This window comes from Chenopodium album, chromosome 9 (genome assembly GCF_948465745.1).
Source record: "Chenopodium album chromosome 9, dcCheAlbu1.1, whole genome shotgun sequence".
Lineage (NCBI taxonomy): Eukaryota > Viridiplantae > Streptophyta > Magnoliopsida > Caryophyllales > Amaranthaceae > Chenopodium > Chenopodium album.
In genome coordinates, this window is record NC_137842.1 from 54,142,772 (window position 1) to 54,214,860 (window position 72,089).

At 35.1% G+C, this 72,089-nt stretch overlaps 1 protein-coding gene and 1 long non-coding RNA gene across 2 annotated transcripts; both read right to left on the bottom strand.

The window, feature by feature from the left end:
- Positions 1-33,095: 33,095 nt before the first annotated feature.
- Positions 33,096-33,940, bottom strand: LOC145559881 (uncharacterized). Its single transcript, XR_014093017.1, has 2 exons — positions 33,715-33,940; positions 33,096-33,298 (listed from the first exon to the last, which is right to left on the bottom strand). It is a non-coding gene; the product is annotated as an uncharacterized LOC145559881 (long non-coding RNA).
- Positions 33,941-61,149: 27,209 nt separating this feature from the next.
- LOC145557730 (uncharacterized) lies at positions 61,150-62,967 on the bottom strand. The gene has a single exon (XM_081618904.1). The coding sequence runs from the start codon at positions 62,965-62,967 to the stop codon at positions 61,150-61,152; it is 1,818 nt and encodes a 605-aa protein (XP_081475030.1).
- Positions 62,968-72,089: the final 9,122 nt, after the last annotated feature.

Sequence of the window (72,089 nt, forward strand, 5' to 3'; positions counted from 1 at the left end):
TCGTACCTCTTTCTAATAACAAAATACACACGTTAGTAACTTCAAAGAAAAATAATAATCAAAACAATTAAATTAAATAATTGAAATAGAGATTTGGGACCAAACCCTCAGAAATTAAAACCTTTCACGTCTAGGGCGAAGGCAACTTCGAATATGGCTAGGTGTTTCTAGATCTTGCGAATGCGGAATTTTGTATCAAAAAGCAAGAAAGAATTGAAAGAAAGAAAAGAATACTTGAGAATGAGAGAATGAAAGATGTAGATGATGAATGATGAATTGTAGATGAATGATTGTAGGTGAATGAAAACGGAGTTTTTGATACGATATTTATGGAGAAAATCAGCCAAAAAAGATAATTTAACAAAACAGAGTCTGATGATCGCAAAACAGGATTGGCGCCAACCCTGGCTAGCTGGCGCCAGGCACCAGTGGCTAGCGCCAGGCGCCAAGGCTTTTAAACTCAAAGGGAGTAATTCATAAGATTATATTCTCTTTGTTTTTAAACACTTGCTCCATTTCTCTAGGTGCGGAAGTTTAGGAGAAATTGAAGAAAGTAATAATATATGGAGGTAGTATGGTAAGTAAAAGAATAAAAAATTATAATTAGTAAAAGTAGTTAAGAGAATTGGAGGAAAGAGAATATGAACATAATAAAATATGATTTATGTTGGGTCCATAAGGTGAGAGAAATGAATTAAATATTGTAAAATCTTTTCCAATAAAGAAATAAAACAAGTTTTTAAAAATGGTCATAAATGAAAAGTGGGGCAAGTATTTAAAAATGGAGGGAGTACTAAATATTTTTTCTATCTAATTTCATAAGATTCATAAGAGTATACCATGTATTCATGTAAATTTAATTTTTCCTACCAAAAAAAAAAAAAAAAAAAAAAAAAAAAAAAAAAAAAAACCTCTCTTGCTAGTCAAATTTGGTCATTTGTCTTGCATGAGAAGATTTATTAGAATACAACTAGTTATTGGCCCGGGCGATGCCCCTGGTCATTATGAATTTATTACTTTAATCGAACTATATATATTTTGGCTTGTTTGTCATTGAGAGCTTAAGTGGTGGTTTAAATTATTTATTTATTAATTTATTTAATATGATAGCTTAAGTAATTAATTTTTTGCTTGTATGAGCTGGTTTGATTATAAGAATAATTTTTTTACATTAAAATCATAAAAATATAATAAATCAAATCTTTATAAATTTGGTCTGATGCCAAAATATAAACTACTCATAATGCACAAAAATCTTTTACTCTATGATTACAATTTTATGAGTTAATGTACAAAATAAAATTAAAAAAGAGCGGAGTAATGTTTAATTTCTTAAAAACTTAATTATTGTGTAATTATTAAGGAGTTACATTCTAAGAAAAAATTCCATGCATATGAAGAGTTCATCAATTAAACTTAACATTAATACATGGAAGTTAATGCATGGAGTTTTGTAATAATTAATATTATGCTATGATTTGGCAACACATCATATGCCAAATGGCAAAATTGGTGACAAATGGCAAAACATCATGTCTTGTCATGAGTTTAATAATATATATTGGAGGAAGTATATTTCACTACTAGAATCCGCCTTAATAACGACAGTTCAGCTGCGACAGTCATAAAAACCTATCGTAACATTATAATTTTGCGACAGTTTCATAAGCTGTCACAAATTACGACAGTTCTTATCCCTTTTACGATGGTTTGTTTTTCGTTGAAATTATATGATTTTATTTTAAAGTTTTATACAGGTATTATGACAGTTAAAAACCGTCGTAAAGAATTGTTTTTTTATTTTTTTATATTTCGAAAAGGTTGCGACAATCATAAACTGTCGCAAAATCCGTCGCAGAGTTTTGAACTTTTTTTTTTTTTAAAAAAAAAAGAAATTTAATTAAAAACAACCTACTTCCCCTCTTTCACTTCACTTCCCTTTAACAGAGCCGCGACGAGAGAGGAGCAGCAAGGAACTCTGCAACGCTCCTTTTGACGATCCGTCGTTGGGAATTTTGTCTTCCACAATCGAATAGTCGGTAATCCCCTTTCATGTGTATTCTATTTAATTAATTTTAATTTTATCATTTTATCACTTAAACCCTAACTTTTACGTTGCTTCCCTAAAGCTATCGAAGGGCCACCGGAGTGCCGCTTCTTCTGATGCCAGTATGCCGCCTTCCCTGACTCCAGTGTGCGAGTTCACTAACGCTGGAGCTACGACTGCCCAAACGCCGGACAGAATTTCTCACTTGACGCCTGGGAGAGGTAAAAATCAACCCTTGTTTTTCTTTTTTTTTTTTCTTGTTTTTTACTTCGTTATTACTATTGGAATTTGAGAATGACTCTAAATTTATCATGCCAAATTGATTTGAAATCTAGAAATTGTAAGAATAATCATACAAGCACTAATGCCTTTAAATTTGTGGGTTGATTATGTGAATTGGCAACAAATTGAACATACTAATCTAGGTTTTAGGTAAACATCTTCAATATATCATGGATTATGAGAAACCTTAATTAAGAAGGCAATAGAAATTCGGAAAATTATGAGAACCCCTATCATCCATATTTTTTGTAACTTAGTTTTTACTATTTTTATCACAATTATTTATAATAGTTCGTAGTTAATTATTTATTTTTGCTAATTTATGTAGGATATAAGCAAATTGGTTTACTTTTGCTTTGAGTTGGTTTCTTTCTAAGGTGAGTTGTGCATAAATTAAATTTATTTTGTACGCTTCAAATGAATTTTTTTTGTTACATTTGTATGAGTTATAGGAGTTAGTTTATAGGATGAGTATGAGTATGAGTATGAGTATGTTTAAAGTGTGTAAAGTATGTAAAAGTTTATACTAAAAGTATGTATGTTATAGTTTTAATTTCAAGTTAAAGTATGAATGCATATTGTTTAAAGTTAGTATGTATGTAATAGCTTAAAACATCATTCCTAAAATAATTCCTTATTCGAATCTGAAAAAAGTATAAATTATATATATAAGATACAAGTTTATAATAGTGAATGTCATGATTAAAGCTTAGAATTTGTTTATGAAATATTAATTTACGTTATGTATGTTATGACTTGTTCTTCACATTGGAGGTTCTTAATGATAGGTGATTATTACTCTCTTATTCAGTAGTAAGGTTACATTCACTAGTGGGGTTAGATGTCTAAAGAAGGGTAATATTGGAGTGATATGGATTTTTGGACATCATTTTAAATCTAAGTCCAGATCATACAGACATCTAAGTCCAGATTATGTGCAAGAATTTTAGGAAAGTAAGTAGCCACATATGCCCACTTTGTGCTAGTTTGTTGCAATTTGAACCTAGAATGTAAGAAATATGTTCTAAAAGTTTCATTTTAAGTGTTAGAAACTTGAATACATGCATAAAACAGATGATAAAAGGTTTATTTTATTCATTTCATTGTATATAAGACTTTTAGGAAAAGAAGTAACCATATATGCCCACTTTGAGATAGTTTGTTGCAACTTGAACCTAAAATACCATGAATAGATCTAAAATTTTCATTTTGAGTGTTAGATACTTGAATGCATGCATAAAACAGATGGTACAAGGTTTATTTCTTTCATTTCATTGTATACAAGAATTTTAGGAAAGTAAGTAACCATATATGCCCACTTTGAAGTAGTTTGTTGCAACTTGAACCTAAAATGATAGAAATATGATCTAAAAGTTTCATTTCAAGTGTTATATACTTGAATGCATGCATATAAGACTTGAATTAAGGGTTACTTTGTTCAGTTGAGTCCAAATATGAGTTGTAGGAAAGTAGGAAATCTTATGACCTGCTTTGTTGCAACTTCAAACTAAAATGTCATAAAATGATGAGAAACTTAACTCTGAATGTGTATTGTTGCAGGATGCATATGAAAATAAGGTGGAAGAATGCACTACTTAGGGTTCACAACCTAACCCAAACCAGTTATGCCGGGAGACATTTGGTGGTAGGAAGCGGGGTTTGGTTAAGGGACTAGGTCAGAGTGATTGCCTATTCTACGAATCCCCTCTTGGTCGTGGAGACGGTTCGTCGCAACCATATTGTCCTTCAATTAATTCTCAGGTGGAAGCCCGGGTACAAGAAGAGGTTGTAGTGCGCTTGGAGGACATACATGCTTAGTTCGATGATAGGATGCAAGAGGCACTAGAAAAAGAAAGGGAGGAGGCACAACGAGCGAACAAGGTTCTCATTACATAGATGATGAAGGGTTGGTCTAAGTTTGGCCATGAGTACCTTTCTTCTTGCACTCCTACTCTACCTCTCCATCCCAGGTGGGAGGATGACTTATACATGGGAGGTGGTGGTGCTAACCAGACTCCAGTGTCTTAGGTCGTAGGTGTTAGTTGTTATTAGTACTAACCTTAAGCATGTTATGTGTAGTACTAACCTTTTGTATTATATTGTTAGTACTAACCTTTTGTATGCTATATGTATAGTACTAACCTTTTAGATGTTATGTTTCTAACTTGGTGCATAACTTTTTTTGCTAAATATTATTAAACTTTAATGCAATTAGTATGTAGCTTAATTTATGCATTATTACATTATTTATATTACTAGTTCTATGGATTAATGGATATATGTTCAGCTAAGGGTAAAACAGGTGGCAGTAAAGAAGACAAATTTTATCTCACGTATACTGCGACAGATTAAAGTTGTCATAAGTAAGAAGATGGCGACAGATTATAGTCGTCGTACTTTACGACGGTTTCAAATTGCCGTTATCAACGACAGTTTTACAACTGTCGTAAACTTTGATTTTTGCAATAGTTTGTGGCTGTCGCGGTTTACGACAATTTTAAAATCGTCGCTATCTGCGACAGCTGTAAACTATCGTAAACTCACATATTTGCGACAGTTTTCACCTGTCGCAACACAATAACAGCGACGTATTTGGAACCTGTCACTGAAAATAAGTAAAATCGACGTTAATGTGTTTGTGACAGTCAAAATGTCGTAAAAATTTGTTTTTGCGACAACTGTTATTGCGACAAAAAAATTACGACAGTTAGCCGTCGTAAATTGAAATTGCGACGGTTTTTGGCTTATTTGAGACAGAAAAAAGTTGTTGCAAAATGTCTGTTTTCTTGTAGTATGGTCAAATTTAATATTACAATAATTTTTAGAACTGGCATAAAAAAGTGAAAACAACTTTAACTTTAGGGCTTGTTCGTGACCGTGTCTTATTTATATTATGTTTCTTAAAAGGAAATAAAATTATGAAAAGTGGTTTGGACTTTTTTGTTGTCAATTTAAAAAATTATATTGATGATTCTAATAAATTTGACTAATTTTTTTTACTCCCTCCGTTTTCCTAACAATCACCAACCACATTTTGCTGGCACACATGCAAATGCATAACTTTGACCATTAATGTTGAACTTTTATATCAATAAGAAGTATCGTTTGAAGTATACCTAAAGACTGATCCAACAATATTTTACAAGTACATGGTAACATATGTTTTTTCATATAATGGTATAAGTATAGTCAAAGTAAGTATATGAATAATGACGAAAAAAAAGGTGCATGAACCTAGTATACGATCATAAACGACATGGTGCACGACTCGAGTTGGAACATAAAGAAAGTGTGTGGACTATACTTGACTCGTGAGTGATTAAGTGATGTTATAAGACTTGTGGTATGATCGTATGGCTAGACATGTGAGCAGTAACAAAAATGACGGACACGTGGACCAGATTAGCATGGAAAACCAAAATGGGGGCTGACTGGACTTAAACTTGGGCACCGTGTCGCAGCGCAACTGTCATGTCACGGAAAACCTGCACCGTGGTGCGGTATAGGCCGCCCATGGTACTAATTGCCGTGACGCGGCGTTTTTTGCCTTGTCACGGTTATCAGTTCCAGTTTTTTTACTTTTTTTCTTTTTTTTTTTTTTTTTTTTTTTTTTTTTTTTAGAAATTGTGCTAATTACTAAGTGAGTACGGTCTATTGGCAATTGTTATTCATAAGTAATCCACCATAGACAAAGAACGATCGTTAAGGTTAGGATCAAAACGACCAAACATACACACGTAGGCACAATGATGCAAAGAATAGTTCGCAACCTAAGGTCCAACTCTATGTTCCACTATGGTCAGGATTTATTAGATGTCAAAAGGGTACCTTGGTTAAGAGTTTGGACGCGTTAGCAAGGCAGCCTCCCTTGAGGGTGTATGCTAACGAGAGTTTCTGCGAGTTCGTGATGAAATCAAACTCGACTCCATGGTTTGGGTGGATTTAAAAACTCGGATGAACCGTTATTGCCATGAGCGTTCTTGGGTTGATAGAGCTTAAATCCCTTGGGGCTAAGACGTATGTAGAACTGTAGGAAATATTTCATGCATTATCCCAAACTTGAACCCCACTATGATCATACACTAAAGTACGGTGGCGTCCAAAGGGAAAGAAGATGGAGCAAAAGAGTCGCCAACAAGTTTTATGAACTTGTAAACCATTCACGAGGTGAAGGTTACACCCCTTAACGATCTAGGAGATCGTTAACTCCAATAGGTCTGGAACCAAGACTGGTAATTCGGGGATGAAGGTACAAATCTAACCTGAAAGAGATTGAACCTGCCCTAATAATAGGCCTCTACTTTATTTTGATCGTATTCATGTGCGCTTTCTGACTAACATGCAATCAATAGGATTAACCCTAAACCTGTTTATCTATGTTGGTTAAATATTAATGCACAAACAAAACTATTATTGGCGATCACTTGAATTATAATCATAATTAACCCTAAACAAGATTATTAATTATCTTATATAAGCATGATTACAAGTACAAAATTCCCTTTAAACATGCATAAAAGGCGTGATCAAGCAATAACAATAAATATCAAGAAACATAATAATAATAATAATAATAATAATAATAATAATAATAATAATAATAATAATAATAATAATAATAATAATAATAATAATAATAATAATAATAATAATAATAATAATAATAATAATAATAATAATAATAATAATAATAATAATAATAATAATAATAATAATAATAATAATAATAATAATAATAATAATAATAATAATAATAATAATAATAATAATAATAATAATATAATCATAATTAAAATAATCATCATAACAATAATTATAACAATTATAGTCATAAATCATAAAAATAATCATAATAATGTTAAAGCATAATAATAGCAAGATCCTAGGCATGAAACTAACAAGATTAATAACAAACCCTAGCATGTCACTAAACATTAAAGATCAAAGCTTTAACCCTAACATGATACTAGCATGAATATTAGGAAGAAAATAAGAAGCATCGCAGGAATCATAATTGTCAGATTTGATATTATACAGTATAGTTGCTACCCAAAACATACTAGGAAGATCAAATAGCCCTAACATGACACTAGGAGTCATAATAACAACCTAGACATGATTTCTATATTATAATATCAATTAAACAATTAAAGCACTTACTTGGATGCCTCGTATCTCTTTCTAATAACAAAATACACACGTTAGTAACTTCAAGAAAAATATAAATCAAACAGTTAAATTAAATAATTGTAAGAGAGATTTGGGACCAAACCCTCAGAAATTAAAACCTTTCACGTCTAGGGCGAAGGCAACTTCGAATAATGCTAGGTGTATCTAAGTCTTGCGAGTGCGGAATTTTGTATTTTGAGAAAAGGCTAGTTTAGGAAAGAGAGAGAGAGAGAAAGAGTAATCAAGAATTTTTTTATGAGAGTTGGTGAATTGGTGTATGAAAATGGAGTTTGTAGAAGACTATATATAGAGAAAAATCAGCCAAAAAGATAAAAAATCAAAACAGAGTTCTGACGCGCAAAACGAGGTTAGCGCCAGACGCTGACATTAGCGCCAGGCGCCAAGCTTAGCGTCAGGCGCTAATGCTGGCGTTTGGCGCTAACTTAATTATTGACGCGTTTTCTAAAAATCGGATAGAAATTGCCATACAGGAGGATAAAATCATATTTTCCTCAAAAACATTCTTTTATTCTGATTAAAACTCTAAAAAGTCAACAAAAGGCAATTTATCAATGCTAATTGAATTAGGAATGAAAAGAACCTTCTAGAAGAATCTAGAAGACTAAAATCATTCCTAATTGACTAGGAATGATAAATCCATATTAGGCCCTCCTCTAGATCATTAGGCCGCATATAAGGCTCAAACCAGGCACAGTTAAGTAATTTGGCCATAACTTCCTCAATATTCATCGGAATTGGGCTTATAATATTATCGTCGGAAAGGTCTTTTCAAGCCCTATCCAACTACACTACTATTTGACCCATATCATGGACCAACCAAACTGGATTGGCTGTTTTCTTAAAATAGGTTTTTAAAAACAGAGAGAAGAGAAAAGAAATTAAAACTATCCGTAACACTAAACTTTCCACACTTTCACTTCATTCGATTATGATTCGACGTGAAAGGTACTCATCACTGGGTTTGGTTTTGGGGAGACACAAATGGGTGTCTACAAGAACACACATGTTTTTTTAGAAAAGTCGAAGGAAGCTGACTGTGAGAAGAGAAATAAAGCCACTGAACGATTTCAGGGCTGCCGCGACACGGCAGAATCCACCGTGTCACAGTGCCCTGCGCCGTGACACGGGAAGCTCTTCCGTGGCGTGGCAGTCAGGAAATCAGACTGGTGCCCCTATTTTCTTCATTCACGACCAGGTTATCCAATTTTTCCTATGGGACAGACCTGAAATATGACGTTAAAATGTCTATGCATATGTAAAAATGCCAATTTAATCACATGATCGATAACTAACCAAGAATCCTCCCCAATGGAGTCACCAAATTGTAGGCGTCGTTCGAAGTGTGCCTACGTTAAAGCATGTGGTTAATATGCTTGGCACTCGTAGGAAGTGGGAATTGACATATACAATTAGGAACAAGGAAAGTAGGGAGCCGCCAACAAGTTTTTAAGGAACTTGTAAACCGTTTACGGATCATAAAAGGCAACCACGAATACGGGACAACGATAGGCAACAACGATAGGCCCGTGAAGGTTACACCCTATTCATAATCCATGATATTACTAACTCCATATGGTTCGGAACCACGAAAGGAGGATCGGGAATGATGGTACGAAGTGAGTCATGGAGTCACATTCGCCCGTATTGGCCTCTACTACGATCTCAAAGGCATGCAAACAAAGATTCAATTTTCTCCAAACTATTACGCTAAATTGGTTTAATAATAATGCAACATATAATTCTAAAATATTTGTGATCACTTGATTTAATAACAAGATTAAAAATGAACCTAAACCTGTCGTCCAAATTATCTTATTAGGCGTGATATTCAATTACATATTCCCTTTAAACATGTAATATGGTGATCATAAAAAATAATAGAGCACACATTAATATTGGAAGCAATTCAATAGTAATATCATTAGTCAAATCAAATATAAAATAACCTAATCATGATACTAGCAATATAAAATAAAATAAGAGTAATTAAATTAATTAATTACTCACATACCGCGCGTTCCTTTAAATTGATACATCATGAATAAACTGTTAGTAACTTCAATAAAAATATAAATCAAATTGAAAAAATTAAACTAAATAAAAGTAGAGTTAATTTGGTCCAAACCCTCAGTTAATTATAACTTTCACGCCTTGGGTTAAGTATAGAACTTCTGGTATTGTATGGACTCCTTGGAGTGCTTAGGGGAAGTATTATGGAAGAAGAGGGAGGCTAGTGTTTAGGCTAAAGAGGGAGAAGAGAATTATTTTGTGATCAAGATTGTTGATGATTGAAAAGAGGGAGATATGACCTCTATTTATAGAGAAAAAAGAAGGGTCGAAGAATCAAGATAAGATCCGAATTAAATCGGAATAAAATTCTATAGACTGCAGTTTTTGCGGTTTTCGAAATATCATATCTTTTGATCTAGAAATTGGAATAAGATAAATAAGATATCGTTGGAAATCTCTTGAAGTCTAATTTCTAACACAATTATAATCAAATTTAAATATTTTTTAGAATGATAGATATGGCCGAAATAGTGCGACGGTGTCAGTTTTGGATAGAGTTTGATATTTCCTTCATATCTTTTCCGTAATAGCTCGGAATTGATATTATAATATATCATTGGAAAGATAATTTCAAGGCCTATACAACCAAATTATAATTTTATCAAAATTATTAGGCCAAAAAATTCAGTTTCTCTCGGTTTTGCGATGTGGACACGAAAAGAGGAAAACAAGTTATGGTTTAGGGAAATGAGCTAGGAAATGGATTGGTTTATGAAATGTATTGAATAGAACATGGATTTAAGCACTCCAAAGATTAAATACTCAACCCGACCAATAATGGCGGTGAAAGGTTGTTCATCATCGGGTTTGGTTTTGGGGAGACATTTTTAGGTGTCTACACTAAAACACAATTGTTTAGTTATAAATCCTAATCCGACATGAAAAAAGCCCAAAAAGCTAGCTTTAGCCTTACAACCCCATTACTTTTTGCGAATTTAGGTACGATATATGTTGTTAAGGTCGAACCGGCCCGAACTAAACTGACTAAAATTATTTAGGGAGAGCAAAGAAAAACATAAAAATTGCGACTTGAATTTCTCCAGTACCAAGTTCAGGCAAGGGTTTTAGTTAGTTATTATAAATTCAGTTTTAGTTGCGTCGTTCAATCATATTCTCTTTGTGTTTAAGCTTCCATCTTCGATATGTTTAAAGATTGATAATCTGCTGGCTCGGTTTTTGGTGGAAGTCTGATTCTCATTCTCGAGGACTAGCTTAACGCTCAAAATCCCTCTTGCATTTGCCTAAAGGTTTGGGGGGTTTAGGTATCCGTAGACTGAATAGCTTAGCTCATCGGTGTATTCACAATCACCCTCAGCTTTTGGTCTCTAAGTTACTTACGACCAAGTATCCTTCCTTTCGCTCCTTTCGGACACCGACAACTCCGTGTTCTTCTTAGGGTTGTCGTAGTCTGCTGACGAGAATGTCAACTCTAGCAGATGGGATTGCTTGGAAGGTTGGTTCAGGTTCTCAGGTTTGGATTCTTGAGGATGATTGGGTTCCAGGGGAACCTGTGGTTTTTCGTCCATCCTCTTGTGAGACGGTTCTTCCGACTCATGTTTCTTCTATCATCAATCCGCGTTCTTACGCGTGGGATTCGAATTTGGTCCACCGTTCTATATGATACCCCTACAGCGCTTCGTATTCTGGATTTGGAGCGTCCTTTTCTACTAAGTCAGCTTATGCTATGTTGCTCAATTAGTCGGTTGGCTCTACAGTTGCTTCTACGATCCCAGCCTCTTGGTGGAAGCACTTTTGGGGATTGCCTCTTTTGCCGAAATTACAGTGTTTTTGTTGGAAACTTATAAATAATGCTCTACCTCTTACTAAGCTAGGATCTAGCGGCAAAGGGGTATTCTAGTGAACTCAATTTGTGTGTTTTGTGTAATACCCTGTATTATCATACGTATTTTCTAATTAATTAATTAAGAATTATAAAAAGGATATTTTAGTAAATTTATTTTTTAGAGCTAAAATAATATTTGAATTTTGGTGCCAAAAGTATTTTGAAAATTAATCATTTATTTTGGATAAGATATATTATCTATTTATCCTATTTTAAAAACCGGATTATTTACATATTTCGGATATTTTAATTAAAGAAAAATAATATTTTATTAATTATCATATTATGGCCGAAATTTTCCAATAATTAGCTAGGATTTTCGGATTTTTCATGTATAGAAAATCTGATTTTTCTTGATTATTTATAGTTAAATAATTGATATTTAATTAATTAATTATTTATTTATTTATTCTATATTATTTATACAATTATTTTATTCCTTAAAAACCGAGCAAAATCTTCCTAAATATATCTAGAGGAATCTGAACATTTGAACTATGGTAAGCTCAATATTTTCGGCCCTCATGAATTATTTTGGGGGAATTTATTTGGTAAAATTATATTTTTAATTATCTCTCAAAATCTCTTATTTTCCTTAATTCTAATTCTCCATCTTTTTAATATCTAATCATCCTATTTTCTTGTCATTCATTCTTCTTAATTATTCCCCAAGTAATTCTAATTTCCTTATTATTTTTCATGACATACATACCTTCCATATTCAAGTATACACAATCACCTTAATATCCAAACTTTCCTTAATTCTTTTACTCACTTATCCAAGTAATCCCATAAACCCTACTCCTCCATACCTCTCACATTCTTCACACCAATTCTCTTCTTTTCTTTTCCTCAATTTTACACAAATCATCCCGTTTATCTTTGAATCCAATTTTCGGGCACTTCTGGTCGGTTTTTGGGGTATTGATGTTCACAGAAGATTGTCCCTCTTGAAAAATAATTGAGTTTAGGCTCAAGAATCACCCAATTCGGAGTTATATTGAAGGAGTTATAGCCTCTGCAAGTTCTGCCTATTCTTTCCAACGCAAATTCAATTCTTCTATTTTCCTTGGTTTCTTATCTTTTCTTATTCTCTTCTCTTATTCAATTATTATTATTATTATTATTATTATTATTATGGTGGATTTATAAATTATTATTATGAGTAATTTTAAGTATATAAAGGATTTTTTTTCAAAATAACACCACATATTTTGAAAAATATGGATTATAACACCACCTTTTCTCAAATTTGTATTATAACACCACATAAAAACCAAAAAATTTGATTTCACCACCAACTAACGGATTCCTGTATGAAATCTGTTAGTGGAGCTAGCTTTAAACACGTATCACTTAGTGATTTGTTTAAAATAAATAAAACAAAAAACAAAAAAAAAAATCCTAAATCCTATCCCAACCCCACCACCAGAACCACCAGCCAACGTCGTCGACAGTCCCAGACCTCTTGCTGGAACACCCTGACCTCCCGCCGGAACCCGTTAAAACCACCTGACCTCCTGCTGGATCCCCATGACCCCACAAAAACCACTAACTCCACCTAATCCATCCTTTCTCCACCCTAAAAACCACCGTAGCCACCGCGACCCAAACGCGACTCCAGCACCCAGACGCATGACCCACCAAAGTCCGCCTGCTCGACGATCCACAGATCCCATCTACGCGACGACTCCCGCCCTGATCTCCACCCTAGTTAGCGACCGCATTCCTTGCTAGGAGTGGATGGGGTGTTTTTCGGTGGCTGAGGTTTTTCAAGGATGAGTTAGGTGAGTTTTTCGGTGGCTGGGGTGTTTAGAAGTTATCTTCGGTGGGTTTTTCAGTGGCTTGAGGTGCCGACGGTGGGTTAGGGTTAGGGTTTCAAGTTGCCGACGGTGGGGCTGGGTTAGGGATTAGTTTTTTTTTTTAACACTACTAGAAATAGGCTAAATAGCGACGGAATACTTGCGACGGACCTGCTTTTCCTTCGAAACCTTGAAAATTTTTTACGGAAAACTTTTCGTCGTACTTTAGCGACGGAAAATTTGAATTACGATGCATTTTCCCTCGTAAATTTTCCGACGGAAAAAAATTCCGTCGTAATATTAAACTTCCGACGGAATATTCCGTCATAAAAAAATTTGCGACGGAATATTCCGTCGGAATGTTAATATTACGACGGAATTTTGTTCCGTCGGAATGGCTATGTTCATTTTGAAAATCAAAACTCGGGCTTGACCTAAAAAAAAAGAGGGAAACAAGAATTGGTGTAGAGAGAGAAAGAGAAGGAGAGAGAGAAAGAGAAGGAGAGAGAAGTAAAGGGCGACGCTTAAACTGCCTGCCGTCAACGCACACCCGCCGCCGAGAACGAAAGAGAGAAAGAAGGGTGAAAGAAAGAGAGAGGAGAGAGAGAACGAGAAAGAGAAAGAGAAAGAGAGAGCTGTCGAGGAAGAAAGAACGACCCTGGTGGTTTCCGGCGACGCCGCCGTGTCTAGGTAAGTGTGTTGCCTTTGTAAATTTGTTTTTTTTTTAATTTTGCAAAAAAAACCACCACCGGCTAACTTTTAACCACCACAACGCAGCCTATGCGCCGCACCTCCGTCCCCTAGCCGTGACTGAACTACCTGGCCGTGGTTGTTTCCGGCGACGCCACTGCCGCGTATAGGTAAGTGTTGCCCTCTAAGTTTTGGTTTTTTTTTTAATTTTGCCAAAAAACCACCACTGGCTAACCTTTAACCACCACAACGCAGCCGCTGCGCCGCACCTTCGTCCCCTCGCCGTGACTGAAGCACCTACATTGATATGGGCTGAAAATTCAGTAAGTTGTTCTTTGCTTCCCCCCCTTTTTTTTTCAATTTAATTTTGTTTACTTATAAACCCTTAATTATTTTTTTTTAAAATTTTTTGTAGGATTTGTACAATTTTGTTGGTTTAATTGTTAAAAAGAAGTGCAGATCTAAAGGTTAGTTACATTACAAACCCTAATATAATGTATGTGTGTATGTTACTTTGGTTATTAGATAGTGTGTTGGATTATAATTAGAATGTATTCAATAACTTTTAGTTTGGTTAATTTATTGACATTGGTTATCTCTTATAACTAATTAATTGCTCCCTTCTCTTTAAAAAAACAACGTTAGTTTGGTTTAGTTTAGTTTAACATAATGTAGTTTAGTTAAGTTTATGTTAATATAATGTGTTTTAGTTTAATTTATTTTAATATAAAGTATCTTAATTTAGTTTAGTTTTTTTTAGAAATATGTTAGTTTAATTTAATATATAAAACGGTAGTTTGGTTTGGTTTAGTTTAATATGATATATTAGTTTACTTTGGTTTGGTTTGATTTGGTTTATATTAATAGTATGGTGTTATGATATGTTTCTCTTGTTTAGTTTAATCTTGATATATTTGTTTAATATTATGTATGTTAGTTAAGTATATATATTTTTAAATAAATCATTTGCATAATAATATACCTAGATACCCGTTCAAGGCATACACATTAGGAGTATGTCTTGAATAGTCCCCGGTTGGGACTGTCCTTGTACGTTTATTCTCAATTAGGTGGTGAATGTATTCCTTTGTTTTAATTCTAAGGAAGATCCTTGCTTGTCATTTCTCTACAATGTTCTCTAGGTACATATATAGGTGTTTCTAATCGCCTATATCGTGTACTTGGGGAACTGTAGGGAGATGCTGCCGGATTTTCCATAGAATTGAAATTCTGGCATACATTCACTAGTGAGATTGAACGTACAAGGATGGGTTAGGTTGGAGTGATAAGGACCCTTGGAAAGATTAGAGAATTATGGAGAGGTTGATGAAGATTCGAGAGAGCACTTTTGGAACTTGTTCAGCGTATGATAACTTTAACCTAACATAATACATGTTTTTTAAAGTATATTGATGGAGTTGAATTTTGTAATAAAGACATTTTCTTGATTTGCAGAAAAAATTCAAGTGGGCACCTGAGTTAAACGACCAAGTGAAGGACACTTTCGAATTTAAGTTTGCAAATCGCCTACGTGACACGTTCTACCACATCACACACAGGCTGAATGGTGGCAAACCAAGATGGCTTAATAAGGATGTCCACGAACGCATGATGCGAATTGTTGCCACTGGTCCAGATTATAAGAAGCGGTCGGAACAAAACAAGAAGAACCAAAGAGGCGGATCCATGGAAAATGTTGTTGAACCGACCCACTTTCAAGGTTCAATGTCAGCTGTACAACATGCTAAAAGGATGGTAAGGTTCCTAAAATATGTCCAGTAACAATTAAGTCATTTGTCTATTAATGAATTTTGGTGGGCTAACATGTTTTCATTGATTTTCTGCATGTAAATATAAAGGATGCACAAAACCAAGGCCAATTACCAAATTCCCATGATCTTTTCTTGAAGACACACTTCAAGGAAATGCCTGGAAAAGGCCAAGTAGCTGCCAACACCAAAGCAAAAAGAATTGCGGTAAAAACTTATTATATGACTTGATATATGGCAAATAAGCAAAGTAGAACTCATTATATGCTTATTTGGATGATTTTGGATGAGTTAGGGTTGAAAATTGACTTATGTGCTTATTTTTCTTTATTTCTATCCTTAGGCACCTAAAAGTATGTGATATTGGAATGTTAAAAGAAAGAACGAGTCCATTTGATTGAAAACATAGAAAATAGGCATGGTTTTAGCCATATAGGCCAAATTTGGATGATTTTGGATGAGTTAGGGTTGAAAATTGACTTATGTGCTTATTTTCTTTATTTCTATCATTAGGAACCTAAAAGTATGTGATATTGGAATGTTAGAAGAAAGAACGAGTCCATTTGATTGAATACATAGAAAATAGGAATGGTTTTAGCCATATAGGCCAAATTTGGATGATTTTGGATGAGTTAGGGTCGATATTTGACATATGTGCTTATTTCTCTTAATTTCTATCCTTAGGAACTTAAAAGCAATTGATATTGGAATGTTAGAAGAAAGAACGAGTCAATTTGATTGAAAACATAGAAAATAGGCATGGTTTTAGCCATATAGGCCAAATTTGGATGATTTTGGATGAGTTAGGGTCGATATTTGACATATGTGCTTATTTCTCTTAATTTACATCCTTAATAACTTAAAAGCAATTGATATTGGAATGTTAGAAGAAAGAACGAGTCCATTTGATTGAAAACATAGAAAATAGGCATGCTTTTAGCCATATAGGCCAAATTTTGATGATTTTGGATGAGTAAGGGTCGATAATTGACATATGTGCTTATTTATCTTAATTTCTATCCTTATAAACCTTAAATTATGTGATATTGGAATGTTAGAAGAAAGAACGAGTCCATTTGAGTGAAAACATAGAAAATAGGCATGGTTTTAGCCATATAGGCCAAATTTGGATGATTTTGGATGAGTTATGGTTGAAAATTGACTTATGTGCTTATTTTTATTTATTTCTATCCTTAGGCACCTAAAAGTATGTGATATTGGAATGTTAGAAGAAAGAACGAGTTCATTTGATTGAAAACATAGAAAATAGGCATGGTTTTAGCCATATAGGCCAAATTTGGATGATTTTGGATGAGTTAGGGTTAATATTTGATATATGTGCTTATTTCTCTTAATTTCTATCCTTAGGCACTTAAAATCAATTGATATTGGAATGTTAGAAGAAAGAACGAGTCAATTTGATTGAAAACATAGAAAATAGGCATGGTTTTAGCCATATTGGCCAAATTTGGATGATTTTGGATGAGTTAGGGTTGAAAATTGACTTATGTGCTTATTTTTCTTTATTTCTATCCTTAGGCACATAAAAGTATGTGATATTGGAATGTTAGAAGAAATAACGAGTCCATTAGATTGAAAACATATAAAATACGCATGGTTTTAGCCATATAGGCCAAATTTGGATGATTTTAGATGAGTTAGGGTCGATATTTGACATATGTGCTTATTTCTATTAATTTCTATCCTTAGTCACTTAAAAGCAATTGATATTGGAATGTTAGAAGAAAGAACGAGTCCATTTGATTAAATACATAGAAAATAGGCATGGTTTTAGCCATATAGGCCAAATTTGGATGATTTTGGATGAGTAAGGGTCGATAATTCACATATGTGCTTATTTCTCTTAATTTTTATCCTTAGGCACCTTAAAGTATGTGATATTGGAATGTTAGAAGAAAGAAACCTTACCTTATATTGTTGGTTGTTTTTTTAACAATTTTTTTTATTATCTTCAATATTTTGTAGGAGACCTACTAGAAGAAGCTCGAAGAAACAAGGAGTCAGGGGATTCAGAAGAGTCCCAATGAGTTGTACTGGGAGACGATGGGTGGGCGCAATAAGAAGGGGCATGTGAAGGGACTTGGCCAAAGTGCAAAGCTCTACTATGGCAACCGGATGGGTCGAGCTTCCCGTTCTTCACAGCAATACACGTCGTCTGTCATTTCTCAAATGCAAGACCAGATGGAACATAGGGTGCAAGCTCTCCAAACTCAAATGGAAGCCGAGATGGAAAGGCGAATTGACTCCCGAATGGCTGAAATGGAGAGGAGATACAAGGAGAGTATGGATGAGATGATGAGTCGTTTCACCAACAACGACTCATGTTCCACCATTCATCCTCAGCATCGAGACCCAAGGGACGACCCGGGTAGTGGTGGAGCAGGCCAGGGTTTTCAGGCGATTGCGTGGCTTAGCTTTAGTTTAGCATAGAATCACTCTAACATAGCTTTTGTTTGGTATAGATACCAAAATGTGGACTATATTTTGTACTAGGACATAATTATTATATATATGTAAATAAATATAATTTCGTAGGTCGGTAAATAATTTTTTTAAAACAACAATTTTAGGTTTTGAAATGCTTTTTTTTTTGTCGTTTTATCATAAAAAAAATTCAGGTTTGGAAATGCATATTTTTGCAGAAATTTCTTTCGGGCTGGAACTAATAATTCCGACGGAAAAATGCGTCGCAAACTATAATTTACGACGGAAGTTCCTGTCGAAAAATATTATTTACGACGGAATTTTCTGTCAAAAATATATAATTTGCGACGGAATTTTCTATCGGAATATATATTTTCCGACGGAATTTTCTGTCGGAACAGTATAATTTCCGACGGAAATTTTCCTCGCAAACTATATTTTCTGACGGAATTTTCCGTCGCAAATAATATTTTGCGAGGAAATTTTCCGTCTGAATTTTTAATTTGCGACGGAAAATTCCGTCGAAAAATAATAATTGTGACAAAATTTTCCGTCGGAAATTATAATTTGCGACAGATCTTTTTCCGTCGGAAAATTGCGACGGATCATCAATTAAGGCCAAATTCAAGTCCGACGATGTTATTTCCGTCGTAATATCCGTCGGAAGGAAGATTTACGACGGAAATTCCGTCGGAATATGGCCAATTTCCTACAAAGGGTTTTTCGACGACCCGTTACGACGGAATTTCGTCGGAACCCTTCTTTCCGACGGATATGGCATAAGTTCCGACGAACTTTTTCCGTCGCAATTTTGCTGTTTTCTTGTAGTGTAAATTTTTTTAACTAATCAATGAATGACACATGTGCTTAATGGGTCCTACTAATGGATTCCATCCAAAGATACCATTAGATGGTGGTGAAATAAAATTTTTGGGTTTTTATATGGTGTTAAAATAAAAATTTGAGAAAATGTGGTGTTATAATCCATTTTTTCAAAATATGTGGTGTTAATTTTAAAAAAAATCCTTGTATAAAATCATATTTTTAATGATTTTTATGAGAAATTAATTTAAAAGGTTCATGTACATATAGTTGGGGGTTTTAAATTATTTGTTAACCTTATGTTGATTAAGGTTATGTTTATTTGTAGGGTGTGTTTGATCAAGGTTCTTGAGATTCTTTTTGTGTGGTTTTTCTAGCAAGGATCAAGGTACGTTTAGGTGGCTAGATACCTTTGAAAGTGATTGGTTTAAATAACATGTTTTACATGATTTGATTGGTGATTGAATTAAATTGATTTGAATTATGATTTTGAAATAAATTATATTTGAAGGTATTTATTTTAATAAAAGTATTTTGAATGATTGATTTTTAAATCATGTTTTGAATGATTTGGATTACTTATCGTGTTTAAATAAAGGAATTGATTTTAAAAGTTTTGTTGGATTAAATAAAGGTTTTTAAAGGAAGAGTTGTTGATTTTGAAAAGTTATTAATATGAGATTTTATTCTCAAGTATTTATTTACAAGGTATGATTTTGAAAGCATGTGGAATTAATTAAACAGGATTTTGAATTATATTGGAACTATTGGATATTAAAATGATTTATTGAACCATTAAATTATTATTAATGCTTTTATAAGCATGTTAGTAATCCCACTATGCAGATTTGGTTTATTGATAAGGCCTTGGACTTTGTATGACCGGGTCTTTCCTTAAGAATAGTCTTGTAATATAAGGAGACTAGCTTGGGGGTGTGCACACTTGGGTGAGGAATTGGATTAAAAGGAATTGGTTTTTAATAAAGAAATTGGTTTTATTAACTATTATTTTGAATATGAATCATTGGAATCGGTTTTGGAATAATGAGTTTTGAATTTATTGGATTAATTATTGAATTGATTTTAAAGGCCTGTTTGCAAATAAATTGAGTTTACACTATCTTGCACTTATCGTACTTAGCATAATTTGCTAATCCGTATTTCTTATTTGTTTTGGTTCGCCCTGTTTACCGTAATGGTAAGCAGTGTTGACTATTTTCAGGTGGAGTCATGAATGAGCATATGGGAGTCCCGGGATTTGCTTCACCTAGTTTAGGAATGTGGCTTATCTTTATTTTGAATCCTCATAACAATGTTACTATTTTTATAAGTATTAATAAAACAAATTAAAGTTGAGTTTCCGCTGCAAGTTTTATTGTTGAGTTAAGTATTTTTTAGTAGCCTTGCGTAATCACGCGGCGGTAATACGCCCAAGTATATCTCTACGTTATAATTATATGTGTTATACTAGTATTTCCGTAGAGGGGGATTTGGGGGTGTTACATTTTGCCACAGAGATCAAGAAACGGCAGATCACCAATTCCGGGATTGTTCATTTACTTCTAATCTCTGGGCTTCTGCTCCGATTGCCTCTTCGGTTCAATTATTGCATGATAAGCCATTTATTGATTGGTTTGTCGACATGGTCTCAGATTTTCGTTGTGCTAAAAACTGGGATGGTTTGGTCTTGTTTATCTCCTTGTGCTGGGCTATTTAGATGGCACGTAATCATAAAATCTTTTGCCATGATGTGTTGTCTCCAGCTGTGATCTTTAATATAATGCAAGACTGGATTTCCAAGAGTTCTTTGGTTCGGGAATTTGGTTCCCTTATTTACTCTTCTGTGAGACCTCCTCATGAAGTCTTGGTAAACTCTGTGTCTTGTTGTCAACAAGGTTCTCTGTGTCTACTTTTGATGCCTGGTTAATTTTTGATGGGGCCTGGAATGTTCAGGACGGTAGTGCAGGGGTAGGTTGGATTTTTCATGATGTTGGTTCGGACTTTGTGATAGGTGGTGGTTCTAGGGCTTTAATTTGTTCTTCAACTCTCCATTCTAAATTACAAGCTTGTTTATCGGCCCTTTGCACTACAGATCGTCGTAGTTTCAAGAGTTTGCTGATCTAAACTGACTGCTCAATTTTGTTTACTCTTCTACGCGATAGAAGTGATCGAGATTTCTTGCATGTGGCTCCTTCAAGATATTAGGATTTTGCTTTCACGATTTTCAGCATGTGTGCTTCGCAAGGTCCCTCGTTAGTGGATTGCTCCAGCCCATTGGTTGGCGGTTCAGGCTCGCCGTCGTAGTGTGCTTATTTGGTCCTTTTAGTTTTTAATTCTTATTTGTTTGTTTTTTCCTTTGTTAGAACTTCTTGTCAAAAAAAATAAATAAATAAAATAATAAATAAATCTCAGGGTGATCCAAAAATAAATCCCTCATATTCAAATCAATCCCAAACCACTTCCTGAAATGACTGATCTTCTCCACCTCCACCATCTTCTCACCAGTCAAACTCATGAATTCATGAACAATAGCAACAGCTCGTTTCTCCAACCCCTTTAAACCAACCTTTGTCCTAAAAGTCTTCTTCAACTTAGTATGATCATAGAAAATGTCAAAAACATGAGGGTACCGACGAAGAAACCACGGTGCACCCCTGTTAAGGTTAAGTCTTTGGACAACCTAGACAAGAAATCAACCGAAACTGAAGGTGGGTTTTTGTTAGAATTTGTCGGGATTAAGTCTTGAATAGCAATTACTTTAACAAGCTTCTTGTAATGATCCTTCTTTTTTTTTTCTTTTTTTTTTTTGAAAACATTGTAATGATCCATATACTTCTTAAATGTTGGGTCTCTTGCCCTAGCTAGATGCTACATATTGTACTGATGAAATAGTTCTTATTGTTGAATTTGAACTAAATGAAGCATTGAGAATTTTAACATGAATTTGGCTGATTGAATAACCATTACACTAAATTCAGATTAAATTCAAGGCTACTGAACCCCAAAATCTGAAGAAAAAACTGAAAAAGAAAAGAAAACAATAATAATAACTAATGAAAATTAAGATACACATTGATTTACCTGAGCGACAAAACTCTTGAAATCAATTTTCTTGAAATGTTTTTTTTTTTTTTTGAATAGTTTTTCTGGAAATGTTTAATTACTCATGAAAATATGAAATCCCTTCCTCAATTCCAATGTGTTAATATGATTGGTATAAATATATTTTATTGTAATAAGATAATACAAAAAGCTGCAGTAGCACATTGGCTAAATCTTAATGAGAAAGATCCAGGTTCGAACCCTGGCTGCAGCAAATTTTAATGACTAATTCACTAACTCACAATTTCATAAACTCAATACATAATTTGGGACTTGTTTGGCATCATTTTTTATTTTCAATTTCCTATTTTTCTTAAAACCAAAAACAGGAAACAAAAAAAACTTGTTTCTACTTTTTTGTTGTCAGTCTTCAAAATTTTTATTATGATTTTAATAAGATTAAATAATTTTTGATTCATTATGTGACATATATCATATACTTTTATACAACAAAAAACCAAAAAACAGAAAACCACAACAATGCCAAACGAACCCTTAGTTCTCATTAACTAAAACAACCGTTATTGGCATGCAACCCCATGTCCAATAGGGTAAACAAAACATAAAAATAATAACCCTAAAATAATCAATAATCCTTCTGTTTGCTATATATTTCACCTGTTTCACATTAAATGACACATCTCATTTATGCATGCATGGTTGCCAACTCATACTTTTAATTGCAAATATTTTTTATTATATATTAGCAAAAGTTAATAGAATTTGATATTTGAAAGCTTTAAGTATGGTTGATATGAATCTAACAAAACCCCACATGATTTGTTTGTAGAAAATAAGATAATAAGTTTTATAAGTGTAATATAGTGTTTTTTTCTTAACTCAAATCTTATAATTTTAAATTAGTAAATAGAGTATCTTTATCAATAAAGCATATATTAACTTTTATCACAAAGTTTCATATTTGGCTAGCAATATTGTGTAGCTAAAGTTACTTAGTCAAGGGTTATGCAATGGATCAGGGGTTACTCAATTAGGGGTTACGTGGTTAAGGGTTACTTGATCGGCCATAGGTTACTTGTTCAAGAGTTACTCAATCAGGGGTTACTTGATCGGTCAGAGGTTACTTAATTAAGAATTAATCAATCATGGGTAACTTGTTCAATGTTTTGGTGTGTGTCATTCGATGGGCCAGCCACACTGAAAATAAGTTGGATGACCACATCGTGTGACGGGGGTTATTTGGTTAAAGGGTTACTCGATTCGTTAGGGGTTATTCTGTTGATCAAGGGTTTCTTAATCGGTCAAGGGTTACTCAATCGATTAGGGGTTAATTCGTTAGGGGTTACCCAACCAGTGTTTTGATGTGTGTCAGTCGGTCACACGGTGTGGCCAGCCACTCAAAATACGCGCTAAATTTTTATTTATATTGAGGTAGCTTTGATTTATCACGGGTGACTTTTGATTCATCAATTTAGGGCCGGGAGACTATTTCAACCAGTATATATTATTTTATTGTACACTGTATTTTTCTTTATTTTAAAAAAAAAGTTTGTGGCTATATCATGGGATGTAGATAAAGAGTATGTTTTATTGATTAAAAAAAAGAGCACATGAAGAGAAATATACTACCTCCGATTTTTTTTTTTTTTTTTTTTTTTTTTGCAACTTTGAAATATTTTATACCTCTCAATAAAAGCCCAAAGTTGCAAAAATTAAAAAATAAAAAAATCGGAGGTAGTATAATCTATGTGATTGTGCATAACTCATTATGATTAAAAAAAAAATGACCAATATATTTGAAGGGAATAACTTAAACATTTATCATATAGATATTTCTAAATTTTTTACAGTATTCAACATTGAATTGAAAACATGATATGGAATGTTGTGGTTGATTATTAGATGTGCAGCACATTATTGTGATTAAAATTGTTACAAAATAGTGAATAATCAATTAATTGTACACTAAAAGATTTCGCTATTATATACTCCCTCTATCCCTTTTTTACATTCATGTTTGTATAATTACACGGGAATTAAGGAACCAAGAATAAAACAAATACTCCCTCTGTTTCACTTTGTTAGTCACATATAGAATCAATCACAAAAAAATAAGAGAATGAATAATATTTGGAATCTTACATTTTAGTACAAAAATTGCTTAGTTAGTTCTATCTTATTAAATGTTGTGATTTTTTTATTTGGAAAGCATCAATTACAATGCTTGTTTAATGGGATTGATGACCAATCAGAATATTTAATTACTGTCATGTCATCTATCCACTAACGGGATTAGAAATTATAAGACCAAATTAGGAAAATAAAATAAAATTTAAAAAGGAATAGATTCAATATGGGTAGATCATTTTGAAACACCCAAAATAGTATATGGGACTAACATTATGAAACGGACACTAGTAGAATAAATGTGATGGGAAGCGGTTATAGGGAAGCGGTTTACAAAATCCGCTTTCCATTAGTTAAATAAAAAAAAAAGGAAGGAAGTGAAATGGCAAGCGGTTTTGGCGCGAACCGCTTGCCTTTTAACTAATGGCCAGCGGTTTGGCCTTGAACCGCTTACCATTAGTTAAATTGGCAAGCGGTTCAAGGCTAAACCGCTTAGCATTTTTAAAAAAAAAAAAGCGGGCTCAATATACACAGTACCACCACTCCATATACCCTTCCTGTAATTTCAATTCACCCTCCTCTCTTCCCAAATTTTTGAGCTTCCCCGCCACCTCCTCTGTGTCTCCCTCGTCCTCACCTCTCTTCTCACTTCTTCACATTCCGGCCACCACCACCACCACTCCATTCATATTCATTTTGATTTTTTTTTAATTTGGCTATTGAAGCTGCGTTTGGGGGTCGTGGGTCGTGGGTCGGGGCTGCTGGTGGTGGTGGGTCGAGGCTGCTGCTGGTCGAGTTTTCTAGTGGTTGCTCCAGGCTGCCGGTGTTGGTGGTGGTGCATGTTCGAGGGTGTTGGTGCCTTCACTCCTCCTCTGTGTCTCCCTCGTCCTCACCTCTCTTCAATCTTCAATCTTTGTTTTTCGTTCTCACTCTCAAATTAGGGTGAGTTCTTGCTAAATTTTAGTTTCATATGTATTAATTAGTATTAATTGTTTGTTATTCCAAAATTTCAAGTTAGGGTTTCAAGTAGTTAATCTAAGTTTCATATGTATATATATATATTGTTTGAATTTGAGTGAATTTAAATGAAATTTATGAATAGAATATATAATAGTTAACATTTTAGTTTGTTAAATGTGGTTAGTAAATTGCAATGTATGAATATAATGGATTGCTATATATATATATATATAATGTTGATTTTTTATATATGTTAATTTAATTATTAGCCCTATTTAAATGAATGAACTTGTTTATTGTTGAATGTCAAATAAATGCAAATAATAATTGAATGCTTGCATCATCATTTTCCTAGATACCCGTTCGAGTCTTTCTCAATAGGAGAAAGTCTTGAATAGTCCCCAGTTGGGACTGTTCTTGGACGTTTAATCTCACTTAGGTAGTGAATGTGTGTCTGTTTTTTGATTTTAAGGAATATCCGGGCTTTTCATTATCTCACCATGTTCTCTGGGTACATATGTAGGTAAGTTATTACCTACATCGTGTACTTGGAGAACTGGGGGAAATGCTGCCGGATTTTCCTTAAAATTGAAAAGTTGACATACATTCACTAGTGAGATTAGACGTTTAAGGATGGGTTAGGTTGGAGTGATAAGGACCTTTTGGGAGCATTCATTTTTATGATTTATGGATGATATATATGCTTTGTACTTTGATTACATAATATATGTTACATTTATCATTGTTTGAAATGTGTTGGTATGTTTAAAGGTAATTTAAATCGTCAATGGATCGCGGTTGGATGTATGGTAGACGTGATACATCGGAATTTTTTAATGGGGTTCAAGAGTTTTGCAAGAGTGCTTCACAGTATCAGCTTAGAACGGGTGTCAATTACCTTTATTGTCCTTGTGTCAATTGTAATAATGTCATAAGGGTCAATAGTGTGGATACCATCATGCTCATGTACAATGTCATGGGTTTAGGCCTCAATATCATGTTTGGGTTTGGCATGGTGAGAAGGGATCGTATAGGGAGAATGTTGTTGGCAATGAGACACATGTTGAAAGTGCTGAGACTCATGTTGAAGAAGAAAATGGGAGTGATGATGGTGGTGAAGGGGATGACACTGAGGATGGTGGTGGTGATGATCACTTGGATGAGATGATGCGTGATGTTGAAGGTGAATTTGGTGACCGACCTGATGTATTTGAGTCATTATCAGAGGCTGCCAAAAAGCCTTTGTATCCCGGGTCCAAAAAATACACAAAACTCTCAGTCGTGCTTACACTATTTAACATTAAGTCTAAGCATAACTGGAGTGACACTAGTTTCACTTCTTTGTTGACTGCGTTATGTGATATGTTGCCAGATGGGAATGAACTTCCTAATTCCTATTATTATGCAAAGAAACTAATGTGTCCATTTGGTTTGGAGTATAAAAAGATACATGCATGTCCTAATGACTGTGTTCTGTATCGAAATGAATATGAAGAGTTGGAGGAGTTTCCACGTTGCAGTAAGTCGCGTTACAAGCGATCAAGCTGCAATAATGCTGGTAGTAAAGGACCTCCTGCCAAGGTGTTGTGGTATCTTCCTATTATTCCAAGGTTAAAGCGTCTATTTTCAATTCCAAAAGACGCCAAGAACCTGAGATGGCATGCTGAGGGAAGAAAGAAAAATGGTTTGTTGAAGCATCCTGCTGACTCTCCACAATGGAAGAACATCGATATGAAGTTTAGGGCATTTGGTGGTGAAGTCAGAAATTTAAGGCTTGGGTTGCGCACGGACGGTATGAATCCATTTGGCACTCTTAGTACTAAACACAGCACATGGCCGGTACTTTTAGTGATTTACAACTTGCCTCCGTGGTTGTGTATGAAACGGAAATATATAATGCTTTCACTTTTGATAACGGAGCCAAGGCAACCTGGAAACGACATTGATGTTTACCTTGAGCCCCTTATTGATGATTTGAGAAAGATGTGGGGCGAAGGTGTTACCGTTTATGATTCCCATAAGAACGAGATGTTTCTTTTGCGTGCTTCCCTTATGTGGACCATCAATGATTTTCCTGCATATGGCAATCTGTCCGGGTACAAGAACAAAGGGCATAAAGCATGTCCCATTTGTATTGATGACACACCGAACGTGTACCTTGACCACTATGGCAAAGATGTGTACGTGAGGACCCGAAGATTTCTTAGGCGCGATCATCCGTATCGTAAGCAGAAAAAGGCCTTCGATGGGAAAGTTGAGGAGGGGGTTGCGCCTAGGCCATTGAGTGGAAAGGAGGTTTATGAGAGAGTGAAGGGTATTCCATGTGTTTTTGGTATAACAACGAAACCAATTGACCCACACACTCTCTTTAAAAAGGAATCAATCTTTTGGAAGCTTGAGTATTGGAAAGAACATGATGTTAGACATTGTCTCGATGTGATGCATATAGAGAAGAATGTTTGTGATGCAATTCTGGGGACAATTATGAACATTCCTGGAAAAACGAAGGATGGCAAGAATGCGCGGTTAGATTTGCAAGAGTGGGGTGTTCGTCCGGAGTTGTGGGTTCAAGCTAAGGTAGGGATGGCGAAGGTTAAGGAAAAGGGAAACGAAGATGGTGGTCAAAACCGTAAGGGGAAGCGCAAGGACAAGGCCACGGGTATCGCAAAGAAGAAAGGTGATGGAAAAGGAAAAAACCAAAAGGTGTATTTACCTCCAGCTTGCTACACATTATCAAAGGAAGAAAAACGGAGGTTTTGTGCTTGTTTGTATGACATTAAGCTTCCTTCTGGGTTCTCGTCAAACATGAAAAGGTTTGGTTCCTTAAATGGAGAATTGAAGTTGACAAGTATGAAATCCCATGATTGTCACATGATGATGCAAGTTTTCCTACCGATTGCACTTTGTGGAATTTTACCAAAGCACGTGAGAGAAGTTATAACAAGCCTCTGTGGGTTTTTCAATACTATCTGCAGCAAAGTTCTTGATCCCTTTACACTTGATGCTCTCCAGGCGACTGTTGTGGTAACTTTGTGCAAATTTGAGATGTTTTTCCCACCTTCACTTTTTGACATAATGGTGCATTTGATTCTGCATTTGATTCGTGAGATTAAGTTGTGCGGTCCAGTATTTATGAGGTGGTGCTACCCTTTTGAACGACACATGGGTACATTGCAAGATAAAGTAAGAAATTCAGCCCATCCGGAAGGCAGTATGATACAAGGAATTGTGTCCGAGGAGATTGGGAATTTTATGGTAGAGTATGTTGCCGTTGCCGAGCCTATTGAGCTTCCTACATCCCGACATGAAGGGAGACTTGATGGTCATGGCACAATCGGGTCAAAAAGGATCTGGGCTGCTCGAGATCAAATCATGCAAGCTCACTTATTTGTGCTTCATCATATTGCGGAGGTTCACCCATATTTAGAAGAGCACATGGATAGTTTGCGTGTTGAATATCCATCAAAAGGGGAAAGAGCACTAATGCAGTTGCATAATAAGATGTTTGTGAAGTGGTTCCATGATCGTGTGATGCGTCAATTGGATGAGACTGTGTCTGATACAATAAAGTGGCTAGCTTATGGTCCAAAGGAAGATGTTCATTCATTTGAGGGATATGATATAAATGGGTACACATTTTGGACTGAAAGTCGGGATCAAAAATCCTCATCGACTCAAAATAGTGGTGTCACTCTTGTGGCTTCATCAAGAGAGTTTGCAAGTGCGAAGGATACATCACCAGTTGACGCACTATTATCATACTATGGACGAATTCAGGAAATATGGGAACTAGATTACCGTGACTTCAAGGTTGGTCTATTCAAGTGTAAATGGGTCGATAATAATAGGCGCAACGTGAGAAATGATGACTTCACTCTTGTAGATCTTGGCCACTTGCGGGATAGTCTTGAACCATTCATCCTTGCATCTCAAGCTAAGCAAGTGTTCTATGTAACTGACCCGTCCGATCCAAGATGGTCCATCGTCTTGTCTGGCAAAAGGAGAATTTTAGGGGTTGGAGAGGTTGAGGACGAGGAAGAATATGATGCATTTGATGATTCTCCCCCTTTCACTACTCCTACACTTGATGTAGCAACTGATGTAGATGATGATGCTACTTATATTCGATCTGACCACAATGAGGGAATACACGAATGAGGTACTTTTATTAATGCATGTTTTATTTACTAAATATCTTATGCTCCAACAAGTTTGTTTTTATTTCGGGAAGTGTTTTATTTTTTTTGTGTTTTCAACGTATAAGCATGTAATATTCACTAAATATATGAATTGTTTAGAGGATTATATGTGAATTTGTTATGAAACCAAAGAAGTTGGGTAAGTGTTTGTCTTTCATCGTGCTTGAGAATTGATTGCCATTACTGATGACTAACAACATGCTTTGCTTGTTTACTGTAGGTGTGCACATATCATGGATCCTGATGAGAACCTTCATTCTGATGAGGATATGGATGATGATGATGGTGACGAGTTGTATGATGTTAATAAGGAGACGGATATGGGGGAACCGGAAGACCAAGCTTATGACCAGTTCCAACATAAGCTTGATGAATTTGAGCGTATAGCTGAAACTGCCCCACCTATTAATGATAATGTGGTTACCGAAGTTGTAGGTGATTCACATTGTGAAACTCAAATGCAAAGGCAAGTGAAAAAAACCGGTGGTGGAGGAGGGGTAAAGCCACCGGTGAACAGAAAGAGTAGGGGTGCAACTAAAGCTTTCAAGAAACCCGGCGTTCCTATGGTGCTTGAGTTTGATGAGTTAGGTCAACCTACTGGCTAATGGCATGACAAATTTTCTAGTCAAGTTGGCATTCTATCTCGTAAAATACCAATCACACTTGAGTTTGCCGAGATACCTCACGGGTTGCTTCAAACATTTTGAGACGATACTATGGTAAGTATTTATTGCAATCAAACTTTTATTTTAAATTCATATATATAAAAAAAAAACAAAAAAAAATTGCAAAAACAACCCCCTGGGAAAAAAAAAATTGCAAAAACAACCCGAGGGCTACAGCCGGCAGCTGCCCGGGGCTGCTGCCTTAGTGCTGCAGCTGCCTGGGCTGCTGCCTGGGTGCTGCAGCTGCCTGGGCAACAGCCTAGGCTAGCTGCTGCAGCTGCCTGGGCATGCTGCCTGGGTGCTGCAGCTTCCTGGGCAGCAGCCTGGCCTGCTGCAGCTGCATAGGTGCCGCAGCTGCCTGGGTGCCGCAGCTGCCTGGGCAGCAGCCTGGGCTAGCTGCTGCAGCTTCTTGGGCATGCTGCCTGGGTGCTGCAGCTGCCTGGGCAGCAGCCTGGGCTAGCTGCTGCAGCTGCCTAGGCAGCAGCCTGGCCTGCTGCAGCTGTCTGGGCAGCAGCCTGGGCTAGCTGCTGCAGCTGCCTGGGTGCTGCAGCAGCCTGGACTAGCTGTTGCAGCTGCCTGGGCATGCTGTCTGGGTGCTGCAGCTGCCTCGGATGCTGCCTCGGCTAGTGCCTTGCCCGATTGTAGTGTTTTTTTTTTCCATTTTTTTTTCATTTTTTTTTCTCTTGCCTAACGTGGATGTTTGCGCCAATTACAGAGTATGTTCCATATTCCTGATGAGCCGGCCTAGAGAAAAGTCTTTGACTCTTTTGTACAAGAGAGATTCAAAAACTTCAAGAGTTACTTGAGGTCGAGATGGATCCATAAGAGAAGAAAGAGAAGACCAAAGAAAAATGTGCCTGCAGATGGAGAAGAAGAGAAACCTGATAAGAAACCGTGGGATTTATATCCACAAATAACGGTGGATGATTGGGAGAAGTTTGTGGAAAAATCTTCCACTTAGACCGCACTTGTATGTTTTTATTTATCAATAGAGTCGGCTACTCATATTTAGTTTCTTACAATGACTGATGCTAACATATATTTCTGAATGTGTAGGAAAAAACCGAACAAGCTAGAATCAATGCCGGAAAAAAAATTGTATAACCATCATATGGGTTGTAAGACCTTTGCGGAGTCAAGACCAAAGTGGGTCAAAGCGGGTCTATACCCCAAATCCATAATGTCATCAAGTGATAAACCACTTTCTTCCACGGTGACAACTTTGGTTAATCGTGCAATTGACTGGTGGTGTGCTATGCATGGGTTGGACAAGGAAACCGGCAAGTATGTCATGCAACCGGATAAGAAAGTAGTAGCAGATGCACTTGTAAGCAAATTTTTCTACTTATTAATTGTATTTCCTTGTCAAGTACATTGTACTTAGATCTGATAAATTTTTATGTGTTGTTAAAGCTCGAGCATACTTCGGAAGTGATTGAAGGCAAGCTGACTCCAAGCATCGCACATGATCCTTTCACCTTAGCTTTGGGAAAACCATACCACCCTGGGCGAGTAATTGGTTTTGGCGGGAAACAACTAGGGTAGGAGAAGGTGATGGGTTCAGAATACACCAAATCAGCAAAAAGCAGATCAAGTGTTAATTTGCCACATCGAATTGATGAGAAGGAAAAAGAATCAATTAAGGCGGAGATACGCGCGGAGCTGCAAGAACAGATGCAAAGTCAATTCAATGCCATTCTGAAGCACATGAACTTGCCGCCTTTTCCATTTCCCTCGAGTACCCCAGTAGACTCATGTAGTCACCCAGGAGGCCCCGAGGACGATCCAGTAGTTGAGAGAGACGTAAATTTAGTACTAGGACGAATTACGTCATATGAAGTTCGTCTAATGAGGTCGTTTGCATGTTTAATTATTTTACTTTTGCAGGATCCAAGTCCTACGGATGCAGAGTCACTAAAGAGAGCAAATCCGATGCCTGAACCTTTCCCAGATGTTAAGGTGAACTTCACTACCTAATCAGCTTTTCTTATGTTAGGCTTTCTTTTATTATTTCTTAACTTATGTCCTAACTCCTAACCAAATATGTAGGAAGAGACGCCTTGTGAGCTTCTTCACCCCGGGGAAACAACCGGTGGACAGTTGTAGTTGGTGGGGTATGGTAGTGCACAACCTTTTGACAAGGTGCATTTTAAGTCTAATACTAGCACCCATTACATCTCGGTCGGGATCGATTCTATAGTTGCTGGGTTTGAGGACTTACCATTACCGGTGCTTAGAGAGGAATATGATTTTTTTAAGCTGCGTGACGCGGCCGGGAGCTTTGTGCAATGGCCACGTGATCGGTTGAGGTTGGTAGGAGGGGTAAGTAAACAATACTTGTATGTAACTACTTGTATGTAACTAGATTAACATGTGCTTTGTGCAATGACCATGTTTTTTTATGCTACTAGATTACTATGGAAATTCAGTCCCCTAAAAGAAAGAAGGTGGAGAAGAAAAAATCCAAGGAAGAAGGTCCTCCGAAGATGGAACAAGGACAAGTGTCGAAGAAGAGTTCGAGAGCTTCATGTACTCCACTAGTAGAAGCCAAAGTCCTTAGGTCGCTTTTGAAAGCATGTACTTTTCTTCACAACCGTGCTAGTGAGTTGCCTACGGGTACACATATTCAAGTGAACTTGCCTAAGGCATTGTTCCACTATGATGAGGATGCGATCGCATACATTTCAAGAGAGGATGTGACGGAATTTCTAACCGGTTTCATGCTTAACATTTCCACAGTAGGCGAAAATATCATTTGGCCACCGGTTCAAAACCCCCCTATGCCACCGGTTTTGAACCGGTGGTCATTTGGGGGGTGGCAATGACCACATGCAAGGCCACCGGTTCAAAACCGGTGGCAAAAAGGGGTATTGCCACCGGTTAACCGGTGGTAATATTATTTATTGCCACCGGTTAACCGGTGGCAATTATCGCTTCGCGCGTTTTTTTTTTGGTATTAATAATTTTTGCCACCGGTTAACCGGTGGCAATAACATGTACACATAATTTTTTTTTTTTTTTTTTTTTTGTCTTTTTTCAAAAAGAAATATAATAGGACAATTAAGTCAAAAAAAAATTACAAACATCAAAATATAAACCGAACAATATCAATCCATATATATAATCGAAAAATTACAACATATAATTAAAAAAAAATTTGCAATATACATCAATATTGTTGAACAATTACAACATATAAATTAAAAAATAAAATTACAATATAAATAAAAAAAATTACAACATCAAAATCAAAAAAACGTCATATGCATCTAAATCAATATTCCTGCATCTTGATTCTTCGATTTAAGATCTAAATCAATATACCTGCATCAATTAAAACAAAAAAAAATAAATCAATTAAAATACATAAGCTGCGAAAAAAATACTCAGAACACTATGCATGTAAAAAAAAACCCTGAAAAAGCATGTACCATGTACCCATAATTAAAACCGAATTAAACCCAGAACAAGATCGAATTAAAATCAATAAAAATCGAATTAAACCAATTTTAAAACTCAGAAAATTCGATTTAAAAACCCAGAAAAATTCGATTGAAAAACTAAAAAAAAACCCAGAAGAAATCAAATAACATCGATTAAAAACACATATAAACTCAGAAAATTTTATTTAGCAATCCAGAAAATAAGTTCTATTGAAAATCCCAGAAAAAAATTTGATTTAAAAGCCCAAAAAAACCCAAAAGAAATCGAATAAAATCGAATTAAAATCAAACCCTAACCTCGAAGATAGTTGGTGTTGCTCATGCATGTGTTCGTGGTATTATTGTTGCGGTGGTGGTAAAATCGGTGGTGCTCATGCATGTCTTCGTGGTGTTATTGATGCGGCGGTGGTCTAGGTGGTGGTGGTGGTGGTGGAAATGAAAGAGAAGATGGAGGCGAGAAGGAGATCGAAGAGATCAAAGGAGATGAGAAAGAGGAGGAGAACTGATGGAGACGAACAGATGGAGGGGAGTGCAGGAGAGAGAACGAGAAGGAGGAGGAGAGAGAAAGGAGGAGGAGAAAGAAACGGCTGATGTGAGAAAAGAATTGGAGAGGAGTGACGAGTTAGGGTTTGGGGTTTATAATAAAGGGGCGATTTTTTTTAAAAAATATATCAAAGCCACCGGTTTTGAACCGGTGGGAATAATATTATTTCTACCGGTTTGGTTTGAACCGGTGGCAATACTATATCCCCACAATCCCGCCCATTTTTCCCCTTTTTTTCCCACCGGTTTTTTAAAACCGGTGGCCATTGAGCGGTGCCTTTTTGCTTTTTTCTACTAGTGCCATCATTCAAACTTTCATGAGGTAAATTAACGAGACTATTTCTAAACATATTGTATTTTTTATATTTTCATACCAAAACAATGCAACTAGTAATTACTTGCACACATTACTTTCTTGAAGGTCACTACAGGAGCTCCTTGCTAGTAAACCCGATGGTCAAGCAGCAGTTGGGTGGTTATGCCCCGATCAGACCTCCGTAACCAAATTCTTGCATAACCCTCGTGATGTGATAGATTACCTTGAGCGGGCTATTAGAGAATCAATGCGTGCGGGAAACAAGTTCTTATTAGCCCCTTGTTTTGAGGAGTAAGTTTAAATATATCACTCTTAGTTTGTTTGTTAAGTATAGATGTTGACGCATAACAATTGATTGATGTGATATTTGCTTTAATATAAATGTAGTCTACATTGGAGCCTTATGGTGATTTGTGTTTCCAATAACACAATCTACTACTTTGACTCGGCTCGTATATGGCCACCAAGGAAGTTGCTAGTGAATAACCTATTGAATAGGTACATACCGCTTCCTATTTATTGTTTTGTATCATCACTTAAGTGATTGAGTGGCTATGTTCCTAAATCGTTTGTTTTTTATTTTTTTGAAGTGTTATTAAGAAGTTGAACTGTCGTTCGGTTGCGGGTCCCACGTGGAAATATGCGAAGGTAAAGCCTTGATATATTGATTTATTTAATAAAATTGCCTTGAGTTTTTGCTATGCATGACTACTTTAACTTTGTGCCATTTTAGTGTGCGCAACAAGACAAAGGCGTTGACTGTGCCCTCTACGTGATGAGGTTTATGAATGACATAGTCAATAGGTGCACTGAAGCCCAACACATTGAGGAGGTACTTGTTTTTACTTTTTCCCGGTTCGATTTCGGGTAAAAGCCGTCCTAAAACTAAGTATAATGCTAATTTTCTATGATTTCAAACATTAGACACCTAAGACTAGTTATAATTGACATGTTATGATAAAGAAATTGCTCATTAGATAAGAAATGTAGAAACCGGGCAAAGTAATAGTGAAATAGGCGATTTCGAGTAAAAGCCGTCCTAAAACTAAGTATAATGCTAATTTGCTATGATTTCAAACATTAGAAACCTAAGACTAGTTATAATTGACATGTTATGATAAAGAAATTGCTCATTAGATAAGAAATGTAGAAATCAGGCAAAGTAATAGTGAAATAGGTGATTTTTGATAAAAGTCGTCCTAAAACTTAGAAGAATGCTAATTTGCTATGATTTCAAACATTAGACACCTAAGACTAGTTTTAATTGACATGTTATGATAGATAAATAGCTCATTAGATAAGAAATGTAGAAAACGGGCAAAGTAGTAGTGAAATAGGTGATTTTTGGTAAAAGCCGTCCTAAAACTTAGAAGAATGCTAATTTGCTATGATTTCAAACATTAGACACCTAAGACTAGTTGTAATTGACATGTTATGATAGATAAATAGCTCATTAGATAAGAAATGTAGAAACCGGGCAAAGTAGTAGTGAAATAGGCGATTTTGGGTAAAAGCCGTCCTAAAACTTAGTTGAATGCTAAATCGGGCAAGTTAGAATGATGTTTGAAATATTTAACATATATACATTATTATTTTTTAATTATTAGTTTGAATTTTACGTAATATATGAATGATGTTTAATGTTTGGTATTTTTTTGTTTTCAAAGGTTTGTAAAAGGGAAGGCCCTTTGACAAAGGAAGAAGTTGATGAAATTCGCGACATGTGGGCTTTTTTTGTGACATTTGATGGCATCTAGGTAGAATATATAAAATATATGTGTTATTTAGATTATGACTTGGATTGAGTTTTTTTTTTTTTTTTTTTAATGAACAATTAATATTTAGTTACCGTATCTTTTTTATTTATTTTATAGTACGTAAATCCATATGTAGTACATTGTATTACTTATTTGTAATTAGTACTATACATTATTTATGAGTTTTATATATGTTATTATTATTATGCATTTTATTGTTATTGAATTATTATTATTCCAAAATTTGTAATATTTTTAATTAATTATTATTAATTATTAATATTAATTAATATAATAATATTAATTAATAATAATATTAATAATAATAATAATTTTAAAAAAAACTGGATTAATGTGCTTATCAAAACAGGTCACTAATAATATTATTATTATTAATTATTATATATATTCAAATAAAAAAAAATTAAAAAAAAATTACAAATGGGAAGCGGTTTGGCGCCAAAACCGCTTGCCATTTGCACTGCACATAATGTTATCTGAAGTGCAAATGGCAAGCGGTTTTGGCGCCAAACCGCTTGCCATTCTCCCCAAATGGGAAGCGGTTCTGAACCGCTTGCCATTTGCTTGGCAATTGGCAAGCCCCCTAAACCCATGCGGTTCAGAACCGCTTCCCATTTGGGGGTTTGAACCGCTTCCCATAATGTTTTTTCTACTAGTGGGAGGGAGTAACAATAAAACAAAACACAATGGGAAGTACAAAACATTAAATGATGTCTTTGAGTAAAACAAAGATAGATTAAATTTAATGATGCCATGTCATCAATCCTTTGCAAAAAAAAAAAAAAAAAAAAAAAAAAAAAAAAAACCCAATATCATGCTCCTACTGAAAAATTAAGAACCAATCATATTCATCTAAATTTAGGCACAAGGATTTTGAATTTTTTTAGGGGGGAAATAAGAGTGAGAATATATAAGAAAGTAAAAGTGAGCATTAATTACAAAACAGAAAAAGAGGGATAATTTGGGATATTTGGAAAAAAAAATATACTTACTAAAAAAGGAAAGGAGGAATGTAATTAATTTTGGAATACCCAAAAAGAAAAGCAGGAATGTAAAAAAGAGGACGGAGGGAGTACTATGATAACCAATAGTTTAGATTGGTACTATACTAGTTGAACTACTTACAAAAAAAAAGTTTGAAATAAATGAAACAAAATTTGAGAATTTTTACATCAATTTGACTAATTGAATTACTATTTCGTTAAATTCAGGTTTTCAAGGCTACTAAACCCCAAAATCTGGGAAAAACTTGTAAAAATTGAAAAAGTTAATGTAAATTGAATGAAATTAAGATAAACATTGAATTACCTGAGTGAGAGTGAGAAAGTCTTGAAATCAATTTCTGGAAATGTTTCATTACTCATAAAAATAAGAAATCCTTTCCTCAATTCCAATGTGTTAATTTGATGCTATAAATATATTTGATTGTAACAACAAAATACAAAAAGCTGCAGTAGCACACCGGCTAAATCTTAAAGAGAAAGATCCAGGTCCGAACCCTGGCTGCAGCGTATTTTAAGTTTTTTTCAATTACAAGCTTCTTATATTAATATTGATATAAATTGTTATTTTTGTAGATTGTTATCACTTACACTTTGTTTGGATAGGAAGAAATGGAAGGAAAAGAAGAGAAGAGAAATGGAGGGGGACAAAATCTCTTGTTTGGGTAAAAGATTGAGGGAAGGAAGGGGAAGGAGAGGGAGGGACCCATTTTCCCTTTCTCTATAATAACCATAATCTCTCCAAAATTGGAGAGATTTGGAGGGAAAATGGAGCGCACCTCCCCCTTCCCTTTCTTTTCCCTTCCCTTCCTCCATTTTCCCTCCCCTTCTTTTCCTTCCTTCTTTGCTATCCAAACAAAGCGTTAAGCTGCAGTAGCACATTGGCTAAATCTTATAGAGCAAAGATCCAGGTTCGAACCCTGGCTGCAGCAAATTTTTAGTTTTTTTAATTTATAACGCATTGTTTGGATAGCAAAGAAGGAAGGAAAAGAAGGGGAGGGAAAATGGAGGAAGGGGAGGGAAAAGAAAGGGAGGGGGAGGTGAGCTTCATTTTCATTCCCTTCAAATCTCTCCAATTTTGGAGAGATTATGGTTATTATAGAGAGAGGGAAAATGGATCCCTCCCTCTCCTTCCCCTTCCTCCCCCCAATCTTTTACCCAAACAAGTAGGGGTGAGCGTAGCAGGGTACCCTGTAAAAATATCAGGACCCGGAACCGGAACCTGTTGCAACAGGTTCCTAAAAATAGGAACCGGAACCGGAACCTGTTGCAACAGGTTCCTAAGAATTGGGAACCGGAACCGGAACCTGCAGGTTCCGGTTCCTAAACAGGGTACCCTGTTTGTCAAAGTAAGCTTAATATTTACTTGATAAATTGTGACAAATTTATTATTTTTAAAATAGATGATCACAATAAATGCTTACAACTTTAGTATAGTACTTCAAATATAACAAACCAACACTAATTGTCTAGAATATTTAATACCATATAGGTTCCGGTTTCATGAACCCTATAGGGAACCTGTACTAACAGGGTACCCTACAGGTTCTAGATCCAAAATTTTATTACCCGGAACCGGAACCTGTTGCAACAGGTTCCTAATTTTATTACCCGGAACCGGAACCTGATCAACAGGTTCCGGGTTTGGAACCTGCGGTTCCGAACAGGTTCCGGTTCCATATCAGGGTACCCTAAATTTTTGCTCACCCCTACAAACAAGAGATTTCGCCCCTCTCCATTTCTCTTCTCTTCTTTTCCATCCATTTCTTCCTATCCAAAGATAGTGTAAATATAAATACGACAACAGCTGCAGTAGCACATTGGCTAAATCTTTATTTTATTTTTTTAAACCACATTGGCTAAATCTTATGGAACAAAGATCCAGGTTTGAATCCTGGCTGTAGCAAATTTTTTATTTTTTATTTTACTGCTTTAGACCATTTAGGGGTTGTGGGGTGGAGGTACTAACATCCAAATTTTTTTATTTTTAACGCAAGTACTAAATACAGGACAATTTCACCTAAATGTGACAAAGTGCGTAACTATCTTTTCTATAGTTATTAGATTAGGTCCCGTAACTATAGTTATAGATTATTGATTGAAAAATATTATAATCATAAAAGTATGTGATAGTTTAATTTGGTATTTGAATTTTTTTTAATCGTAGCTTCTAATACACAACTAAAATAAAAGCAGGTAGAAAATCTAAGCATTCTTTTTTCTTGTTGTAAAATAGGTCACAAAATATTTTAAGAATATGATATTTGGTTTATAGTTGTCCAATTTTTTTAAAAAAGATTTTAATATTTTAATATAATAATTATCACATTAATATGGAATATGTATAAAAATATATATATATATTATTTTTGTAAATAATTTGTTTAATTATAAGTAGATTATTTTAATTTAAAAAAATTAACCTAAAAACGCATCAAGAGATGACACGTGTCATTACTGGTATGTCTTTTAGGATATAGTTATTGATTTGACAAAATTTATTTTTAGTTTTGGTCATTTTGTATTATAGATAAGGGAGAACTATTGTTCCAATGTATTTCTGTAGTAAAAGTATAGATAAGAATTTCTCCAAAAAAATTGTAAAAAAAAAAAAAGGTAAGAATAAGAAGCATTTGCAGAGAACTATAATAAAAATAAAATATTAGAGAAAACATGTTTTTTTTTTTTAAAAAAAAAAAAAAATGCTAAAGAATGCTTTTAATTAGAATAATGGCTCAATCTAGTTTTCATTTTTTTTTAAAATCATGTGATATATGTCATTTCATAAATTAAAATCTGGCCTTGTAGGGTTGTGAGACAAAATAAAATGTCTCACAACATAAAATAATATAGCAAATGTACTAGGAAGAGGGAGAAAGGAAGAGAGTGATAGAGAGAGTGAGAAAGGGTGAGGTATGGCCCACCTATTTGTCAGAAATGGTTTCACGTGTAAAAAGGACAAAAAAAAGTGGAACGACAAATACTGAGAGTATGTTTTGTACCACTGATGATTTTTATAAGTATCACTAAAACTGCATTTAGTACCACTGGGAGTGTATTTTGTACCACTGAGCTCTAATGGTATAATTTAACAGCCTAATGAGACATTTAAACCTTTTTTTTTAAATACCACTTAAATTATATTTTGTACCACTGAGAGTATATTTGTACTACTGAATTTAAAGTGGCAAAACTTAAATCCCGCTTAAAGTGACAAACCTACCCTTGCGAGACACTTCTAAATTCCTCAACCCTCCGTTTATATAACCTTTATATGTTGATATGCTCATATTTGCCGTATTGCGTGCTACGGTACTACCGGTTAAAGGATAAACGAAGTATAACTAATTGTATGGTGCATAAACTTATGCTTCCGAAATACCCCTTTAATTCTTTTTATTATTTCCACTTTTTTTTAACAAAAATAATTTCAAAAAGGAATTAGTCAATATTTTTTTTTTCTTTTTTTTTTTAGGCAAAGTCAATACTCAATAGTATCGATTTTTTATTATTTTTTTTCCTATCTTATTCAACAACTTGCACAGATTTTATACTAGCTAGTATTTGTATGATACTATGATTTGATTATTGGCTGCATCTTTTTTTTTTTTTTTTTTTTTTAAGAAGATTATTGGCTGCATCTTGAATATTCATAATTGACTTTTTTCTTAAAGTTGTTCATGTACGGATCGGATTGGTTGATTATGTCTCAAACTCTCAATTGATCAATTCAATCCGTTCAAAAAATAAATAAATAAATAAAATAAAAAATTGATCAATTCAATGACTCCGTAAATGTGTACAGCTCAATCTATTGTATTGTTCTTTTAAAATACTCCTTATTTTTAGTAGTTGCCCATTTAAAAAATACAGTAATTTGAAAAAATAAAGGCTTGACCACAGTCTCATAATGCAATTTTTATGGTACACTTCGGGGTGCACTATCTGCATGATATACCGGGAAGTAAAGAACAAGACACACATGTATTAAGACTGTGAGCATAAAAAGAACATTATGTATATTGAAATTTTTTCTGTGGAGGCGGATGCACGATACTCCGTGCATCCGTTTTCTCTTTAAAAACGCGGAATAAACATTCCGTTGTTCAGTAAAGAACCTATATTTGTTTTATAAAGAACATATAGCTTTTTCATAAAGAACATCACATATAGCTGTATTATAATAAACATATAGTTGTTTTATAAAGAACATATACCTATTTTGTAAAAAAAACATCCAACTTCATGTTCTTTATATATATCTAAAGAACATCCGTAATATTAATTAAAAACATGATAATTAGAGGTGATCAACTTCAGCCCGACCCGGCCCGACTTGATCCAACCCAAAAATAGGGCGGGTTTAGACAAGCCTAAAAATGCATTTTTAGTTAAAAAATCCAAACTCGGCCCGAAAAAAAGCCGAAAAGCCCACTACATTTTCCGGGTTTTTTGGACACGAGATATTATGTTATGGCCCAGCCCCACCCGAATTTTTTTATCACCTTTAATGATAATATAATGTAATGAACATTATTTTTATTCAACCACCATAATCTAAAGACAAAATTCAAAGAACATTTCAAAATAAACAATTAACATATGTCACAAATAAAAGTATGTACATTATTCTGACAATCAAAGAACATGAAGATAAAGTACATTATTTAACTGCACGTTATGTTCTTTACAATTTTATAACATGTTCTTTGAACTTTAACGGAATGTTCTTTACATTTTTATACAATGTTCTTTACAATTCTATAATATGTTCTTTCACTTAAACTAAATGTTCTTTATATTTCTATGCAATGTTCTTTCCGCTTTTTTTTTGGAAGAGATGTATGTACCATGTGGATCGTGCATCCGCTTGCCCGAACCATGCATTGGAAAATATACACTACTACAAAATTGGCCAAAGAGACCCGTTGAAAAAGGCCAAAGCGACTGCTTTAGAGGCGGTCTCTAGCTCAGTGGTCTCTTTGGCTAAGAGACCGCTTGTAAAGAGGTGGTCTTAAGTTGCTATACCGGAGACCAATTATCTAAGAAAAACGGTCTCTTTGGGTGGTTGATATTTTGAAATTGTAGAAGCATAAGAGACCGTTTTTGTCAGAAAAGTGGTCTCTTGTTTACCAAACTAAGACCGCTTTTGTTATTTAGGCGGTCTCTCATTTTGAAATAACTAAGACCACTTTCATAGTTAGGCGGTCTCTCTTTTTTAAAAAAGAATTTACAACGTATGTGTATAGACCATGTATGTATGATAACCGGTCTCAAAATGGGTAATTTTTTTTTTTAAAATTTTTTTTTCTTTCGAATAATCAAATTTTTAAATCCTAGCTGCTGCATTAAATTTTTGCGCCAAATTTTTTTTTTTATAATCCAACCTGTAGATATATCACCAAAAATAATCCTGTATATATATCCTGCTCAATATTATTAAATTGCACCAAAAATAATCCTTGAACCTACTAATATATTATATACAAATAGCATTCAAAAAAATATATATATATAATATATACAAATAAATGTGTACTCCAAAATAGAAGGCATATATATATGCATCAAACTATATATATATCCAACACAGTACTAATATATGTACACAGTAATAGCTAATTGCCAATGTATCAAAATACAAAATGTAGAGATTTTTCAAGTATCAAGACTAACAGTAATCATGCTGTAATCACCAATCACTAAGGTTCTTCCGGCTCCTCATGATCAAGAACATATTGAATCCATAAGTCTTTAATCTCGTCAATATCTTCTGAAGAATATGTGCAAGGATCTTTGGGAAAGATCTACAACATATGCCATTACTAAATGAGTAAAGAAAGATATATAGTTACATAAAAGTTATGAAATAACAACAAATTAGATTAAATCCATTTACAATTGAGCTAAAGAGCTACTTTGCCTGCTTTCTTACTTAAATCCAGAATACAGAGCTATTAGCATATTATCAACAAACAAATTCTGTTTCCTTTCATCTGATTTAACTAGTTTTGCTGTTCTGCAAGCTAATAATATTGACTGTATATATAGTTCAACCATTTCACAGAAACACGCTCATAACCTTAGATAAATTTCACAGAAACACCAAGTTTAGGATTTAGAAAAGAAGAGTGATGTGGAGTTGAAATGGGATCTGGCAGGATGGCCTTCCTTTGGCAGAAAGTTCATATACACCTTTCAAGTTTAGTTAATTATTACTTTTCTATCTTTACTCCATCAATCTTCTTTTCTCGTTCCCAATACTTCTTTAACTGCCTTTACATTTATATATAATCATGCCAAACCCAGACGTGAAAATCTTAGATAGAATAGAGGGGGTATGATATAAGATGGCAGAAAAAGCAACATAACATACATCAAGAGGGGGGCACACAGAGGGGTTAACATATGCATGCATAAATAAAATACCAAGTTAAATGACATGTATGTTGAATATACCTGCTCAGAAATCCATAATACTCTGTTTTGTATAATGTCCAGCATATAGCGACATACAAAGTAACCACAGTGCTTTGTGTATGCAGATTGTAGAGGACACTGATACAAAAAAATAACCATTAACACAGTTTTGGATCTGATTTTACACTACTAGGTATGAAATATGCTAAAAATAATAATGACTTACACGTGGTTGCTTCCACCCTATTTTTGGATTCTTTTTTATTTTCTTGATATCTTTTCGATGTTTCATGCTGAATTTAACTATTCCCCTACAAAATCATTTCAAGATGGAACGGTTGCATTAATTTTTATTAGACAATAAGAAAAACACAAGAAGTTAACCAAGTGAATATTTTAGTAGTACATACTCATTGATGATTTTTTGTGCAAATGAGTTGATTTCGTTTTCTGCTCCAAGTGGATCTAACCAATACACCAACCCATTCCATGGACTAATCACCGCTAACGTCCAATGCAGACTAGACATATTGTACAATAAATACTTAGTAATGGGATTAATTAAAATTTGAGGATTTAACATAACTCAGATCTATAAAAATAAATAAAAAGAAACTACACTTACTTGTCATTATAAGGAGCAAAGAATAATTGATTAACATTTTTCCCCTCATTGGTTCCAAAAACATGGGCTAAGTAGTCAGATCGAACTTGCTCATCCGTTGTCGGTGTCAATGGTGAAAGAACATTACAGTCACATAACCCATACATTCCTGAGACACCTTCTTTTTGACAACGTTCTTTTAGGTGCCTTGTCCCATGAAAAGTCATATGAATATTAGTTAATGGCCCAAAAAAAACAATATTAAAGTTTGAACCTATATTATATGGAAACTTACTTCATGAAGACCTTCATTTGTGATTCTCCGACCTCCCTTTGGAAACACCAATCAAGCAAAACTTCAAAGTCAAGTGAAACATCCAACCCATTTTCGTTAAGAAACACGCTTTCCGGGATAGTTATGGAGATGGTATCACCCGTCTTTTGCATTCCCATAGCTTTTTTTTCTCATAACACGCATCCAAGTAGACGTTACCTTCTCACGATACTTGTCGGTAACAACATATGTACGAGTGGTTGATGCTTGGGAGGATGTTGATCGTGGGGACGGTGTGGTCATATTCAACTCTTTATCTAGTTGCTTGTCCGCCTTAATAATATGGTTTCACACAAAAATAACACGCATGTAAGCTTTAGAAGAAGAAATCTTGCACATGAATCTAAAAGGGAAGACAAAAACCACATAAGAATCTCGAGTCTCGAAGCTAAGAAGTAAGAAGGGACCAAGTTGTAAATCAACAAAAACGCAAATCTTTCAGATTATACAAACTCCAAAGCGGCAAAAACGCAACAAAAGTAAATTAACAACTAATCAGGAGCTTAAAATAAGAGAGTTTAGCTTGATTAAGATGAATCAGGAACTCGAGAGTTACTTTAAGGGTACATGACCAAATCTTTCAGATTATACAAATTTGCTGTGACATCTAAATTTTGGATGTTAATTTTAATCCAATCCACAAAAGTACAACGCCTGTTCTTATCAAACTAGAAAATAACTGACGGCTCAAATGATGGTCAGACAGACAATCATTAACATTTATCAGTACATTCTCACTGTGAACCAGAATCACAAGATATACTTTGTTCAGCATAGGCTGTAGCATATCGTTGCACTGTCGTTGAAGGACAGCTTTATATGTACAAAGATGCAACAGACTTGATTAAGTTCAATATATATCATTATATACCCTCAAGGGTTAAGATACACTAACCAGCTGAAAAAGAAATAAAGTTCAAGGGGTTCGTGTGAACTATCAACTTCAGATAATAATACTCTTCCCTCTACTCAAACTATTTGGGAAGGATATCAGTAAGTTATTATAAAGAAGAGCTAGCACTTGTTGGCTCACCTAAACTTCTATAATACTAAAAGGCAAATTAGAGACCTGTTGATCAGAAAAGCCCAGGTCAAATAGAAATTGAACAAGAAATCAACAAATAGGAATGAGAAACTCAAAGGTCGAATAAGACTCAACGACAAAAAACAGAGCAGCCAACCACTAACTTCCACATGTATCAGTCCATCTGAAGATTATTAAATTATTATCAGCGTCGAGGCTTTGACAGGCTAGGTCTTCTTCAGTTACTTTTCATGGGCATGATCAGATGGATGACTCAGTGCTGGAGCTACATTATGGGAGGTGTGTTGCTATCTTAAACTTATATTCTATACTTTAATTTTATTATTATATTTGAACTTGTTTTACTCTAGGCATAATGCATTCTAAATTTTATCTTTATAATTTTATTTGAACTTGTTTATATTCTTTTGGCCTAAGTAATTTTCTAGCTTTTCCTAGAAAGTTGCAAAACAAATCAAAAGCTATTAATTATTATTATAAGTAAGGAAAGAAGATATCCAATACAAAATGATGCTTTCTTTTTGCCTCTTTTACCTAAGCAAAAGCAAAATCTATAAATTATTATTAAAACTAAAAAAGAAAAAATGCAAAATGCAGGAGAAAAATGCAGAATGCAGGAGAAAAATGCAGGAGCAGAATGCAGAATGCAGGAGCATAATGCAGAATGCAGGAGCAGCAGGGAGCATTTCAAGGACTCTAGGGCATATTCTATGATAACTAGAATGCAGAATGCAGAAGCAGTAGCAACAGCATAGTAGAAACAACATAGTAGCAAAAGAATGTAGATTTGCTCCTTTACCTGTGGGGGGAGTATTAAATGATTTGGCCAAGCTGTGAAAGCCTTCTTAGCTTGACAAACAAAGATCAATTCATCGTTGGGACACGGCAAGGGAGTAGAAGGCATTAAATCTTTTGTAATGGTTACTCGACGATGACCATGGGGCAACGATATGGTATGATTACCAAGAACTTCCGTGTTGTTTTCTATGTAAACTTTTCCGTTAGCAACAATCTGTAGCTCTTTGTCGCTTCCCTCAATTGCCAAGAGGCAATCACTCCATCCCTGAAAACAAAAGGCTCAACCAAATATCAAACATGAAATCTCGCTTAAATGACCTTCGCATTATATGAGACTTGAAAACAAAGCCCATAATTCAGAAGGCTTTACCTCGGGAAATGTGTAGTTGTTGTTGGTATTCACAACTTGACTTTGATGTGGGGGAATTGGAGTATGCTCAACTGCATTCATATGGTTCACCTCAGGCCAAGGAACATGGTATGCCTCTGCCGCTGTCTCGAGGTTCTGAAGTTGAGGATGGACCACGATTGGGCTTTTTGTGTACTGAGGTTCTGAGTTTGTCGCAATTCTTTGCTCAGTATAGGCTTGTTTGTGAGATTTATCCACAGGTGAATCATGTCCAATGTGAAGCCCTTCAACGTCGTGCCTTTCCATACCTCCCATCAAGAGTTGTGTGAGAGGGACACCATTACCAAATAAGCTGTCTAAATGAGCAGCATCCAACCCATTTCCAGCTGCCCCTTGGCTACTAGAACCACTCATGTCACCAGAACCAAAATGGTTCCGAAAAGCACCAAGGAAACCACCCGAACCTGCTGCCTCCCCACCAAGCAGCCCACCTGAATTTGCAAGATCGCCACCAAAAACACCTTGCTGAGCACCACCAGCCATGAATGCTCCTAATTGCTCTTGGGTTAAGCATGACATCATGAAGGATATTATAAAGTTTTGCTGCTTGCTCATCGTTGCCATCCTTGAGTTCATCGCATTCATTCTAGCATGTAATTCGCTAGGTGCGGTTGGTTTGTTGTATCCAAAGTACTCCTTGTTAGTTATGCCTGATCCAACAGCCCTAACAGAACCTCCATGCTCTGGTTTGTTTAAAGCTCTTGACAAGATATCATCTCGACCTGTAGCAACTATTTCACCTTTTTGTACTTTGGCCTCCAATCTAATCTGTAAAACGAGGCCAAGATCATAAACGGTTAGTATCTATTTTTAGCCGTAAAGGAACTTATATTACATGCAGGTGGTTACCAAAACACCAAGAAATTGCATCAGATTGTTGCTAACTTACTATTGCATCATGGATTTCTTTATCAGCAGGATTGTCAACTGTCAGAACTCCATTCTTGACGTGAGAATGATCTTTAATCCAAGTCAAATGTCGACGCACGTTTGAGACATGTATTCCTTGCTTTTCAAGATCTTTCTCCTACATTGTGAAAATACAAAATCATAAATTAAACTACTTTGAAAAAGTTATATACCTAACATAAACATGCAATAATCACTAAAGCAGAAAAAGGTCAGCAATACAAAATTAAAGTTCTAAACAGATATTTCTGAACTTCTTATTGCAGCAGAAAATATCAGAGTAATCCCCTTCTCATGCAATTCCAGTTTATTTTCTTGTTCTGTAGGAGCTCATCTTATCAACTTTGTGTTTTAAAACTTTTACAGCCTTCTATAGCTACGAAAATTAGAAGTTGTTACATGGATTTTAATTTCTTTAAATTTTAGCAGTGAATATTGCTTATTAATTGCTTCTCTCAGTTTGGAAATTTAATCCAATTGAGGTATTTGCCTTCTTTTTCTTCTGCTAATTTTTCATTTTATCTTGGTTAAATGTTCGAGTTTCTTATGTGCCTTGATGAAACATGAACAAAACATAGATACTTTGTTCTGCTATCATGAATAGCTAAAGCCACTGGGAATCTGGGATGTCATGTGATGACTCAGCAGCCTTGGGCTATGTACACTAGGAAGAGGCGTAAACCAGCAGCAGCAGACCAACACAAGGCAACAGCAGCATTACACCAACAAGGGATAGAAGACAAAGCTACTTAAGGAAATTTCAGGGATCATGGGAAAGAGTCAACCATGACATTTTGGAGTAAGAAAAAGAAAAAGCAGAAAAGCAAAAGAACTAGAAGACAAACATCATTAGGGGGTTATTTCTAACCTGTTTTGTGTATATAGAGAAGGGGGGAGAATTGAGGGGCATGTCTTTTGATTTTTGAAATTGTGATAGTGAGATTGACAGCCTCAAGTTGTTAGGGATAGTGATTTTGGCTAGAGAGTGATAGGCTAAAGCTATCCAGAGATTATGTTTTGTAATTCTCCTTGTTAATGAAAAGTAATCTCTTGCTTGCTGCTATCTCGCGTGTGTGCTGTTAGTGTGAGTAAGGCAGTTCATAACAAATAGTAAGGCAGTTCATAACATGTCATTTAAAAAAATGGGGATGTATTCAATAAACCTCCACTTATTTATCATTTTGCATCAAATTGAAAGGTATTAATACAATAACACTTCCTTCTACAATGATTATGGAGGTTCTGAAGCAACCTAGCCTGAGAAAAGAAAGATGGGGGGGGGGGGGGGTGGGGGGGATGGCTGTTCAAAAGCATCTTCTTGTTGGGGTTTGGTGAGTCCGACTCACCGTGGAAACAACCCCGACCCGAGGAACCACTCGCAATAATTAAAATCATAAAGCATAAATAAATAATCACAAAGAAAAGATAACGAATCTTACCCTCGAAGCGAGCTTCGCCCAAAAACCGGGGCTCTTACTTGAAAGCTTCGAGCACCGCAAGCGCCGTGCCTCCAACGGTATCCATCCACAAAGGACGAACACGACTTTAAGGTCCGCTACCTTGGAGTTAGCAAGGTCCGACCAAAACCCGAGTGTTATTAGAGTTTAAGAGTTTTCCCAAAAATATGGAATGCTCTTTCTAACTCCCACTCAAGCAAAGAATTCTCAAGCCATGCCATGACTATTTATAAGGAAGTATGCCTTGTGAATTTCACTCATCTTTCAATGTGGGACTTTTCACAAAAAGATCCCACATGGAAAGATTGGTGAATTCAACCCTTAGTTAAATAAACAAAGGAACAAGTAACAAGTGTCACATGGTTAGGTGTGGACCACTTTCTCACTTGGTCCTTAAGGAATTTCACATGCAATGTGAACTAACCATGTGTCACCCAACCTTAAGCCCCAAGTTGGGTTCGGTTGGCCCATTTTATTTTGGCACGTGTCCATGACCCATCAACCCGGGTCCACGGCCATTGCCACATGTGTCGCCACTGTGGCGCGCCGCCACCATGGCGCTGCCACGTGGCACGCTGCCACTTGGTGGCTGCCACTAGGTGGCTGCCAATGTGGCGGCTGCCAACGTGGCTGCTGCCACTTGGCGGCTGCCAACATGGCGGCCACGTGTGTTGCCACATGGCGTTTTGCCATGTGTGCTGCCACGTGGCATGCTCCTATTGGGCATGCATTCCTAGCCTTTTGCGTGGCTAGGATTTTACTTGTTACTTGATGCATTTTCCCGTCTTGCCAAATCCTAAATTTTGGCTCGACATTTGAGATTCTCCGACGCTCGGTTTCGACGCTCCAAGCTCGAATTTCCGACGTCTAAATGTTTAACACTCGGGCGACGAATTAATTTCTTCCAAATTAATTTGTCGAGTTGGTTCGTATATTTTGCTTGGGTGTGACCCGAAGGGTTCAGTCAAGATTAATCTGTAATATTAATTATATTAATATTACTGATCGGAAGCGGCCTCCACCCAGGCATTCCGATCACTTGACCTTACTGAATATATTAGCTTTCTAATAATTCTGAACCCGCTATCAGAATAATACACTTGTTCGAAGGACACCATTCCTTTCAATCTCCCACTTGTCCTTCCGGACAAGTGTGCATTTAGTGTATAGCCCTTATCCTATGTCTCTTCATGTCTCTTCATGAACTACAGAGTAAGATTACTAGTCATCTCTGTTACGTCCAGAAGTGTTTCTCGAAATCCGAGTTCGACTGTCAATAAGCAGATGATTTCTAAAATCCATCTGAGCACGACCATGCATTTTTCACAGTCTCGCTCTTCGAGAGGCCTTGTAAACAACAAGACATGTTCCCTATTGTTAGTAGGGGGACATTTCCAGTCTTGTAATGTAGCTTCTCTTACTAAGAGGACTCACACGCCTGATATCTGTCTTTATAATCCCCAGTTACGGTAGACATTTGGCGGATACCAAAGCGGACCAGTACTCAAACAAGAGATCTCCCACTACTCATGGTCAAAGGAAAAGAGTTCCGATAGTAATAATGAGAAAATACTTATGACGATTTTTAAATCTCTTAAAGTATCCTCATAGGTCGATCCAGTATGGTTCTAAACCAATACCTGTGCAAATGATTTATATCCTCATAGCACAAGAAACGGTGCTACAAATCATACTACACACTAATCTCTGATGGTCATCAATCGTCCACAAAATATGACCTTGATTAGGGATAATTTTCGATTAAAATATTCAATGTTCACTTAATAGGTGTTTCTTTATCCAAGCCATTGACTTGATACCCTATTTTGAATATTTATTAAAATCGAATGGACTCATTATTTAATTCTAAACCACAATTAAATAGTTTTGTGGAATATTTAGAAATATTTTATTCCACTATGAAACTTCACAATGTTTCATCTTATGATAAATGGTTTTTCCCAAATGTTTTAAGAGTAGTACTCTTCATAAAACATTCATAAAAATCACACTCATATTTGATATGCTTGATTTCTTTCATGCAATTATGAATGTTATCGTTCACTTATTGCATAGGTTTAGTTATAATTACTTTGCAAACCTTAGCATCTTCATTATCCACCATTTCCATAATAAGATGATAAAATTTTGAGAGTGTTAATGGATTGCATGTGATTCAGGATTTATTGTCCAAGCAATGACTCCCACTCATTTTTATGATTCGAGACCTTCTACTTGACAACCTACAATCATCAACGTTCAACAACGAACTTTTCCATTTAACATCTTTCCTTATTATTGCCTTTAAGGCAACAATATTCTCAACATATATTTTAGTAGACTCCCTAATATAATGATGCCTTGCTTGGGTTTCACTCCAAGCGACTCACAACGATTTGGGATACCCTAATCACTTGTGAGCATGGAAATTTTCCTTAAATTCCCGCACATTATACATGGATGCACATCCATGTTACCATTCTCAAGCCATGACACTTCTTGCCTCGTGCTTATAAATGGCTTCCTTGCTAAGGATCTAATCCTTGTTAAGGTTTGTGCTTGCAACATCAAAACTCAAATTATATTTGTTTCCATGCGTCAAGAACTCATCCAACTACTTATCTAAGTTCTTTGGATGTTTTTGACTATAATCTAATGATCTAATACTTAGATTAATGTCGATTGGTATTATATACGTACTTCACATGCTCTAAGCATTTAAGTCATCTGACGATTCCATATCATAGCTTTACATGATGGATTTAATTCTAGAATTATTCTCAATTTTATTCCATCCATGTAACATTTAGCTCATACAGTTACACTGAGTCTTGCCAAATTGTTTGCTATATGATGTGGTTGAAAGTCTCCTACTAGAGTCTTTCTCGTTTGACTTAGTACTTAGCCTAGCTTATACATAGGTCAAACATTTACTTAGCTTCATACATATGGATCGAAAGCCTTTCAAAGTCCTTCATGTTTAACATGGTAATTTCTTTTACTCATTTAAACATTTAATTAAGTCTATACCATAGAACTTAATTCCCAACATGTACTAAGTATCGTCTTTAGCTCGGTCCATTGTCGAAAATACTTTCAAATCTAAACATTTAGCATTTGATGGTTGTTTCACAATAGAGTTCGTAAACTTCTTGTTGGACCATTACTTTTGCTCCCACTAAACTTCTTGTTCATCAGAATTTCTATGTTTCTCCATAAGTCAATCCTCTTATTAACTTTATGAGAAAACACGTTCTAATTCCTTCATCCAATGCTTCCTTTAATCCTATGACGGATTCCATGTGCTTGCTTTCAAATCTAGCATTATTTAGATTTTCAAAACCCTTAGACTATTCCATAGTCACTTCCAAAATCCTATTTTGGGTAGGCGGTTTTTGTATCTATTTTTCCATATTTCATATGTGCAATTTTGCTAGATCAATCACGAAAAGACTTGAGCATTCCGATTGGTGAATGGGATTTTATTAAAATCAACTCCTTGATATTAATTATATCCTTTACAACCAATCTAGCTATGTATGCATATACATTTCCACATTTGTTAGTTTTCTCCTTGAAAACTTATTTGCAATCGCTGGGTCTTTCACCTTTCATGCACATTAATCAAGTTTCAAACATGATTTTCAAACATGGAGTCTATTTCGGATTTTCATGGTCTTTAACCATTATTCGGAATTTGGATTTGTCGTAGCTATCTTACAAGACATTATTCCTTTACTATCTAATAGTAAATAGTATGCTTGTAAGTCTTAGGTTTGTTTCTAACTTAATAGAAAATTTATAGGATTCAATCCAAGCCTTTGGTGAATTCTATACCTATACGGGGCAATTACATCAAACACTGAGTTTTAAGGCGCTTTCAAAGCCCTTTTATTATGTTGATCTTACTCCAACATTTTTAATGTTTTGTGAGTAATGAATTCTCTTTTAAGGCACTTGTAAAGTCCTTTTGAGTATTCTTGATCAAGCATTCTCATGAAGTCCTTTAAGGTCTTCCGAGATTCTCAGTTCTAGTTTGTTGCTAAGTTCGATGGTCATCGAGTTCATTTGTCTCCCACTTGTCGTTTTGGAAACGTGTTACTTTCCAGAAAGACACTACTTAGAGCTACAAACAATTTTTGTTCTCAATTAGGATGTGGAGGTAATACCCGTAGTCTCACTTGAATGCTTACAAAGAGACATGTATATTGTCTTTGGGTAAAAGTTCGTTGTGAAATAAACAGTTAGCTCCTACTTGAGCTATCTTAGTCTTTATTGAGCCATTCAGCTCCCACTGAGTCACCTAGCTCCCACTGAGCCACTTTTCTCCCACTGAGCTAGTGAACTCCCACTGAGACTAAGAGCCTTGAGCATATACTTGAAAAGACTTTTAGAAGTTATTTCTATCCATAACTGAATATGGCGTCCTTTCTTAGCTTCGACACATTGTTTAGTGTAACATTAGTCATTTGTGCAAATCTTTAAGAACTTTATAGGAAGGGTTGTGAACCATCATTGTTCGAGTCATTTTCAAATGACACCGAGGTCTCCATGAAGACACACTATGTTCTTTGTGGAGTTATTTATGAAAATTTCCATTCATAACTTTGAGATAGTCACGCTTGGCTCAAGAAAACATCGCTCGATCTAATCTAGACGTTTTGATATCTTGCCAAGTCGATTCTGTACTTCACTGAACTCTTGAGCTACTTAAGTCAAGTTTGTTCACATTTGATGAATATAGCCATATCCTTTCAAATTCTTTGTGAAACGTTGAAGTAATTGAATCCTCTTTAGCCTTCGGAGTCAACTGTCTATACCAAGAACAATAGCTCTCTGTTTTGTCGGTTTCAACAAGTAAGACTTGCTTGTCTTAGAACGATTCCAAATTGAGCAACTATCAAGAGTCTATCTAATAGAGCCTTTGAGTACGTTCTTGTCGATGTGACATTGCTAAAGATGTTCGGAATGCAAATCAAGCCCATGACTTGAAATTAGTGAGTTTATCATGTTTAGGGAAATGTTTGTTTATAATCAGGCATTCTTGACCTAATGCTTGGTTAACCATGCCATTCAAATAAATCTCGCAACTATTGCTCATTACTTTGAATGTGAGTCTTTCCGTGTGTAAACGGATCAATTGCTGATTATGGGACATAATAACCATTACTTGTTCCAGCCTTTGGCTTAAAAGGTCTTTAAACAAAACATACGACCTTACAACTGATGTAGCTCTTCTTGCTTCATTCTAAGCTTGTAAGTCGATAACTTAGCTTAACTTCAATAGTTTGAGGTCACTATCATAGTGGAACACTCAAGCAGTATCCGATACTTGTGAAGATAACGAATTGCTAAGTTAACTACAATAACATGAACTCATGAGTTGAAATGAAATCTAATTCCTTTTCTTCGTTCCTTCTTTCCTATATTTCTTATCATACAATATCTCATAATCTTACTTTAAGAATCATTTCTTTAAGTACCTTGACTCTTATACTTTGTTAGGCATAATCAAGCACCTAGTGCGCCGTAAAACAAATTCCATCTTTTCCATTAATTCTTACTCGAATTACTACATCAATGAGTCCTACTCAATTATGTATGATGCGAAAGGATACGTTGGTTGTCAATCTTGAGATTGCAACTCAATTCCTCATGTTTTATCAAAAATACCTAGTATTTTGAATACATGATGTCCAACCGTCCTTTCGGACTTAGTTATAAAAGTCATTTATGAGAATTGTATTTTAGAAATGCTTTTCCTGTCTTTGAGATCTATTCTCAAGGATTTCCTTTACCAATCATGGAAACAATATTATTTGATTTAGAATACTATAAATATAAGTGCTAAGTATAACCATTTATCAAGAACATAATAAGTTTGAAATTTAATAGCATTCATGCAAACTTCAATCTTATTAAACGTCTTATTTACGCATAATAATTGTCCCTATTTGGCGAAAATAAGGCGATTCCAAGATCCGAAGAAACAAAGAGTGGTTAAGCATGCTTTGGCTTGTCTTAAACACTCAATCTTCTAGGGTAAGCATTGCCTTGCTAATGGCTCTAAGCCACTCTTGGTTAGACAATCAACGCATCTAATGCATCTTTGACGATGTATCTCTTTTGCCACGGTATGTGAGGACTCCTCACTCATACCGATGAGTTAAACCAAAACCAACGTGCACACCCGGTGTGCCTTATGCCCCTTGGAGAAGTGATGGCACCTCGCTTTGGCGTAGCCTACCATCACCATCGTCCGGTTAGTAAGTGTTGTTTTGGAAAGGCAAGTTTGACTCAATATTATTAGGGACCTAGGATTTCTATGTTGGTTGATTTAAGTGAACTTAACTAATCATCGCAACATCAAGAAAACCTAAACATGCATCTAACGAATAATTCACACACACTTATATATAAGCATAAAATATAGAGCGAAATTATAGATGCATATTGGCAACTAGCATGACCCCTTGAAATCTTCATATCTTCAAAAGGTCTTCATTTGCAATTCAAGGCTTTGTCTTCCAAGATACGCCGTCTTCAAGACTTAACCAAACTATGCAAAAACTAGTGTCTACAACTAGGAATAATCTAAATATTAAAGTACAAAAATACTTAACGGTGCGTAGACCGTATTTAGATTTACAAAAATACATAACGGCACGTAGTCCGTATTTTCTATCCTAGTCGGGTCCCACTAGTTGCCATTTCATAAAACCTGTGAAAGAGAATATATATATTCCATTCATCCATTCACTATTTGTGAATGGCCCATGCAATTTACAAATTTAAAACAAAGTAAAATGCATTTAAACAACGCGCGCACTAGTAACTAATCTAGGTGGTTAATCCGATTAACACGCCTAATTAAAACTAGTCAAAGTTGTTTAACCGATTATATAAATTACGTCATTAATAATTAAAGCTCCCACTAAATTCCGCATTTCCTTAATTAATCTAATTAATTAAGTCGGTAGCACCCAAACTTGTCAAAATGAAATTTTGCCAATGCCGCTCAAAACCAAGGCCTAGCCTTCCAAAATTTTAATTAAAATAAACAAAATTAATTAAAATAAGTAAAACGGCAAAATAATTAACATCAAGCCTTACTACGGCTAGTCACCTCACCGCACCAAGCATACGCACACGCCAAAAAACGAACACACGACCCACGGCACACGGCCGCGAGCTGCTGCCACGGCTAAGCCGCGCGTGGCTACTGCAGCCCGCGTGTGCTGCTGCCGTGCGTGGCTGCTGCCGCGCGTGTGGCCGCAAGCAAGGCGGCGCTGCCACCTTGGCAGCCACATATGGGCTGCTATGCAGCCCGGCTCGCCAAGGTGGTGCATTGCCTCGTTTTGCGTGCCACGGCCTCGGGATTTGATCCCTTTTTCGCGAGACAAAAATAATTAATTCTAAATTAATTTTAGAACTAATTTAGAGAGCAAAATAAAATTTTAAACAAGTCTAACTTAATAAAATTTTCAAAGTGCAAATAACCAAAATAATTCCAAGAACCATTCTTAATTAAATTGGTTTAGCTTGGTGAACCATAAAATTGAGGCAATTTCTCACTTTCAATTTAATCAATTTAAATTAAAATTGAGAATTTGACAAAGTAAAGGGAAGTTGGAAAAATATGAACTTTAATGTTCAAATGAAAATTCCAACATCTAAATTTTGTGAATCCTTGAAAATTATATCTTCCAACATGAAGATAACCAAATTTCTATCACAAAAATCGAAACTTTATGTTTCCAATCAACTCAAAATGATTAAAACAACAAAGTTTAACACAAAATAACATGGAATTTAGTGGTTTTTAAAGTTTCAATCACTTATCACAAATAAAGATTGAATCTTTAACACTTAGGAAGCCTCAAAAATAAAACTTTCACACTAAAAAGCAATTAGTTTGCAATTATGTGAAAATAAATCAACCTTTAAGCATCAAATACTACCAAGTAAGTGTGCTTTAAGGGGACATAAAAATGCAGAAAATAATGCAAATAATCAACCATATAATCAACAATTTATGCCATTAATTTCAACGTTAGAAAAGACTTAAAATTTTTCGTCAAAAACGAAAAACCCCTCGAAAAAGGCATTTCTGGTCAGAATTTGGCTAAAATCACAGGCCCCTTAGGGATAAAAACCTTTCCAGAACACATTTTCCACCCAAAATTCACTAGTCTTGGGCGAAAATCTGGGTTCTGGGCCAAACTCGACATTAAAAACGGGATTAAAAAAATAAAACCGAGCTACTAATCTAATTAGCAACTTAAACCAGAAAATTAAGCCAAAATAAACCTTGAAAAACATGATTATAAAAATAAACGAGCGGGGCTCCGATACCGCTGTTGGGGTTTGGTGAGTCCGACTCACCGCGGAAACAACCCCGACCCGAGGAACCACTCGCAATAATTAAAATCATAAAGCATAAATAAATAATCACAAAGAAAAGATAACGAATCTTACCCTCGAAGCGAGCTTCGCCCAAAAACCGGGGCTCTTACTTGAAAGCTTCGAGCACCGCAAGCGCCGTGCCTCCAACGGTATCCACCCACAAAGGACGAACACGACTTTAAGGTCCGCTACCTTGGAGTTAGCAAGGTCCGACCAAAACCCGAGTGTTATTAGAGTTTAAGAGTTTTCCCAAAAATATGGAATGCTCTTTCTAACTCCCACTCAAGCAAAGAATTCTCAAGCCATGCCATGACTATTTATAAGGAAGTATGCCTTGTGAATTTCACTCATCTTTCAATGTGGGACTTTTCACAAAAAGATCCCACATGGAAAGATTGGTGAATTCAACCCTTAGTTAAATAAACAAAGGAACAAGTAACAAGTGTCACATGGTTAGGTGTGGACCACTTTCTCACTTGGTCCCCAAGGCATTTCACATGCAATGTGAACTAACCATGTGTCACCCAACCTTGAGCCCCAAGTTGGGTTCGGTTGGCCCATTTTATTTTGGCTCGTGTCCATGACCCATCAACCCGGGTCCACGGCCATTGCCACATGTGTCGCCACCGTGGCGCGCCGCCACCATGGCGCTGCCACGTGGCACGCTGCCACTTGGTGGCTGCCACTAGGTGGCTACCAATGTGGCGGCTGCCAACGTGGCTGCTGCCACTTGGCGGCTGCCAACGTGGCGGCCACGTGTGTTGCCACATGGTGTTTTGCCATGTGTGCTGCCAAGTGGCATGCTCCCATTGGGCTTGCATTCCTAGCCTTTTGCGTGGCTAGGATTTTACTTGTTACTTGATGCATTTTCCCGTCTCGCCAAATCCTAAATTTTGGCTCGACATTTGAGATTCCCCGACGCTCGGTTTTGACGCTCCAAGCTCGAATTTCCGACGTCTAAATGTTTAACACTCGGGCGACGAATTAATTTCTTCCGAATTAATTCGTCGAGTTGGTTCGTATATTTTGCTTGGGTGTGACCTGAAGGGTTCAGTCAAGATTAAGCTGTAATATTAATTATATTAATATTACTGATCGGAAGCGGCCTCCACCCAGGCATTCCGATCACTTGACCTTACTGAATATATTAGCTTTCTAATAATTCTGAACCCGCTATCAGAATAATACACTTGTTTGAAGGACACCATTCCTTTCACTTCTGGCAAAAAAACTATGCTAAACAGAACATATGCTATTAGTGTTTCTGATATGTGACAAACCTTCTTATTGAATAGAATATGTTACAAGAACAAAGTTCTAAAAACACAATCTTTGGAGCAACAAATATATTAGCACAAAAAGTTGTCGAGTTTGAAATATGTCATTGCACACATCAAACAAAGAAAGTCTGTGAAACACCAGAAAAATCATTATCTAGCATAAACCTTGGTCAAATAAAATTTGAAGATCAAGACAAGCTGAATAAGCACGAACTTGCTAAATGTTGAGCGGGACAAAGAACACCAACAGCTCTCACGTAATGAGTTCTCACGTAAGCTGATGTACAGTGCAGGGGCAGAAGAAGAAGTGATGTATAAGCTGAATCACGCGACACATTTCCGTGCTAAAGGTCTTGTGAAAGATGAATCAAGCAGCTGTGATGGTGTCAGGTCTGATGTACATGCAGGGGCAGATGATTCAAGCAGTTTGGCAACTGGTAGGGTTTGTCTTATAAACTAGAAATTTAGTAGAAAACATCTTGGTTTATTATATTTAATAGGTTTTTTTCTAGCTACATACTAGAATTAGTTAAATGTTATACTGAAATAGTATGTGCATCCTTTTAAGATTCTTGTGGGGAAAGCACATTCATATTTCATACTATGTAAGTATGTATATTAAGACTCAATTTTAGAGATCCTAGACTTTTTGAAGCAAGCATGTGATGTCTTTAGCCAATCCAGATTTTTCATTGTTGCATTTGAGAACTAGAAATATATCAGTAAATTACTTTCCCCATCCTGAATAATTCTGATCAATATCAAAAATTTATCACATATTTCAGCACATATTTCTGAAATATTTCAGCACATATTTCAGCACATGTAGCTCAAGGAAATAGAATAGGTGAATGTTAAACGTAAAACCCAAATAATTCAGCACATATTTCTGCCATAACCATGTTATTTAAGTGACTTGCTGAATATTCACACAACCAACTTTTGAACCTCACAGAAGCAGCAAGCAACCAACTTCCCTCGAGCATCTCAGCATACAACACCCCCCACCCTCATAAAAACAATATCAGTAACTTAAGTCATTAATTGAAGGCACCTGATTTGACAGAGATAGGTACTATAACCCGATTTACTAGAACCAAATTATCTTAAAACTTTTATACTAGTAATAGTATAATTGAAGGCACCTGATTTGACTGGAATTCATCCAGAAACAGGAATTAAAACACAGGTTCAATGAGTTGAATAACAGACTAACATATAACAATATAATATGATGATAATGGAACTCAATCAACCACATACAAAATAGACAGCAACAAGACATAGGGCTTAGTGACAGCAGGACAGCAACAATGCAGAGGGCTTAGTGACAGTAGGACAACAACAAGACAGAGGTGAAGTAAAACAAAAATATAAAAGAATCAAAATCACAGCAGGCACTTTAGTATTGATCATATCAAGGGCAGAATAAAAGCAACATATACTTACAATTTCTTCTTCAAAATATTGATAGCCAAGTCTCCCACCTCGATATTTTGAGGTCTTCTTTTTAGACCTTTCACGATTACTTTCACTCAATTTCTGAAATTAAGTACACATTCAAAGTTATTTTACACAAACATTAAATTTATAAAGGCATACAAAAAAAAATAATAAGGTAATGCCATAATGATGAACTAGCACCTTGAAGTCATTAGAACTACAAGCTGTGATGAATGCCCCCCAATCATCCGGAGTTATAAAAGGATATTTCAAAGGTGGTGTACTGTTAATTGATCCATCTTTGAGATACAACCACCTAAGTCTTAGTCTAGTCTTGAAAGCTCTCCATCGATCAGAAGCTCGATTTAGTATCCATCTTTTGCGAACTTCAAGGACATCAAACCCCCTCTACATTCATATAATGTCATATGTTAGACATACATATATATAACCCTAAACTTTTTTTTTTATTATGTAACATATGAACTCAGTTTACTTACCGAGATATTGTCATACAAATGATCTAAGACTGCTTGTGGAACATCTAACCACTTGTTGTAGGTGATACTTACTCTTTCACGCACAACTACACCAATATAGGTGGAAAAATGACCTCTATGACTCCCAATATGGATTCTTTTGGATGGATGCCATTGTAAAGGGATTTTGGAGTCAACCTGGATAGCTTTCCCAACCATTCTAAGCACCGTGCGACCTCTTTCTTCCTCGCATTTGTTGTTGTCAGAATTTTCGGTTTCACGCACTCGCTTTCTTTTCCGAGCCATCAACCTATTGAAAAGATAAAAAGAAAAAAATCAATTTGGTTAGTTAAACTAAATAAAATGCTATAAAAACCATAATGTGAATTAAACATTAATATATAAATGGAAATGAGAAATGATTTTGACAACCAAACATTTATAAATCAAGTTGTACAAACAAAGTAAGACTTGAAAATTAATGTTACCACCTAGTAAGTGAAACACACCTCAAATACATAAGGACTTATTATGTCCACGCTTTCGCTTTTTCCCCTTTTTTTCTTTGTCAACCCACATGCCTTCATTGTGGTCATCTCTAACATATATTGAAATATCATCTGTATCATCAACCTCAATGTGTACTTGCTCCTTTCTCCTAACATAACCATCATCCAACATACTATCTTCACCATAATCATCAAGAATATGTCGGGGCTTTGGTGCTATAACTGCTGACATTCTCTTGTTCGATGGGTCGGTCATATAAAAGACTTGTCTTGCCTGACTTACTAGTATGAAAGGATCTTCTTTGTGACTAACTTTATTCAAATTCACCAATGTAAGCCCGAACCTATCATGTTCAACCCCATTTTTATTGTCGACCCATTGGCATTTAAAAACAGGTATCGAAAAACTAGAGTAATGCAGCTCACAAATCTCTTCGATGACCCCATAATAGTTCATCATACCACACACAGGATTCTTGTCTTTAGCACTAGCGAAATGCATAGCTTTAGCCTCTAAAGTAACCCCACTATTCTGCATAGTACTAAGTTCATCTTGAAACCTTGTGTAAAATGTGCAACCGTTAATAACATAAGCAGAATAATAAGTCGCACTAAAATCGGGTCCAAATGCCAAACTCTTTAGTCGATCAGAAAATGGAGTCGAAGAATCTATGAGCTCCTTCATTACATAATCCTTCAGCCAACTAATAAATGACCTACTATGTTCAGCAGCTAATGACTTCTCATTTGCTCTCCTGTTGCTTTTCCTCAAGAAGCTCATGTGTTTCTCAACATACGGCATAACTTCATCCTCATTATGAAGAATGTATAAATGAGCCTTATGCCAATCAACATAGGATAGGTCACGTACTTTTCGACCTATGGCCCCCTCACCATCCATTCTTCCACTATGACGAGATACAGGAAGCCCTATCAGTATTGCATTTAGCACATAGTCATTAGAATAAGCAAGAACTTCTTCGTAAAATAGTCGTTCGGCAATACAACCTTCAGGATGAAAAGCGTTCTTCACATATCCCTTATAGGTTCTCATTTTCCTTTCAAAACACCATTGATTTCTCATGTGAACTGGACCACAATATCTTATCTCTCTAACCAAGTGAATCGGTAAATGGATCATGATATCAAAAAATGATGGAGGAAAAAACATCTCTAATTGACACAAAATTTCAACAATTTCATCCTCTAATGCAGTCAACTCTCTTGGATCAATCACTTTGCTATAAATCGCATGAAAAAATCCACAAAGTCTAATTATAGCATAACGAACATTTTTAGGCAGAATAGAATGAATTGCTACAGGTAACAAGTGCTGCATTAAAACATGGCAATCATGAGACTTAAGGCCTACAAGTTTCAAAGTTTCCATGTTCACAAGGCTACGAATATTCAAAGAATAACCTTCGGGCACTTTTACTCCATCCAAGCTTTCACAAAACTCAATTTTTTCTTTTCTGGACAATGTGTAAGCAGTAGGAGGCAAGTATGCTCGACCTTTCTCATTCGTAACATCATGCAATTCATCTCTAATCCCCATATGCTTCAAATCATCTCTAGATTTTTTACCATCCTTGGTCTTACCGGGGATATTGAGTAATGTACCAATCAAGCTATCACACACATTCTTCTCAATATGCATAACATCAAGTGAATGTCTCACAAAGAGAAATTTCCAATAGGACAGTTGCCAAAAACATGAACACTTTTTGAAACCCTTCTTAGAAAGAGTGGATCTGTGTTTCTTTCCAAAAGTAATTTCAATGTCCTTCACCTTTTCGAAGACCTCTTCACCTAACATGACTTTTGGTCGCCCTTTGAATTCTTATGTCCCATCAAACGCATTTTTTCTCCTTTGATATGGATGCTCAGACGGCAAAAATTGACGATGAACCGGATAAACATGCTTTCCAGATTCCTTTAACCACTGTCCTTAGCAATCCTCCATACCAATAGGACAAGCTGTTTCCCCTTTCACAGTATACCCCGAAAGATTTCCATAAGCCGGAAAATCTTGAATGGTGCAAAATAGCATTGCTTTCAAATTAAACTTCTCATTGCGATGTGCATCAAACACTTCCACACCTTCTTCCCAAAGCATAATCAAATCGTCAATAAGAGGTGCCAAGTACACATCAATGTCATTTCCCGGCTGTTTTGGCCCTGAAATTAGCAATGAAAGGAACATATACCTTCTCTTCATGCATAATGATGGGGGTAAGTTGTAGGTCACCACCATAACGGGCCAAGTACTATACGTACTACTCATGGAACCAAATGGATTGAAACCATCTGTAGACTATGCAAGGCGTAAATTACGCTTTTCATGCGCAAATTCGGGGTATTTTGCATCAATAAACCTCCACTGCGGAGAGTCAGCCGGGTGTCTAAGCATTCAATCGTCTACTCGACCATCAAAATGCCAGGTTAACTTCTTTGCATCTTCTGCATTTGAAAATAACCTCTTAAACCTTGGTACTATCGGAAAATACCATAATGTTTTGGCAGGTACTCCCCGATCCCCTTTCTTATACCATGAGGCTTTACAAATTGGACAACTCTCTAACGATTCATATTGATTACGATACAATACACAATCATTAGGGCAAGCATGCATTTTCTCATAAGGTAAACCCATAGAGCTTAGTGTCTTTTTTGCCTCATATGTACCAATAGGAAGGACATTGTCTTTGGGAAGCATGTCTTTCACCAATTCCAATAACACATTAAAACTTGTGTCTGTCCAACCATGACCAGCCTTCAGGTTGTATAATTTTAGTATGGCTGATAACCTTGTGTACTTGGTGCAACCTTCATACAATGGATTTTCAGAGTCATTTAACAAGCACCATGTCCTCCAACCGATCACCCTCATTATTATTATGAACTTCGCGCAAATCATCCCTTTTCTCACCACTACCACTATCTTGTATGTCCCTAAACTCTCCATGCCAGATCCAACGGGTATATGTTTTATCAAATGCCCATTTACTCAAATGATTGAGAATTTCATCGGGTCTCTTATGCAAAAAATTATGGCACATAAAACAAGGACAACGTAGCTTGGAGCGGCCTCCACTGTTTTCTACTGCAAATTTAATAAATTCCTTAACCCCTGTTTCATATTCAGGGTCACCCGGCTTCGATGTTGATATCCAATTTCGATCCATTTCTAACCACCAAGAACAAGACCTCAATTCTTAAAACTGTCACATATGTAAAGCTCATATAAAGGCAATTTGAATATAACCACAAAATTTTTACAACATCTATAAAACAATATATATAAATAAAACAATAATTGCATGAGTATATTAATATTGTACAAAAGTCGAAAAACAAGATTGAGATAAATAAACTTAAAAATATCACATATGTAAAGCTTATATAAAGGAAATTTGGAATATAACCACAAGATTTACAAAACCTATAAAAATATATATATGTATATAAAAAATAATTGTATGAGTATATTAATATTGTGTAAAAAAACAAATATGATATTCATTAAGCAATACCAATATTGGGATCTATTTTTCTATTCATTTTTTAAGCACAAACAATATACTATACAAAGTAAAGAATAGAAACATGGACCACTAGTCATTTACTATTTATTTTTGAATGTGAGCAGCATGAACATCAAATTTGAGGAGCTTCCATATTTATGTTCTGTCATTTGTTAGCACATATTTTTTTACATGCAATTATTTTAGGAATCCTTACATGTGGGGTTAGCTTATATACTTTATTTTATACACCTTTTACAAAGGTACCAAACGCAACTTTTGCGGGAAAATCAAATTCCTAGCTAAGAACTACTATATATAACTGCTCGTATCTTAAACAAAGCTCTCTAATAAGCCGAATCAACTAACTAGTGTAACAAGGCGATTAACATACAAATTTTATGCCAATACATACAATAGAAATAGTGAAGATAATTTGAAATTAAAAAGCTAAACAAAATTTCAAATTGTAATCAAATAATTATGCAAATCATTATGCATTTTTATAACAGTATTCTTCTTATATAGCAAAACAAACAAGGCAACCTCAATAAAACAGTAGAATATGAACAAAAATCATTCATTTTTATGAATTATATGTACCACATACATAGTTACAACAGCTAGTAAAGGGAATTGAAAACTGAAAGGAAAAAAAATACCTTCTCCAAAGTTAGGGTTTTAATCCTACAATTGCAGAATTCTCAAGCTCCAACAATTGAATGAAAAATCGAAACTTGAGTGGTGGAATGGCGGTAGCAACGGTGCGCCGGAAGATGGAGTGCGAACGATGGAGTTTGAGTGTGAGATAATGTGATGGTGTAACTTACAATGGAGTGAATGCGATTGCTTTTCATATGGTGCAGTCAAGGATGGAACTTGAGTGCAAGATACTGCGGTGCATGTCTCGTCGGCAGCCTTTAGGTGGAGGTGAACGGAGGTACGCCGGCAAGTGGAGAAGGAGTAGCGCCGTCTGAGTGATCGAGCAATTCAATCGACAGTGTAAACATTAGAGTAAGGCAAAAGCAAAAAAATTGGAAGAATTAGAAAGTGAAATTTTAGGGATTTTGGCGGTTTAGAATTAGGAAAAGCAGAGACCGGTTATTACTTTTCACTGGTCTCTGCCAATTTTTAATTTGAAAAAAAAAAAAACATCAAGAGATCGGTTTTCTAAAACAATTGGTCTCAAAATATTTTAATTAAAAAATAAGAATATTCTAAAAAACTGCAAGAGACCAGTTATCTTTAAAAAATGGTCTTTTAAATTTATTTTGAGACCGGTTATTAATGGTAAATGGTCTCTTGAAACAAAGAGACCGCTTATGTAGTAAACAGGTCTATTATATTGGGTCTCTTTGGCCAATTTTGTAGTAGTGATATTTACAAAGAGCTTGAGCATAATATATTTTTTAAGTTTGATTTCGTTTGTTCCTTTTTTATTTTTTCCGAGATCTAACATTTTTATCCGTTATGTTCTTTGGGTTAAGCTTATAGGAGTTTTAGCATATATGAATTTGAATTTATCTCTTATATTTTTTGAATTTGACCCTCAATCTTCAATATCATTTATAATTTTATTAGCTTTTTTTTATATTAATTATCATATAATTGTATATAATTTTAATTTTAATTTTTTAAAATCAGGATTATGAAGGTTGATGATGATATTCTTATCTATTGATGATTGATTTTTACATCTAATGAACATTCGAATTACTAATATAGAACATGATATGAATTATGTAACAATGTACATTATTTATATCCAGGTAGCATGATTCCAATACAAAATTGGAAAAACATTTCACAATAAATAATTAACATTGAATTACTATAAAAATACATTACAATTACAGTTAAAGAATATGGATAGTTAAAATATTTTATCAAGCTACGAGATCCAAGAAAAAATCATTATATGATATAATAATAATGAACAGGCCCATAGTGTATGTTAATTATTTTTTGTACATTAAAAACAAATATAAGTACATACATCATGTTTTATGGTAAAGAACATTATTAAATCATATAAAAATATCAGAAAAAAAATACACATCACCATTATTAAGATAAATATTATAATTATATATAAAAACAATGGTGAAAAAAATATGACCAAAATAAAATATTTCAAAAATAGAAATTTTGTAATTGAGGGTTCGTTTGGCATTGCTGTGGTTTTCTGTTTTTTGGTTTTTTGTTTTTAAAAGTATAGGATATATGTCCCATAATGAATCAAAAATTATTTAAACATATTAAAATCATAATAATTTTGAAAACTGACAACAGAAAAGTGGAAACACCTTTTTCTTGTTTCCTGTTTTTGGTTTTTAGTATTAAAAAAAAAGGAAACTGAAAACCAAAATTGATGCCAAACAAGCTCTCAGGTGGGAGAATTTTGAAAAAGGAAACTGAAATTTTAAATCTTGATTTTTGAAAATGAAATCTTGAATAATCTTTGGGAGAAATTAATTTTTAGGAAAGAAATTTATTATAATAACTTAGTATCATACGCATTCTTTACAAAACAATGTCATGTTCTTCACAATTTTTTTTAAAATTTTTTTTTTTTTTTGGAAACAATATTCTTTACAATTTAAACAATGTTCTTTTTGTTTTTTTTTTTTCCAATTGCACCATGCTTAAGGTACACCTGGGTGCACATATTAAGGATTAGTCTCATAATCTTGGTTAAACTTTTCACCAAAAAAAAAAAAAAACCAAAATGTTTCGGGGGTTTTTGTCCCTTGGGAGAGTTACAACACTAAGACTGGATTCAGCACAGGGCGCCTGTACCTGCAAAGCAAACGGACCGCCGAATGGTCGGTGGTCCGCCTCCGAAGATTAAGTTAGTAAGTATTCGGATTACAACGTGCGGAAAAAAAGTTATCTGCTCGGATTCCAAGCTCAGGTAAGGTGCTGTCTGTTTCTTGAAAATGACAGCTCTGTAATAAATGTAAAAGTGACGTGTTGTCTCGTATTCAGTGTCTATGTATTCTTCTGTCATAAATGAGAGAATTGTCCCTATTTATAGGGTCTCATGGAAAAGTGTGCCCTCCCTAGGATTTGGTGACCTAGGGATTAGGTCACACCGCAAAACGGCGTGTAGACACCCCTTTGTGTCTCCCCAAAACCAAACCCAGTGATGAGTACCTTTCACGTCGAATCATAATCGAATGAAGTGAAAGTGTGGAAAGTCTAGTGTTGCGGATAGTTTTAATTTCTTTTCTCTTCTCTCTGTTTTTGAAAAATTATTTTAAGAAAACAACCAATCCAGTTTGGTTGGTCCATGATATGGGTCCAATAGTAGTGTAGTTCGATAGGGCTTGACAAGAGCTTTCCAACGATGTATTATAAGCCCAATTCCGATGAATATTGAGGAAGTTATGGCCAATTTACTAAACTGAACCCGTTTTGAACCTTATATGCGGCCCAATGATCTAGGGGAGGGCCTAATATATATTTATCATTCCTAATGCAATTAGGAATGGTTTTAGTCTTCTAGATTCTTTTAGAAGGTTCTTTTCATTCCTAAATCAATTAGCATTGATAAATTTACTTTTGTTGACTTTTCAGAGTTTTAATTAAAATCAAATAGCATTTTTGAGGAAAATTTACGATTTTATCCTCCAGTACGGCAAACTTATCTGATTTTTGAAAACGCGTCTAAAACAGGCTTTGCACCTGACTCCAGGCATTGGCACCTGGAACCAGGCCTGGCGCCAGTGTTGGCACCTGGCGCCAATTAGCCAGGGTTGGCGCCAGCTCTGTTTTGCGTGTGCCAGATGCTCTGTTTTGATATTTTATCTTTTTGGCTGATTTCTCTATAAATAACGTCGTAAAAACTCCGTTTTCATTCACCGATTCTCATCAACAATCAATTTTAATTAACATACACCTACAATCAGTTTTCAATTCTCATTCTCTTGTAATTCATTCATTCATAAATCAATTCATTCATCCATCTCTCTCTCTCTCTTTTTTTAAATTAGTCTTTTACATACAAAATTCCGCATTCGCAAGATCTAGAAATACCTAGCAATATTCGAAGTTGCCTTCGTCCTAGACGTGAAAGGTTTAATTTTTGAGGGTTTGGTCCCAAATCTCTCTTTCAATTATTTAATTTAATTGTTTTGTTTATTATTTTCCTTGAAGTTACTAACGTGTGTATTTTGTTATTAGAAAGAGGTACGAGACATCTAAGTAAGTGCTTTAATGGTTTTTATTGATGTTATGATGTAGAAATCATGTTTAAATTGTTATTATGATATTCCTAGTATCATGTCTAGGGTAATTTTAATATTAAATATGATTGTTACGATGCTTCCTATGTTCTTCCTAATATTTATGATTGTTAGTATCATGTTAGGGTTAAAGATTTGATTTTTATCGCTTAGTGACATGCTAGGTTTTGTTATTAATCTTGTTAGTATCATGCCTAGGATCTTGCTATTTTTTTTTTATTATTTTTATAATTATTTTGATTATGATTATAATTTTATAATTATTATTATTATGATTAACATGATTATTATTATGGTTAATATGATAGTTATTATGATGATTATTTCATTGTTATAATTTTATGATCATGATTATATTTATTATTATTTATGATGATTATAATTAATTTATTATGTTGCTTGATATTATTTATTGTTATTGCTTGATGTAGACACCCATTTGTGTCTTCCCAAAACCAAACCCAGTGATGAGTACCTTTCGCGTCGAATCATAATCGAATGAAGTGAAAGTGTGGAAAGTCTAGCGTTGCGGATAGTTTTAATTTCTTTTCTTTTCTCTCTGTTTTTGAAAACTTATTTTAAGAAAACAGCCAATCCAGTTTGGTTGGTCCATGATATGGGTCCAATAGTAGTGTAGTTGGATGGGGCTTGCAAATACCTTTCCAAAGATATACTATAAGCCCAATTCCGATGAATATTGAGGAAGTTATGGCCAATTTACCAAGCTGGGCCCGATTTTGTTTTTATATGTGGCCCAATGATCTAGAGGAGGGCCTATTATTAATTATCATTCCTAAAGCTATTAGGATTAATTATAGTATTTTAGAATACTCTAGAAGGTTCTTTTAAATCCTAATAGAGTTAGGATTGATAATTATGTTTTAAAGAGTTTGAAATTGAATAAAACTACTCCTTTTAAGAATCCTTGTTTTGTACGAAGTGGAATATATTCATATTTTATTTTCGTGCCTCATAATATTTATCCAAATTTTATATGGTTGGATAGATCTTGAAATTATCTTTCCAATGATATATTATAATATTAAATCCGAGTTATAACGAAAAAGATATAAATGAGACATGAAACTTTATCCAAAACTGACACCCTTCCACTATTTTGGCCATATCTTTTTATTTTCAAAAAATTTTAATCTGATTCTAAATGGGTTGGAAAGTAGAATTTAAGAGCTTTCTAACGACATATTATATGCCTTATTTGGACTTCCGGATCAAAAGATATGATAAAAACAAAAACGCGTTAAAAACAGGCTTGGCGCCTGACTCCAGGCATTGGCGCCTGGAACCAGGCCTGGCGCCAATGGCCAATGCCTGGCGCCAACCTCGTTTTGCGTGCGCCAGACTCTGTTTTGTTAATTTTATCTTTTTGGCTGATTTTCTCTATAAATAACGTATTAAAACTCCGTTTTTGATAACCAGATTTCATCAATTCTTATTTCAATTCACCAACTCTCATCAAGATTTTCTTGATTATTCTCTCTCTCTTTTCTAAACTAGCCTTTTCTCAAATAAATAATTCCGCATTGGCAAGATCTAGAAACACCTAGTCATATTCGTAGTTGCCTTCGCCCTAGACGTGAAAGGTTTAATTTCTGAGGGTTTGATCCCAAATCTCTCTTTCAATTATTTAATTTAATTGTTTGTTTATTATTTTCCTTGAAGTTACTAACGTGTGTATTTTGTTATTAGAAGGGGTACGAAGCATCAAAGTAAGTACTTTAATTGATTAATTGATATTATGATGTAGAAATCATGTTTATATTGTTATTATGACATTCCTAGTATCATGTTTAGGGAAAAGGTTATAATATCAAATATATTAAATATGATTGTTACGATGCTTCCTATGTTCTTCCTAATATTTATGATTGTTAGTATCATGTTAGGGTTAAAGATTTGATTTTTATTGCTTAGTGACATGCTAGGGTTTGTTATTAATCTTATTAGTATCATGCCTAGGATCTTGCTATTATTATTATGCTTTAATATTAACATGAACATGATTATGATTATAATTGTTATAATTCATGATGATAATGAACATGATTATTATTATTATTTTAATGATGATTATTATTATTCATGTTTATTCTAATGATTGATTATTCATTATAATGCTTATTTATTTTTATTGCTTGATCACACCTTTATTGTATGTTTAAAGGGAATTTGTACTTGTAATCACGCTTAATAAGATAATTAATAATCTTGTTAGGTTAACTATGATTATAATTTCAAGTGATCGCCAATAATAGTTTATTTGTGCATTAAATTCAACCAACATAGATAAATAGGTTTAGGGTTAACCTATTGATTGCATGTTAATCAGAAAGCGCACATGAATACGATCAGAATAAAGTAGAGGCCTATTATTAGGGCAGATTCAATCTCTTTTAGGTTGGATTTGTACCTTCATCCCCGAACCCTTATTTGGTTCATGACCTTATGGAGTCGACGATCTCTTGGATCGTTAAGGGGTGTAACCTTCACCCTGTGAATGGTTTACAAGTTCCTAAAAAACTTGTTGGCGACTCTTTTGCTCTATCTTCTTCCCTTTTGGACGCCACCGTACTTTAGTGTATGATCACAGTGGGGTTCAAGCTAGTGGGATTTAAAGGCTTGAAATTATTCCCTACACTTGATCACGCCTTTTATTCATGTTTAAAGGGAATTTGATACTTGTAATCACGCTTAATAAGATAATTAATAATTTTGTTAGGGTTAATGTGATTATAATTCAAGTGATCGCCAATAATAGTTTTATTTGTGCGTTAATAATCAACCAACATAGATAAACAGGTTTAGGGTTAATCTTATTGATTGTATGTTAATTGGAAAGCGCACATGAATACGATCAGAATAAAGTAGAGGCCTATTATTAGGGCAGGTTCAATCTCTTTTAGGTTGGATTTGTACCTTCATCCCCGAACCCTTATTTGGTTCAAGACCTTATGGAGTTGACGATCTCTTGGATCGTTAAGGGGTGTAACCTTCACCCTATGAACGGTTTACAAGTTCCTAAAACTTGTTGGCGACTCTTTTTCTCTATCTTCTTTCCCTTTGGACGCCACCATACTTTAGTGTATGATCACAGTAGGGTTCAAGCTAGGGGTTAACGCTTGAAATTTATTCCCCACAGTTTTTTGGCG

Excerpts from the sequence above, each read along its gene's own strand:
- LOC145557730 (XM_081618904.1), bottom strand. The coding sequence starts at position 62,967 with ATGTTAGGTGAAGAGGTCTTCGAAAAGGTGAAGGACATTGAAATTACT.